Genomic DNA, 72,089 nt, shown 5'->3' on the forward strand with positions numbered 1-72,089 from the left:
ACATTCACTGTATTCATTAAACTCTGTAACTATTTTAAAGTCACTATTGGCTTCATGGTGAAATCCCTGAGCGTTAGGAAGTTAGGAAGGACGCCTGTATCTATGTAGTGACTGGGTGTTTTGATATACCACTCAAAGTGTAAGTAATAACTTCAACATGTTCAGTGTCTGCTTTTTAACTTTTGAATCTACCAATAAGTGCTCTTTTTTTGCAAGGGATTGGAAAAACTCCCTTGTCTTTGTGGTTGAATCTGTGTTTGATATTCACTGCTCGACTGAGGGACCTTACAGATAACTGTATGTGTGGGGTACAGAGATGTGGTAGTCATTATAAAATCATGTTAAACCATATTACTGCACACAGAGTGAGTCCATGCAACTTAGTGTGTGTTTTGTTAAACACATCTTTAATCCTGAACTTATTTAGGCTTGGCATTATAAACGGGTTGAATAGTTAATGAGTCAATACATTTCAGCTTTTCATTTTGTATTCATTTGTAAAAAATAAAATAATGTGTGGGCCAGAGGGAAAAAAACTAATGTGGAAAAAGTCAAGGGGTGTGAATACTTTCTGAAGGCACTGTAGTAATGGTACAGTGCCTTCATACTTTTTAACCAAATCACATTGTATTTGTCACATGCACTGAATACAACAGTATACCTTACTGTAAAACGCTTACTTTACAAGCCCTTAACCAACAATGCAGTTCAAGAAATAGAGTTAATAGTTTATTTACTAAATTATAAAATATATATACATTTTAAAGTACTTTTTTATATCAATCAAAAAGTAACCCAATCAATTTCCATAACAATGACGAGGGTATATACAGGGGGTACCAGGACCAAGTCAATGTGTGGGGGTACAGGTTAGTCGATGTCATTTGTAAAGTGACTATAAATAGATAATAAACAGCGAGTAGCAGCAGTGTAAAAACGGAATGTCGATGTAAATAGTCCGGGTGACTATTGGATTAGTTTAATTGTTCAAGCAGTCTTATGACTTTGGCGTAGAAGCTGTAAAGGAGCCTTTTGGTCCTAGATTTTGGTCGCTCCGGTACAGCTTGCCGTGCGGTAGCAGAGAGAACAGTCTATGACTTGGGTGACTGGAGTCTTTGACAACTCTTTGGGCCTTCCTCTGACACGCCTAGTATATAAGTCCTGGATGTCAGGAAGCATGGCCCCAGTGATGTACGAGGCCATACGCACTACCCTCTGTAGCACCTTACAGATGCCGAGCAGTTTCCATACCAGGCGATGATGCAACCGGTCAGGAGGCTGTCGATGGCGCAGCTCCACGCAGTTGTGGGTGAACAGGGAGCACAGGAGGGGATTAAGCATGCACCCCTGAGGGGCTCCGGTGTTGAGGATCAGCATGGCAGATGGGTTGTTGCCTACACTTACCACCTGGGGGGTGGACAGTCAGGAAGTCCAGGGTCCAGTTGCAGAGGGAGGTGTTTAGTCCCAGGGTCCTTTGGCTTAGTGATGAGTTTTGTGGGCACTATGGTGTTGAATGCTGAGTGTCCGGGATGATGAACAGCATTCTCACAGTGGTGTTCTTTTTGTCCAGTTGGGAAAGGGTAGCTTGTAATGCGATTGAGATTCTGTCATCTGTGGATCTGTTGGGGCAGAATACGAATTGTGAATGTTGACCTGTTTAAAGATCTTGCTCAAATCGGCTACGGAGAGCGTGATCACACAGTCATCCGGAACAGCTGGTGCTCTCATGCACGCTTCAGTGTTGCTTGCCTCAAAACGAGCATAAAAGGTATTTAGCTTGTCTGGTAGGCTCGCATCGCTGGGCAGCTCACGGCTGGGTTTCCCTTTGGAGTCCGTAATAGTTTTCAAGCCCTGCCACATCCGACGAGTGTCAGATTCGGTGTATTAAGGTTCAATCCTAGTCCCATCTTGACACTTTTCCTGTTTGATGATTCGTCTGAGGGCATAGCGCAATTTCTTATAAGCTTCCGGATTAGTTTCCCACTCCTTGAAAGCGGCAGCTCTTGCCTTTAGCTCGGTATGGATGTTGCCTGTAATCCATGGCTTCTGGTTGGGAAATGTGCGTACGGTCACTGTGGGGATGACGTCTTCGATGCACTTATTGATGAAGCCGGTGACCGAGGTGGTACAGGAATCAAGAGGATAGAATTATGGTCAGATTTGCCAGATGGAGGGTGAGGGAGAGCTTTGTATTCGTCTCTGTGTGTGGAGTAAAGGTGGTCCAGAGTTTTTTTCCTCCTCTAGTTGCACCTGTGACATGCTGGTAAAAATGAAGTAAAACTGATATAAGTTTGCCGGCATCAATGTCCCCGGCCACTAGGAGCACCGCTTCTGGATGATCCTAGATTATCATTCATAGTCTTGGGCCCAGAAGTAAGCAGCATGTTAAGAGGATGGTTGAAGTGATGGTGAATAACCCAGTTACCAGTATATCCCTGGGTTAGTTGTGTCTATAAAAGCTTGAATGGAAGCATGGAATAGCTGTTTGACCATACTGCCACAGCCATATACTGAAAAAAGAAAATGGTTGCGACAACCAATCATATCGCCATCTGCAACCAAGAAGTAACCAAGAATTGCACTCAGCCAAACAATCCGAGACGCCAGTGCAACCAAGAGGTAACCAAGAATTGACCAATGAGGATAGAGCTATGGCGGAACCTTTAAACACTAGAAAGAGGACCATGGAAAAATATATTTACCCAGGTAATTTTCGCAAGTTATCTTTCCACAATTTTATCTACAATTTTTTGTTGTTCCCTGTTTTCGCTGATCATCATCATCGATTGGAATATCTAGCAGGTAAGAACAGTGTATTAGGCTACAGTAATATGTTAGCATGGTTAACAAGATGTACAGTGTAGCTACAGTAATATGTTAGCATGGTTAACAAGATGTATAGTGTAGCTACAATAATATGTTAGCATGGTTAACAAGATGTACAGTGTAGCTACAGTAATATGTTAGCATGGTTAACAAGATGTACAGTGTAGCTACAATAATATGTTAGCATGGTTAACAAGATGTACAGTGTAGCTACAGTAACGCTACCTAACGTTAGTAAACTGTCACATCTACTCCCGCTCCTCCTCTCTGGCGCTCGTTGTCACCAGTTGTCTAATCATTACGCACACCCGCCACCATCGTTACGCGCACTTGCGCCTCATGACACTCACCTAGACTCCATAATTTTCTTGATTACCTCCACTACTGTATATCTGTCACTCCCCTTGGTTCTTTTCTCAGGTTATTGTTTCTGTTTCAGTGTTTCATGTTTTGTTCCATGTTTATTTATTAAGCTTCACCTGGAATGCTTTTCCTACAGTCTTGAATGAGTTCCCACATATGCTGAGCACTTGTTGGCTGCTTTTCCTTCACTCTGCGGTCCAACTCATCCCAAACTATCTAAATTGGGTTTAGGTCGGGTGATTGTCTGATGTGATGCAGCACTCCATCACTCTCCTTCTTGGTGAAATAGCCCTACCACAGCCTGAAGGTGTGTTGTGTCATTGTCCTGTTGAAAAACAAGTGATAGCCCCACTAAGCGCAAACAAGATGGAATGGCTTATCGCTGCAGAATACTGTGGTAGCCATGCTGGTTAAGTGTGCCTTGAATTATAAATAAATCACAGACAGTGTCCCCAGTAAAGCACCATCACACCACCTCTTCCATGCTTGACGGTGGGAACCACACATGCAGAGATCATCCGTTCACCTACTCTGCATCTCACAAAGGCAGGTCGGTTGGAACCAAAACTCTCATTTGGATTCATCAGACCAAAAGACAGATTTCCACTGGTCTAATGTCCATTGCTCGTGTTTCTTGGCCCAATCAAGTCTCTTCTTCTTATTGGTGTCCTTTAGTAGTGGTTTCTTTGCAGCAATTCGACCATGAAGGCCTGATACACGCAGTCTCCTCTGAACAGTTGATGTTGAGATGTGTCTGTTACTTGAACTCTGTGAAGCATTTATTTGGGCTGTAATATGAGGCTGTAACTCTAATGAACTACCTCTGCAGCAGAGGTAACTCTGGATCTTCCTTTCCTGTGGCGGTCGTCATGAGAGCCAGTTTCATCATAGAGCTGGATGGTTTTTGCAACTGCATTTGAGGAAACTTTTAAAGTTCTTGACATTTTCCTGATTAACTGACCTTCATGTCTTAATGTAATGTTTGTTTATTTGAGCTGTTCTTGACATAATATAGACTTTTACCAAATAGGGCTATCTTCTATATACCACCCCTATCTTGTCACAACACCACTGATTGGCTCAAACGCGTTAAGAAGGAAAGACCATTCACACATGAACTTTTAACAAGCCCCACCAGTTAATGCAAATGCTTTCCAGGTGACTATCTCATGAAGCTGGTTGAGAGAATGCCAAGAATTTGCAAAGCTGTCATCAAGGCAAAGGGTGGCTATTTTGAAGAATCTCAAATATAAAATATATTTAAATTTGTTAAACATATATTTTTTGGGTTACTACATGATTTGATATGTGTTATTTCATAGTTTTGATGTCTTCACTATTATACTAGAAAAGAAAAACTGGAATGAGTAGGTGTCCAAACTTTGACTGTACATTCAAACACCTTAACGTGTGTGTGTGTGTGTGTGTGTGTGTGTGTGTGTGTGTGTGTGTGTGTGTGTGTGTGTGTCTATCAGTTACACATGCTGTTCATGTCAGTACATACACACAACATGTAGGTCACATGGGGAATAGGCGTTGTGCCGTGAGGTGCTGCTTTATTTTTTGAAACCAGGTTTGCTGTTCACTTGTAAGATGAAAGTGAGTCCTATGCACTCATGGCTCTGTATAATACTGTACATTTCCGTGAATTTTTTCTCGACCTAGGGACTGTGAAAATTCCCCTGGTGGCATTTCTGGTGGGGTAAGAGTGTGTAGTGCTGTGTGTAAATTTCCATCACATTAATGTCTCTTATGAAACAAGAAGTGATGCAGTCAGTCTTTCCTCAACTCTCAGACAAGAGAGACTGGCATGCATAGTATTGATATTAGCTCTCTAATTACAATGACGAGCAAGACGTGCTGCTCGTTTCTGATCCAGGTGCAGATTAACTAGGTCCTTCCTTGCAGCACTTGACCATATGACTTGACCAGAGATTGTGAGTGGAATTGAGAGTTGGAAATCCCGCTCATCAACCTGCTCATCGCTCATGGAGCGCAGTGCTCCACATCCTTTCCAACCTCTCCGCTAAAAAACACTCCGCACTCACAGGGGGAACAAATGCAGTTCAAAATTCACTTTATTCATTAAAATCACCATTTAACCAAAACCCATCTATTGTTGTGACTACCTGGACCTACCATTTGGTTTTGAAGTATTGAAACCAAACCACATGATTTGAATGAACAGTATTCAAATTCATAATAATCAAATCAAATCAAATGTATTTATATAGCCCTTCGTACATCAGCTGATATCTCAAAGTGCTGTACGGAAACCCAGCCTAAAACCCCAGCAAGCAATGCAGGTGTAGAAGCACAGTGGCTAGGAAAAACTCCCTAGAAAGTCCAAAACCTAGGAAGAAACCTAGAGAGGAACCAGGCTGTGAGGGGTGGCTAGTCCTCTTCTGAATGTGCCGGGTGGAGATTATAACAGAACATGGCCAGGATGTTCAAAAGTTCATAAATGACCAGCATGGTCAAATAATAATCATCACAGTAGTTGCCGAGGGTGCAGCAAGTCAGCACCTCAGGAGTAAATGTCAGTTGGCTTTTCATAGCCGATCATCATTTCAAATAGGCTACATGTCATATTAAACAACATATAAACACTCTAAATAGGTCCGGAGCCAGACAGGGAGCCTAAGAAGGAACAAAATTATTAGGCTATATTATTATTATTATTTAGGCTATATTATTTCATTTATTTCAAAGAAATACATTGTGAAGCTTTTGCAAATGCGACAAAATAGGCTGGTAAGGACATAAAGCACTCAGCATTTAAATAGCATTTTATTGTAGTAAATTGCGCATAAAGGCTGTGACTTAAAACTAAATACAAATTAAATTAAAATGACTCATTGGTGCCTTTTGAATTCATTTTTAGCACAAGTGGCTTCAGGCTCATGCGATGGTGGCTGGAGAGCCGGTCGGCAGTAGAGAATATCCTCTCCACACTTGCAGAGCCACTTGGGATGCTAAACACCCCTTTTGGCTACTCTTGTCAGGCTTGGCAGAAATGCAGAGTTATTTTTTATTTTTCTATAGAAAAATACAGCTTTTTAACCTGTCTCTCCTCTCTGTGGAGGTTCCCATTGCTTGGAAGGCAGCCACAGTTAGTATTTTATTTAAAGGGGGAGATCAAGCTGATTCTACCTGTTATAGGCCTATTTCTATTTTACCCTGTTTTTCAAAAGTGTTGGAAAAACTTATCAATAATCAACTGACTGGCTTTCTTGATGTCTATAGTATTCTCTCTGGTATGCAATCTGGTTTCCGCTCAGGTTATGAATGTGTCACTGCAACCTTAAAGGTCCTCAATGATGCCACCATTGCCCTTGATTCTAAGCAATGTTGTGCTGCTATTTTTATTGACTTGGCCAAAGCTTTCGATACAGTAGACCATTCCATTCTTGTTGGCCCGGCTAAGGAGTATTGGTGTCTCTGAGGGGTCTTTGGCCTGGTTTGCTAACTGCCTCTCTCAAAGAGTGCAGTGTATAAAGTCAGAACATCTGCTGTTTCAACCACTGCCTGTCACCAAGGGGGTACCCTAAGAGTCGATCCCACGCTCTTCTCAATTTACATCAACAACATAGCTCAGGCAGTAGGAAGCTATCTCATCCATGTATATGCAGATGGTAGTCTTATACTCAGCTGGCCCCTCGCCTGATTTTGTGTTAAACACTCTACAACAAAGATTTCTTAGTGTCCAACAAACTTTCTCTACCCATAACCTTGTTCTGAACACCTCCAAAACAAAGGTCATGTGGTTTGGTAAGAAGAATGCCCCTCTCCCCACAGGTGTGATTACTACCTCTCTTAACACATATCAAAGCTGCAGGCTAAAGTTAAATATAGACTTGGTTTCCTCTATCATAATTTCTCCTCTTTCACCCCAGCTGCCAAACTAACACTGATTCAGATGACCATCCTACCCATGCTAGATTATGGAGACGTAATTTATAGATCGGCAGGTAGGGGTGCTCTCGAGCGCCTATATGTACTTTACCATTCGGCCATCAGATTTGCCACCAATGCTCCTTATAGAACACAGCTAGTGACTGGAACGAGCTGCCACAAACACTCAAACTGGACAGTTGTATATTAATCTCTTCATTCAAAGACTCATGGACACTCTTACTGACAGTTGCAGTTGCTTTGCGTGATATATTGCTGTCTCTACCTTCTTGCCCTTTGCGCTGTTGTCTGTGCCCAACAATGTTTGTACCCTGTTTTGTTTTGCTACCATATTGTGCTGCTGCCATGTTGTGTTGCTACCATGTTGTTGTCATGTTGTGTTGCTACCATGCTGTGTTGTCGTCTTAGGTCTCTCTTTATGTTGTGTTGTGTTGTCTCTCTTGTCGCTGTGAGAGTTTGATCCTATATTTTTATTACATTTATTTGTATTTGTAATCCCAGCCCCAATCCACGCAGGAGGCCTTTTGGTGGAGGGTCATTGTAAGTAAGAGTTTGTTCTTAACTGACTTGCCTAGTTAAATAAAGGTTCAATAAAAATAAAGCAAGGGGCTATAGCAGCACACAAGTAGCCTACAAATGCATGCTGGGCCGTGAAGTGAGCTCTACTGGAGTGCTACTGGAGCGTAATTGGAGCGGGTGAGAAGGCCAGCGCTCCAGCCTTTGGGAATCTTGCTTTGCACTCCAGTCAAATTGGGCGAGCTCCGCTCCAGCACCTCTCACATATAGTTGAAGTTGGAAGTTTACATACAGTTAGGTTGGAGTCATTAAAACTTGTTTTACAACCACTCCACAAATGTCTTGTTAACAAACTATAGTTTTGGCAAGTCGGTTAGGACATCTACTTTCTGCATAACACAAGTCATTTTTCCAACAATTTTTTACAGACAGATTATTTTACTTATAATTCACTGTATCACAATTCCAGTGGGTCAGAAGTTTACATACACTAAGTTGACTGTGCCTTTAAACAGCTTGGAAAATCCCAGACAATGATGTCATGGCTTTAGAAGCTTCTGATAGGCTAATTGACATCATTTGAGTGAATTGGAGGCCTACCTTCAAACTCAGTGCCTCTTTGCTTGACATCATGGGAAAATCAAAAGAAATCAGCCAAGACCCCAGAAAAACAATTGTAGACCTCCACAAGTCTGGTTCATCCTTGGGAGCAATTTCCAAATGCCTGAATGTACCACGTTCATCTGTACAAACAATAGTACGCAAGTATAAACACCATGGGACCACGCAGCCGTCATAACGCTCCTAGAAATTAACGTACTTTGGTGCGAAAAGTGCAAATCAATCCCAGAACAACAGCAAAGGACCTTGTAAAGATGCTGGAGGAAACAGGTACAAAAGTATCTACATCCACAGTAAAACAAGTCCTATATCGACATAAACTGAAAGGCCGCTTAGCAAGGAAGAAGCCACTGCTCCAAAACCACCATAAAAAATCCAGACTACAATTTGCAACTGCACATGGGGACAAAGATCGTACTTTTTGGAGAAATGTCCTCTGGTCTGATGAAACAAAAATAGAACTGTTTGGCACATATGACCATCTTTATGTTTGTAGGAAAAAGGGGGAGGCTTGCAAGCCGAAGAACACCATCCTAACCGTGAAGCACGAGGGTGGCAGCATCATGTTGTGGAGGTGCTTTGCTGCAGGAGGATCTGGAGCACTTCACAAAATAGATGACATCATGAGGTAGGAAAATGATGTACACTGCTCAAAAAAATAAAGGGAACACTTAAGCAACACAATGTAACTCCAAGTCAATCACACTTCTGTGAAATCAAACTGTCCACTTAAGAAGCAACACTGATTGACAATAAATTTCACATGCTGTTGTGCAAATGGAATAGACAACAGGTGGAAATTATAGGCAATTAGCAAGACACGCCCAATAAAAGTGTGGTTCTGCAGGTGGTGACCACAGACCACTTCTCAGTTCCTATGCTTCCTGGCTGATGTTTTGGTCACTTTTGAATGCTGGCGGTGCTTTCACTCTAGTGGTAGCATGAGACTGAGTCTACAACCCACACAAGTGGCTCAGGTAGTGCAGCTCATCCAGGATCGCACATCAATGCGAGCTGTGGCAAGAAGGTTTGCTGTGTCTGTCAGCGTAGTGTCCAGAGCATGGAGGCGCTACCAGGAGACAGGCCAGTACATCAGGAGACGTGGAGGAGGCCGTAGGAGGAAAACAACACAGCAGCAGGACCGCTACCTCCGCCTTTGTGCAAGGAGGAGCAGGAGGAGCACTGCCAAAGCCCTGCAAAATGACCTCCAGCAGGCCACAAATGTGCATGTGTCTGCTCAAATGGTCAGAAACAGACTCCATGAGGGCCCGACGTACACAGGTGGGGGGTTGTGCTTACAGCCCAACACCGTGCAGGATGTTTGGCATTTGCCAGAGAACACCAAGATTGGTAAATTCGCCACTGGTGCCATGTGCTCTTCACAGATGAAAGCAGGTTCACACTGAGCACATGTGACAGACGTGACAGAGTCTGGAGACGCCGTGGTGAACGTTCTGCTGCCTGCAACATCCTCCAGCATGACCGGTTTGGCGGTGGGTCAGTCATAGTGTGGGGTGGCATTTCTTTGGGGGGCCGCACAGCCATGTGCTCGCCAGAGGTAGCATGACTGCCATTAGGTACCGAGATGACCCCTTGTGAGACCATATGCTGGTGCGGTTGGCCCTGGTTTCCTCCTAATGCAAGACAATGCTAGACCTCATGTGGCTGGAGTGTGTCAGCAGTTCCTGCAAGAGGAAGGTATTGATGCTATGGACTGGCCTGCCCGTTCCCCAGACCTGAATCCAATTGAGCACATCTGGGACATCATGTCTCGCTCCATCCACCAATGCCACGTTGCACCACAGACTGTCCAGGAGTTGGCCTCATCAGGAGCATGCCCAGGCGTTGTAGGGAGGTCATACAGGCACGTGGAGGCCACACACACTACTGAGCCTCATTTTGACTTGTTTTAAGGACATTACATCAAAGTTGGATCAGCCTGTAGTGTGGTTTTCCACTTTAATTTTGAGTGTGACTCCAAATCCAGACCTCCATGGTTGATACATTTTATTTCCATTGATAATTTTTGTGTGATTTTGTTGTCAGCACATTCAACTATGTAAAGAAAAAAGTATTTAATAAAAATATTTCATTCATTCAGATCTAGGATGTGTTATTTTAGTGTTCCCTTTATTTTTTTGAGCAGTGTATATATATTGAAGCAACATCTCAAGACATCAGTCAGGAAGTTAAAACTTGGTCGCAAATGGATCTTCTAAATGGACAATGACACCAAGCATACCTCCAAAGTTGTGTCAAAATGGCTTAAGGACAACAAAGTCAAGGTATTGGAGTGGCCATCACAAAACCCTGACCTCAATCCTGTAGAAAATGTGTGTGCAGAACTGAAAAGGCGTGTGCGAGAAAGGAGGCCTACACACCGGGATCCGTTACACCAGCTCTGTCAGGAGGAATGGGCCAAAATTCACCCAACTTATTGTGGGAAGCTTGTGAAAGGCTACTCGAAACGTTTGACACAAGTTCAACAATTTAAATGCAATGCCTCTAAATACTATTTGGGTGTATGTAACCTTCTGACCCTCTGGGAATGTGATGAAATAAATAATTCTCTCCACTCTTATTCTGACATTTCAAATTCTTCAGTGGTGATCCTAACTGACCTAGGACAGGGAATTTTTACTCAGATTAAATGTCAGGAATTGTGAACAACTGAGTTGAAATGTATTTGGCTAAGGTGTATGTAAACTTCCGACTTCAACTGTACACTGGGCTGGTCAGTAAGCAACAGAAGATAAAACTAGAACCTGCAGGACTTGCTTTGTGGAGTGCGGTGTCAAAAAAGCAGAGCAGCTTTTTATTACAGACAGACCTCTTCCCATCTTTACATTGAATCTACACTTTATATGTTTTGACCAATGTTTGTATGATTAAATGCTGTCCAAATGTCCTATGAAATTAAAATGCCATTTGTCTCTATGTCACCTAAGTAGTGGACCTACAATACAGTCCCCCAATGCAATTTGCCATTAAATCTGGATAGAAATAATGGAGATGCATTCCAATCTGCTTTCTTACGCTTAAGGAGCTACAAATTTGCATGCTGGGAATATTAGGTCAAACATAAATATACAATTTTGTTAATGTTCTAGAAGTATTCTGAGAATCTCCAAGACAAGATACAATGTATGGGCATCAATAGAATAGTATGTTAAATCTAAAGCAAATATACTATAAACGTCATAAAAACTGACTTATTTGAACATTTTGAAACATTTCTTTGTGTTTTCGGAACATATATTTTGTGATATCCCCACAATGTTCCCACCAGACTGTTCCCACAACCTAATGAAACATTCTGGTAACCTTTAAAGAACAGACAAAATGTTTTCTGGTAACATTCTTGTAACATTAGGTGAATGTTTTTTGCACCCTAAAAGAAACCTTGTATAATCATGTGCACAACTGGACAGTGTTTTGGGAACATATCTTTTGTGAAGTCCCCACAATATTCCCACCAGACTGTTCCCACAATCTAAAGAAACAAGTTGGAAACTTTTAAAGAACAGACTAAATGGGAATTTTCTGGGAATGTTCTTGAAACATCAGGGGAATGTTTTATACAAACATTGTATAATCATCAGCATGACTGGACAGTTTTTGTGTTATGAGAACATTTTCCACAACCTAACAAATGTTCTGGGAACTATCACCTGTGGAAGGTGGGGTTTCCAGTGAAGCACGGTGTTCATCTAAAGCTCTTCAGTAGAGGGCAGTAGAGCACAAACTCCCCATAGCTGTGTTGTAGCTCATTTCCCTCCTTCAGGGAACAGTAATTATAGTAATAACGGTATGATTCACACCACTGAATAACCCATAAAATTGGTCAACTGTACAGAAGAGACCCAGTCAAAAACCCATTCTCTGGAAATGGTCTTCTATGGAAAATGTCATTGGGGTGACATAGCTTACATCAATGATTATGCCAAATCCCTATACGCCAGCACATTTTCAATATTCCCACTTGTTGGGCACTTGCAGCCTCCAAATCTAGGCAATTTTTCCTATGAATAGGCCTACCCCAGTTTTATTCTGATTGTGTAATAATGTGTTCTTTCTCCCTCTGATTTCCCCCATACCAGAGAAGCTGAGCTAGGTTCTCTCACGTTGGCCAGCCCCCTCCCCCCTCATTGTCAGTTGCCGTGCAACAGCAAGTGACAAAGAGTTTAGCTTGCTGTACTACAGTCTGGATGACAGACAACTATCCAGAATATGGTGATAAAGACAGAATGAAAATCCCCTGCCTCTGCCTTTTCACACTCTCCTCCTCCCTCGTCCTCTATTTTTGTTGAGGACCTGACTGCTGTGCTGTCTCAGCTTTGTTGTGTTGTAGAGTAGCTGTTGTAACATCACTGTGAGAATGTGCTTTTAGAGTACCCTCCTCTAATACAGTACTGAGCCATTGTGCAGTTTGGACTATTGCTAGCTCCATGTTCGCTCATCCAAGCACTCATGCCTGTAGGGTTTTCAATGCTCCCTGATGGGCTCACTTATCGTTTTAGTGATTGTTAGCAGGGTCATTTTGTTACTATTGTAATTTCTACACAGCTTATATCTGTTTTTACTTGTTAAAGTAGGTATTTTTCAAGAACAAAAAAAAAACACATTCAATTTAATCGCTGGTCATTGTTCTATCTACAGTCTTTGATGAGGGAAACAAAAAAGCCCGTATTAAACCTTGAATAATATGAAAATGACAAGCTTTTCTTCCAAATTCTGTTTTGAGTGTCAATACATGTAGAATTGAATCACAGATTGAGACAGGAGATTATGTGATCCACAACTAGCCACAGTCAAAGAAAGCAAAAACAGCTTCTCATGAAAACAATTGAGAGTAACATTTTGTGACGTGTTACTATACCCTTGTAAACCAATTAAATAGTGAAGAAAATGCTTGCACTGTGCAGTATTATTGTTTTGCCCACAGCTAGCTAGTATGATGATATTACTTTGAAAATGGAGCTGCAGCAAAAACCTTCCCCTGTGTTATCTTTTTCTCTTTTGAGAGAAATAACACTGATGCTCTCATACAGTAGCTATAGGATGAGAGAGCTGGGAAGTCAGGGGGCCCTATAATTGTGCACATAGAATCCCCTGTCTCACATATTGTATCTCTGTTTCACCCCCTTAACATCTACCCATATCTTCCCCTCCTCTCATTCTCTCACTTTGTATCTCTCTCTTCCAGTTTCTCTCTCCCCACCTCCTCTCCCTCTCTCCCACTCTCTTATTCTCTCTCTCTGTATCTTCCCCCTTTCTCTTCCCTCTCCCTCTACGTGCTTTGGCTTTGGGCAAAAGAGTGAGTGCTTGCGATTCCAATCATTACTATTGGTAGGTAAAGGGGGGGGGGGTTAAAAAAAGAGAAAGAGACAATTAAATAAAGAGAGAGACAGGTAAAGAAGGGCGTGTGGGGAAAGAGGAAAAGGGGGGTTGGAAAGGGAGAGGAAAAAGGAGAAAGACATACTGTTAATTAAAGAAAGAGAGAGACAGGTAAAGAAGGGCGTGTGGGGAAAGAGGAGAAGAGGGGGTGGAAAGGGAGAGGAAAAAGGAGAAAGAGATACTGTTAATTAAAGAAAGAGAGAGACAGGTAAAGAAGGGCGTGTGGGGAAAGAGGAAAAGAGGGGGTGGAAAGGGAGAGGAAAAAGTAGAAAGAGATACTGTTAATTAAAGAAAGAGAGAGACAGGTAAAGAAGGGCTTGTGGGGAAAGAGGAGAAGAGGGGGTGGAAAGGGAGAGGAAAAAGTAGAAAGAGATACTGTTAATTAAAGAAAGGGAGAGACAGGTAAAGAAGGGCATGTGGGGAAAGAGGAGAAGAGGGGGTGAAAAGGGAGAGGAAAAAGGAGAAAGAGATACTGTTAATTAAAGAAAGGGAGAGACAGGTAAAGAAGGGCGTGTGGGGAAAGAGGAGAAGAGGGGGTGGAAAGGGAGAGGAAAAAGGAGAAAGCGATACTGTTAATTAAAGAAAGGGAGAGACAGGTAAAGGAGGGCGTGTGGGGAAAGAGGAGAAGAGTGGGTGGAAAGGGAGAGGAAAAAGGAGAAAGCGATACTGTTAGTAAGTGTGCGGCAGGCAGTGCTGTAAAGTGGAAAGGGGAAGGCTGCAGAAAAGTGTGGGCTGGGTTAGACTGCTAGCTACTTAAAAGGAGCTGGCTGTGGCGGCTCAGCATTGGAGGAAAAGACAGTGGCAGTAGGAGAAGAGAAGCAGGAGGGAGACTGGGATGAGAGAAAACCAGTGAAGGTGTTCCTCTACTCTCCTCTCACTGCAACAAGTTCATTTTTAGGCAGCTTCTCCTCCCTCCTCCTCCACTTTATTTTCTTGACTTTACTATCCTCTGATTGGAGAGACTACTCTAGGGCCAGAATGGCCAGAATGCTTTGGGCAGCGGTGGTGCTGGTACTGCCACTCTTGGGACTCTGTCAATTTGTCCTGCCACCCGAGTGGGTGCCAGAGGACTACCCTGCCTCAGAGGTCGGGGCTGAAAGCTTTGTCACTGCCTACAATACCACCGCCGAGCTTGTCACCTACCAAAACCAAGAGGCCAGCTGGACATACCAGACCAACATTACGGCCCACAACTCCAACAAAAAGGTAGGACTCCTCCCCCCGGCCCCCCTTACCCACTCTGCACACAGCACACAGAGGTGTTTCAATGAAAGGTTGACTGTTGTTGGATTAGTTAGTCGTTAGCCTCTTCAGTCCAGTGCGAACCATTATGTACCAGTTAGAGATGTGGGTAGCACTTTACTGTAGCCCTCTTATGCATACATTCATAAAGGCATTGTGAATGTTGCACAGCTGTTATAAAGGCTTTGTGAATGTTGCACAGCTGTTATAAAGGCTTTATGAATGTTGCACAGCTGTTATAAAGGCTTTGTGAATGTTGCACAGCTGTTATAAAGGCTTTGTGAATGTTGCACAGCTGTTATAAAGGCTTTATGAATGTTGAATGTTGCACAGCTGTTATAAAGGCTTTGTGAATGTTGCACAGCTGTTATAAAGGCTTTATGAATGTTGCACAGCTGTTATAAAGGCTTTATGAATGTTGCACAGCTGTTATAAAGGCTTTATGAATGTTGCACAGCTGTTATAAAGGCTTTGTGAATGTTGCATAAAGGCTTTGTGAATGTTGCACAGCTGTTATAAAGGCTTTATGAATGTTGCACAGCTGTTATAAAGGCTTTGAATGTTGCACAGCTGTTTTATGAATGTTATAAAGGCTTTGTGAATGTTGCAGCTGTTATAAAGGCTTTGTGAATGTTGCACAGCTGTTATAAAGGCTTTGTGAATGTTGCACAGCTGTTATAAAGGCTTTGTGTTGCAATGTTATAAAGGCTTTATGAATGTTGCACAGCTGTTATAAAGGCTTTATGAATGTTGCACAGCTGTTATAAAGGCTTTGTGATTGTTGCACATCTGTTTTAAAGGCTTTATGAATGTTGCACAGCTGTTATAAAGGCTTTGTGAATGTTGCACAGCTGTTATAAAGGCTTTGTGAATGTTGCACAGCTGTTATAAAGGCTTTATGAATGTTGCACAGCTGTTATAAAGGCTTTATGAATGTTGCACAGCTGTTATAAAGGCTTTGTGATAAAGGTTTTAAAGGCTTTGTGAATGTTGCACAGCTGTTTTAAAGGCTTTATGAATGTTGCACAGCTGTTATAAAGGCTTTGTGACAGCTGTTATAAAGGCTTTGCACAGCTGTTATAAAGGCTTTATGAATGTTGCACAGCTGTTATAAAGGCTTTGCTGTTATAAAGGGCTTTATGAATGTTGCACAGCTGTTATAAAGGCTTTATGAATGTTGCACAGCTGTTATAAAGGCTTTATGAATGTTGCACAGCTGTTATAAAGCTGTTTGCACAGCTGTTAAAGGCTTTATGAATTAAGGCTTTATGAATGTTGCACAGCTGTTATAAAGGCTTTGTGAATGTTGCACAGCTGTTATAAAGGCTTTGTGAATGTTGCATGTTATAAAGGCTTTGTGAATGTTGCACAGCTGTTATAAAGCCTTTGTAAATGTTGCTTTATAAAGAATGTTGCACAGCTGTTTTAAAGGCTTTGTGAATGTTGCACAGCTGTTATAAAGGCTTTGTGAATGTTGCACAGCTGTTATAAAGGCTTTGTTAATGTTGCACAGCTGTTATAAAGGCTTTATGAATGTTGTAAAGCTGTTATAAAGGCTTTGTGAATGTTGCACAGCTGTTATAAAGGCTTTGTGAATGTTGCACAGCTGTTATAAAGGCTTTATGAATGTTGCACAGCTGTTATAAAGGCTTTATGAATGTCACACAGCTGTTATAAAGGCTTTATGAATATCGCACAGCTGTTATAAAGGCTTTATGAATGTTGCACAGCTGTTATAAAGGCTTTATGAATGTTGCACAGCTGTTATAAAGGCTTTGTGAATGTTGCACAGCTGTTATAAAGGCTTTGTGAGTTGCTGTTATAAAGGCTTTATAAAGAATGTTGCACAGCTGTTTTAAAGGCTTTGTGAATGTTGCAATGTTATAAAGGCTTTGTGAATGTTGCACAGCTGTTATAAAGGCTTTGTTAATGTTGCACAGCTGTTATAAAGGCTTTATGAATGTTGTAATGTTATAAAGGCTTTGTGAATGTTGCACAGCTGTTATAAAGGCTTTGTGAATGTTGCACAGCTGTTATAAAGCTTTATGAATGTTTCAGCTGTTATAAAGGCTTTATGTGTTGCACAGCTGTTATAAAGGCTTTGTGATTGTTGCACAGCTGTTATAAAGGCTTTGTGAATGTTGCACAGCTGTTATAAAGGCTTTGTGAATGTTGCACAGCTGTTATAAAGGCTTTGTGAATGTTGCACAGCTGTTATAAAGGCTTTGTTAATGTTGCACAGCTGTTATAAAGGCTTTGTGAATGTTGCACAGCTGTTATAAAGGCTTTGTGAATGTTGCACAGCTGTTATAAAGGCTTTATGAATGTTGCAGCTGTTATAAAGGCTTTGTGTCACACAGCTGTTATAAAGGCTTTATGAATATCGCACAGCTGTTATAAAGGCTTTAATGTTATAAAGGCTTTGTGAATGTTGCACAGCTGTTATAAAGGCTTTGTGAATGTTGCACAGCTGTTATAAAGGCTTTGTGCACAGCTGTTTTAAAGGCTTTGTGAATGTTGCACTGTTATAAAGGCTTTGTGAATGTTTCACAGCTGTTATAAAGGCTTTATGAATGTTGCACAGCTGTTATAAAGGCTTTAGCTGTTATAAAGGCTTTGTGAATGTTGCACAGCTGTTATAAAGGCTTTGTGAATGTTGCACAGCTGTTATAAAGGCTTTGTTAATGTTGCACAGCTGTTATAAAGGCTTTTGCACAGCTGTTATAAAAAGTGAATGTTGCACAGCTGTTATAAAGGCTTTATGAATGTTGCACAGCTGTTATAAAGGCTTTGTGATTGTTGCACATCTGTTTTAAAGGCTTTATGAATGTTGCACAGCTGTTATAAAGGCTTTGTGATTGTTGCACATCTGTTTTAAAGGCTTTATGAATGTTGCACAGCTGTTTTAAAGGCTTTGTGAATGTTGCACAGCTGTTATAAAGGCTTTGTGATTGTTGCACATCTGTTTTAAAGGCTTTATGAATGTTGCACAGCTGTTATAAAAAGGCTTTGTGAATGTTGCAATAAAGGCTTTGTTAATGTTGCACAGCTGTTATAAAGGCTTTATAAAGGCTTTATGAATGTTGCACAGCTGTTATAAAGGCTTTATGAATGTTGAATGTTATAAAGGCTTTGTGATTGTTGCACAGCTGTTATAAAGGCTTTAAATGGCTGTTATAAAGGCTTTGTGAATGTTGCACATCTGTTATAAAGGCTTTATGAATGTTGTTTTAAAAGGCTTTATGAATGTTGCAGCTGTTATAAAGGCTTTGTGAATGTTGCACAGCTGTTATAAAGGCTTTGTGAATGTTGCACAGCTGTTATAAAGGCTTTATGAATGTTGCTTTTATAAAGGCTTTATGAATGTTGCACAGCTGTTATAAAGGCTTTATGAATGTTGCACAGCTGTTATAAAGGCTTTGTGATTGTTGCACATCTGTTTTAAAGGCTTTATGAATGTTGCACAGCTGTTTTAAAGGCTTTATGAATGTTGCACAGCTGTTATAAAGGCTTTGTGAATGTTGCACAGCTGTTATAAAGGCTTTGTGAATGTTGCACAGCTGTTATAAAGGCTTTGTGAATGTGTTGCACAATAAAGGCTTTGTTAATGTTGCACAGCTGTTATAAAGGCTTTGTGAATGTTGCACAGCTGTTATAAAGCTTTGTGAATACAGCTGTTATAAAGGCTTTGTGAATGTTGCACAGCTGTTATAAAGGCTTTATGAATGTTGCACAGCTGTTATAAAGGCTTTATGAATGTTGCACAGCTGTTATAAAGGCTTTGTGAATGTTGCACAGCTGTTATAAAGGCTTTGTGAATGTTGCACAGCTGTTATAAAGGCTTTGTGAATGTTGCACAGCTGTTATAAAGGCTTTGTGAATGTTGCACATAAAGGCTGTTTGCAAAGGTTTTAAAGGCTTTATGAATGTTGCACAGCTGTTATAAAGGCTTTATGAATGTTGCACAGCTGTTATAAAGGCTTTATGAATGTCACACAGCTGTTATAAAGGCTTTATGAATGTTGCACAGCTTTTGAATGTTCCACAGCTGTTATAAAGGCTTTGTGAATGTTGCACAGCTGTTATAAAGGCTTTATGAATGTCACACAGCTGTTATAAAGGCTTTGTGAATGTTGCACAGCTGTTATAAAGGCTTTGTGAATGTTGCACAGCTGTTATAAAGGCTTTGTGAATGTTGCACAGCTGTTATAAAGGCTTTATGAATGTTGCACAGCTGTTATAAAGGCTTTATGAATGTTGCACAGCTGTTATAAAGGCTTTATGAATGTTGCACAGCTGTTATAAAGGCTTTGTTATAAAAGGCTTTGTGAATGTTGCACAGCTGTTATAAAGGCTTTGTGAATGTTGCACAGCTGTTATAAAGGCTTTATGAGTGTTGCACAGCTGTTATAAAGGCTTTGTGAATGTTGCACAGCTGTTATAAAGGCTTTATGAGTGTTGCACAGCTGTTATAAAGGCTTTGTGAATGTTGCACAGCTGTTATAAAGGCTTTGTGAATGTTGCACAGCTGTTATAAAGGCTTTATGAATGTTGCACTGCTTTTATAAAGGCTTTATAAATGTCGCACAGCTGTTATAAAGGCTGTATGAATGCATAAACAAGGAGGTGGGTACTGTAAAGTCTTACTCAGTTGTGTTTGTCAGGGCTAGACTGGTTCCTTGTATGACAACAGCACCCATAGAGGGATGTTTGTTGGGTTGAGCCCCGCATGGCTTTACAACCAACCCTATTCATCCTCATCCAAAATGATATGCTCAGTTCCTCCCATTTCTGCCAACTCAGCTTGTATGTTTTCGGAAATCATCAAAAGAACCCACACACATGTGGTTTGAGCGTCTCCGAGTCTTGAATGAAGCCCGAGGGGTGTGGGGTGTGTGTGGAGAGGGTAGAATGAGGGTTGTTGTTTTGTTAGATGCCTATAAGTTAAAATGCCTGATTATTTTCCAAGCATTGTACTGGTATTTGAGGAAAATGCAATTTCACAGGTTGATGCATAACATGGACTTCCTAGTACAAACAATTAAAGACTCTGTAGTGCGGTTTAAATGGGACTTTTCAGAGTGGAGTAATGAGACATTTGCATGCTAGTGCCGCCTGCTTCTCTTTTACTGCTCCTCCCGTCTCACCATATGCTATCAGGAGACATTTGCATAACCGAATGGGCTGGGGAACAGTGTTAGCTAGAGACTGTGAAAAATTAGAAAAAGTAAAGCCATCCAGGCAGTTGGGAAGGATCAATGAAACTGCGGAGGTGTGAGGCAGTAATCTGTCGCTCTGAGAGAGAAACAAACACACACACATAGACACACACATGCACAAACACGCATGCATGCAAGTGCACACACACACATGTGCGCACATACACACACACGCGCACCAGGCATCGAGCGTCTCTGCCAGTTATGAACGCTATTATTCCCCACACATCAAATATTGGATCAAAGGGAATCAGGGGTTTTGGTGTTCTATAAGATCTGGCAGGGTAGCCTTCCTGGTCTCTCTCCGAGTCTCCTCCCCGCAGGCTGTGACAATGGATTAGCATGACCCACCATCACGCGAGAGAAAGGCCTATTGACTGGTGGGGATGTACTGTAAAGTTAACACCAACATTCTATTCAACTTGGGCTGGGCCTGAGTTAATCTTTGTCTCAGTCCTGTCGTAGTGGATTAGGCAAAAATAGCAGAAACGTGCTGTTAAACTGTACCATGGTAAAGCATGGTAAGCAATTGAATTAGACTAGATGTATTCCCCTTGCAACTCTATGTACACACACACACACACACACACACACACACACACACACACACACACACACACACACACACACACACACACACACACACACACACACACACACACACACCTATGATAACCTTGCAGTCAAGTTATTTAATCTCAGTTCAAATGAGCTCGGGCCGAGGAGAGCAAAGGATCAAACAGCAGTCAGGTCAGTAATATCAAGTAAGCTCTAAAAAAAAATGCAATGCTCAACGAGCACCACTGGTTGTGGGCCTCAGTTACTTTGAAATGCGGATGGAATATCAACTATCCAAAAAGTACATGATGCGTGTGCACCCAGGGCTGTCGAAGCAGGTCCAAATCCATGGAGTTGTGTTTTCAAAGCGTCTTCTTTCACTTAACTTCACAGAGCACAACTGAATGAAACATTCGTTCTCCTCAGAAAATCTGAAATAATATGAAGCGAAGAAGCACAGTACTTTATTTAGCCAAACACTGAGAGTACCATTTTGAATTTGACTGAGATTCCTAGTTTTTCAGAATTCCAACGTTCTAATTGGAACATTTGACTAACTCGTTGTAGGATATCTTTCCCTCCCCATTCCCCTTTTTACAAATGAACTTTATCTTGGTGAGCTTTACAAGAGTGAACCTTGGGCCCTTTGGTTAATGACACTATACCTTACTGAATTACAGTCAATCTTTCATAAGTGAGTGAACACATTCAACAGCCTTGAGAGAGAGAGAAAGGGGGAGAGGGAGAAATATACAGAGAAAGAGCAAGAGAGAGGGGGGGGTAAGTCAATAACTTTTCACCTTATCTTTATTATCCTATTGAAAAAGAGAGGAGAGCTCAATCTGATGATATAATTGAATGTTTGTGGCAGCAAAACCAAGTTTAAGAGAGGGAGAGAGTGAGAGAGAGGTCAGAGTTAATGCCTCAACTCTGGTACCAGTTTTCCGTCCAGCCCAGCTGTTAATCAGTGGCGGTAGAGACACAGTGGATAAGCTGGACCTCAATGAAAACATCACGTAACAGAAGCTACTGTCTTGTCAGCCCTGACAGGATGTCTATGTCCTGGGCTGTGACAGACAGCCCCCAGTGTCCTCCTGACAGTGACTCTATGCTTCTGTGGTTAAGATACAAATAACACAACTAATGGACTGGAGGTCCTGTTGGAGAATCTTCAACCCCTAATGCAGTGGACGTAGACAGAGTGCGCCGAACATTCCCTGTAGGAAATCACAAACAAGAAAGGCGGCTGGGGAACTAGTAGGTTTTCAATTCGAGTTTCTAACAGCGCGGCAAAAACAACAGTACCCAAATGGGTTAAATGAACATTTATGGAGAGTGCACAAGAGTACACAAAGGGACAGTTTACAATGGACCAGTCTACCCAGTCTAGGATCAAACACCCAGGAGGAAAAGGAGTTGCTTTGTGTGTTCCCCAAACATGATACTACAGTATAGGGAAACCCAAAACGACTGTAGCTTGTGGCATATTCACACTGAGTCCACATTGTATCACACATGGGTGTGTGACTGTGTGTCATCTTGAGGTTATCATTCTCCCTGTTGGCCGTGTGTCATCTGTCTTTTGTTATCACACAGTACACCTTGTGTCGCCGGTGAGGCGTTCAACTCTACTGTGAAAACACTCTTAACCCGATAACAAAGCAACACCATCTAATCTGTTTGTAATAGTCTAGTTCTTGGCAGGTAAAACACGTCAACTGTCAGAAGCAGTCACTAAGGTGAACTGAGGCGGTTTGGGCTGAAGCCTCTCAACCCCTTCGACGCAATTGTATTCAATTGCTTCCGTCAGTGTCATAATGGACAGGATAACATGGTATGTGTGTGATGCGTTGAGTGGCCCTGTCTTCCAGCATCCCTCGTGTATCAGCATTATCATACAGCACAGCACAATGTTGAATTGACCGTATTCTACTCTAAAGTGACCTTCCAGGACGATGTCAAGGACAGGTCTCACGTCTCATATTATGAGTTTATGTACTGCCTACGTAGTAAGAGCAAGAGAGCAGTATAATGTCTGTGTGTTGTCCTTGAACTGAGTGATTCTGCCGCTTTCCTAGTTAAGTAGTCGTCTCCACTCCTTAATAAGATGCATAAGGAACTTTTTGATCCGGCCGGCCAGGGTTCTCTAGTCTTTGTACTCCCACTCAACCCCTGAGCTCTGACTGTTGTCACAAAGAGGGCCTTCTGGCCCACAGCTAACTGTCATGATCCCCATGAATATTCAATATGCTGTGGGCCTTTGCTTGGGATTTAGTGCAATGCAATCAGTCTTACGACACTAGACCAGAAGTAGGGAATAAGACAAATATAGTAGGAAAATGATTGTGTGAGTGGCCATGATATAGAAAGGGAGACTGTACAGTTAGTGGATTCCTTGATTCTGGGAAGTAGTTTTGTAATGGCTATTCATAGTTTTCTGAACAGAATATACAGCATCATCAATTTCCCAAATGATTGGATGTCAATGGTACCTGTGCGTTCTACTTCTGACTTGGACCGTGACTACTCAAGATACAGGATGCTGTGACGTGAGGGCCGTTGGGCTGCTACACTATAGTAACCCCAAAACCTGTCTGTGGTTACAGGTGGAATCTGATGGGTTAAAGCAGGCCTTCACAGAAGCCTGGGGGAAGAAGGCCAAAGAAACCTTCTCTGATGTGCTAGTCGCCACCTTTAATGATACTCTGCAGAGGCGTATCAAGAAGATCAACGTTCTGGGAGCGGCTAACTTACCTGCAGGAGAAAGACATGAGGTCAGTCTCATATTGTTGACATCTTTTTAGAGGAGCGCTATTACAAGCTTTGAGTCAGACTCAGAATTAGATGTTGTGTATCCATGTGATAGTGAAATGTCAACATGTCTGTAGCAGATGTTATAAAACATAATATGTTTAGTTCAGCTGTTGTAGGAGAGCATCAGCAAGGTCTGAATGGATTCAGAGAGCCATTTTGTCTTTTCACAATCTCCTTATTATTTACCCAGTACAACGTCATACTAAGCAAGATGTCTGAAATATACTCTACTGCCAAAGTGTGTCCAAAGCCAGATGAATGCTGGTCTCTTGAGCCAGGTGAGTGGGTGTCTTCGTGTAATTACAGTTATAATTGCAATATTATGCTTATTGTAAAAATAAATGAGGGAACGTTAAGGGAGGACGGAATAACAAGTTAGGAAAAGGATGAGGGCAATTACTTTGAAGAGGTCTCTGGAGGATGTGGTTTAAGCTCTTTAGGAACATTGAAATGGCCAAGTACTGGTCATTACTACGGTGCAGAGCACGCTGACTTCATCAGTCATTCCCAATTACCTAGATGTTGGTTTAAACCCTGGCCTGTGGTTTGTGAGCTGTGCCCCCCCAAAAAACTAATGTGAACTATCGTGTTGGGCAAAAAAACATTAGTGATTCAGTAATACGCCCACACAATCATTTTTGAACTTACTGTCAGTCATTTCCTAATGTCATGCAGTGTAATGGATGGAAATCAAACATCAACAAAATACAAAATGTTCTGACAGGCCTACTACACGGTGTACATTTTGACACCTTAGTTCAGGGTTTCCTAAACTCGGTACCCTAGGTCATGGAAATGGTTTCGGTTCATGTGTTTACACTCTAAAATTAGAGTCCACTTCCCCCAGATGATTCCTCATTGTACAATCTACTAAAGTTAACATTGGGTGGTCCAGGGTCCCTCATCCCAAAACAACGCCAGCCGTTGGATTACCAAACTCACCTTCACTTCCTGTACCCAACCTGTAAAATATATACGTTTTTTTTAGGCCACTATCTGCCTCCGTCGCATCATCATAACTTAAGGCTAATCTCGCAAATGTGTATTTTAGGCACCTCTCCCACTGAGAGGAGAGCATGAAGTCATCTAAACACTTCTACACCTCATTGTTTAAGAAAAGTTAAAACTACCATTGTTCTCTTTCCGTTGGCGCCGTTTGGAAATCCAGAAGTCCCCTGTGTAGGGAGTTTCTGTGTTCTGTAACTGAGGGTCTCTTTGACTTTGCCTCCACAGAGCTGACAGAGATCATGGCCAACTCACGGAGCTACAAGACACTGCTGTACGCTTGGGAGGGTTGGCACAATGCATCGGGTGTGCCACTCAAGGCAGAGTATCCAAAGTTTGTGGAGCTTAGCAACAAGGCCTATAAAGCTGATGGTACAAAATATCACGTTGACCTTACATATGGTTAAACCCCACAACGGTGTCATTGTGAATGTCACTATTTCTAGCATATTTCATAGGCATTGTAAGTTTGGTCCATGGTTGTAGTGAGGGAGACAGAGGAGAGATGGACAAGGAGTGAAAGGTCATTGTTCATAAACATGTGGTTGTGCTGTCTCTCTAGGTTTTGATGACACAGGAGAATACTGGCGCTCGTGGTACGAGTCACCGACTTTCGAGAGTGACCTGGAGGCTATTTACAAACAGATACAGCCGCTTTACCAGAATCTTCACGCCTTTGTGCGCCGCAAGCTCTACAACCACTACGGCCCGAAATACATCAATCTTAAAGGACCTATCCCTGCTCATCTGCTAGGTGAGTTTACCTTTGCATTTCTTTTTGAACTTATAGCCCATGCAAAATGTTCAATCACTCATTTATCAGCTGTTTTGTCAACTTAATCTCACTCCATCAAAGTTTAGCATTAACTTAAGGTGGTGCCCTGAGTTTTTCCTGACCACTTAGCCCTGACCTGGGCCGTGCTTATAGACGTTACTATCAGACACATAATGTAGGTTAGAACAGGCCCTGCGGTTTCCTGTTCAAGTCACGTAGTCAGGAAACATCAGATGCTACCTATAGCCCATTGCTCACAGTGTTTGTGAATAGTGAGGCTCTGCCAGTAGATGTATTAAGCCTCTGTGCTTCATTTCTTCAGGAAACATGTGGGCACAAACCTGGAACAACATCTATGGCATGATGATCCCCTTCCCCGGCAAACCCAATGTGGACGTGACAGATGAAATGATGGCCCAAGTAAGCTGGTGAAATTGGAAAAATGGTTATCAGCTCAGTTTACATGTAGATCACTGGTTGGGAAATAGTTTAAAGTTAAGAAATGGCAATATATCCAAAAACAATAACGAAAACTCACTGTGTTTGTTAAAAATAAAATCCCAAACTCTTGTCTAGCCTAGTTGAAATCATTTGTACCAACTCAAAATTCATCCACTGAAAGTCTGTTAAGCTTGGCTGTATATACCTGAAATACAATGATTTCCTCCTCCTAGAACTGGAATGCTACTCATATGTTCCGGGTGGCTGAGGAGTTCTTCACCTCCCTGGGCCTCATCAAAATGCCCCAAGAGTTCTGGGACAAGTCTATGTTGGAGAAGCCAGAGAATCGGGAGGTGGTGTGCCACGCATCTGCCTGGGACTTCTACAATAGAAAGGACTTCAGGTGAGCAAGTGGAAATGGGGTTATGGAAATGAACTCCGGAGTCGAGGAAAGAGAGGCTTCAGTTACCCGATGCTATGAAAATGAAATGTCTTCATATGTGATGTTTCCTCACATTCAGGATCAAACAGTGCACCACAGTCAACATGCAGCAGCTTTTCACAGTGCACCACGAGATGGGCCATGTTGAATACTACTTGCAGTACAAGGAACTGCCTTATAGCTTCCGCCGCGGGGCTAACCCAGGTTTCCATGAGGCAATTGGTGATGTCATGTCCCTCTCTGTGTCCACGCCTAAGCATCTGGCCAGCATCGGCCTATTGCCCAATGTGACCAATGACAACGGTACGCAAAAATACATCTATGGCACACTGTTATAAAACAATTCGATTTTTGGTGGTTAGTAAGTTAGTAGGTACAGTGTTGCCAAGTAAGTAACTAACTAAGTAGCTAAGTAAAGTAAGTAAGAAATTAAGAGAGTAAGTAGTATGAAAGTAGCAGCTTAAGTAAGAAAGTAAGTTAGTACGTGAGTTAGTAAGTAGTTATTTAGTTAGTTACCGACTTGCTTGCTTAATTACTTAGTGAGTAAGTTACTTACTTACTTAGTTATTGTGGTGGTTATTATTTTTGTGTGTGATTTAATTGGCTTGTTCATTGTAGAGAGCGACATCAACTACCTGCTGAAGATGGCTCTGGAGAAGATAGCCTTTCTCCCCTTCGGCTATCTCATTGACCAGTGGAGGTGGAGTGTGTTTAGTGGGCGCACCCCCCCAGAGCGCTACAACGCAGACTGGTGGCACCTCAGGTAAGTGCCAAGAAATGACTTAACATTACCAAAGTTTGTGGAGGGAAATTGTTTATATCCAAGATAATAGTACATTTTATACAATGGGAATATGTTTAATTTTAAAAAACATTGTTGTTTTGTCTTCGCTTGTTCACTTTTCAAGGACAAAATACCAGGGTATCTGTCCTCCCACCAAACGCACAGAGGAGCACATGGATGCTGGAGCCAAATACCACATTCCAGGAAACACCCCATACATCAGGTAGGATTCTCTTTCAAACCATCTCACTTCTTTCCTCATATCCACATACAGGTACTTTTATTGGTGATTATTATGCACATACACTTCAGGAATAAAGACCACTGAGGGAATATACATATTACGAATACGCATTCATTAATAAAAAATCGATCCTCAAATGTCATCAATCCTCAAACATTCCCAGAACATTAGATAAGATTCACATGAAGTTATAGTTTGGGTTTTATCTAACACTAGGGTGATAGCCTCCCAAAAACATTGAAATAATGTTTTTGATAACAACATATTTTTTGAACAAAACAAATATAATGTTTTAAATGAAATATCCTTGGAATGTTCTCCTAACATTCACTAAAATGTTAACTTTTAAAGAAAAGGTGACTGTTTTTTTGCACCCCAAAATAAATATTGTATAATCATCTGGACAGTTCATATTTTGTGATATCCCTACAATGATTCCATAAGACTATTCCCACAACCTAATTCAACATTTTGGGAACCTTTAAAAAAACAGTCAAAATGTGTTCTGGGAGCGTTCTTACAATATCAGGCGAATGTTTTACGCGAACAAACCAATTTTGGTTGATTGATTCAAGATGTTGTTTGGTCTCCTGCAGATACTTTGTGAGCTTCATTCTGCAGTTCCAGTTCCACAAGAAGCTTTGTCAGGCAGCCAATCAGAGTGGACCCCTGCACACATGTGACATCTACCAGTCCAAGGAGGCGGGAAAGATTTTAGAGTATGTGTTCTGTTATTGCCTCTCTTAGAACATTCATTACAGCCATATAAACAATGGTGATACCTGATCAAGTTAAGAGATGAGACACAAAATATATTTAATCTCAAATGACCCTAAGATGTAGTCCCCCCTAACTGAATCAGTCATAAAACATTGTCCCTAGACTTGCTAAAGCTAAACCATACAAAGCTACATTAGTAAATGAGGCTTAACACGTTGCCCCATGTGGCCTCTGTTGAATTTGATAGGACGGTCCTTAAATCCGGAGAATCAAAGCCCTGGACACAGGTGCTCCAGGAAGCCGTGGGAACAAACAAGATGGACGCCAGTGCCCTGATGGAATACTTTGGTCCCATCATCACATGGCTGGAGGAACAGAATGCAGCGACGAATGAGACCCTGGGCTGGCCAGACTTTAACTGGGTTCCACCCGTACCAGAGGGCTACCCCGAGGATATTGGTAAGCCAGTAAACAGGTTTAACCGAAGGAGGAGGAGGATTTTTCCATCAAATAAAACATGGAGAATTCCAAAAGTCAACCTTTAAATTTGGTGGAGGAAAATTATCATCTTTCAAATGTGATTGATATGGTTATTGATGATATAGCTGATGACAAGTGCACTATAATGAGCTTTTCAACATGGTTACTTTGCATTGGAAGAAGTCTGCCCCTCCTACTTTTGGCAGATGCATCAACGTTTTTTCCCCACTTGATTGATTCATTCATTTTATTTGTCAGATAAAAAACATATATACACACAGTACAAAGATTCAAACAGGAAAATATCAAATTCAGTTTATACGATTGTAGGACAAATGAAGGAAAATCTTAATCTATAACCTTTTGTTTTGTTAGATTTTTTATTTATTTAACTATTTATTCTAATTCATTTATTTGTGTATTCATTTTGTTTCTTCTTTTTTTAAATTCCATTTTCATTTTCTGACTAAGAACGGTGTTACAAACTCTCTATACCATCTGTCTATAATTCTAATATGAACCCTTCATTGTTGGTGATTCATCTATTTTTGTTGTTGATTGATTCCACTTACATGTTGATGAAATTGTAGGCAGTGCAATTATTATTGTGATTGTTGTAATAGTTATTATCAATGAACATAATGATAATAATTGTGTTACTGGTGGTGGGTAATTGTTTCCATTGTTTGGACATTACATTTAGAACTCTCATTGTTGCAAACTAAATTGAAACCTCGTGCTGAAAACCAATAAAATGATTCTTCAAACAAATTCACTTCTCTCTTTAAATCATGCATGGATGTCACTGGAAGATGAACCTTTATACAAATTCAAGCTATACCCTCAGATCTTAAGTTAGAAACAGGCCACAGTCACATAGCCATGTAGTTTAAATGTACCTGTAACTTTCTCTTAACCTAGACAAGATTGCAGATGAGGTGCAGGCTAAGAAGTTCCTGGAAGAGTACAACAGCACTTCTGAGGGGGTCTGGAATGCCTACACTGAAGCATCGTGGGCCTACAACACTGACATCAATGAGGAGAACAAGCAAAACATGGTAAGAGTTGGGCCTGGTGTCTTAATGGAGCATCACACTCGCTCATACTGTACACATTGGCAATTGGCTTTCACACAACTAACCCACAGCTCAAAAACTGCTCTTAGTATTGATGAACCAGGGTTTGGAGGAGCTACAGGATGAGCAGGCTTTTGTTCCAGCCCAGCATTAACACACTAGATTCTACTGCACATCCTGCAGCTTTTCTGGCCCATTTCTTGCACTTGGACAAATCAATGGACCGTTGTGACGAGTGAGTGTATTCTGTCTCCAGCTGCAAAAGAACTTGGACATGTCTATCCACACACTGACCTACGGAAAAGAGGCCCGCAAGTATGACACCACAGACTTCCAGGATGGTTCTGTGAAGCGTATCCTGAAGAAACTCAGTGACATCGAAAGAGCAGGACTTCCCGACGAGGAACTGAAAGAGGTAAGAATGGGTTGTGTGCTTTTATTGACCCAATACCTTCGAAATGATCCCCTGTTCATTGACAAAAATCAAGGGCAAAATCACACAGTACATTAACCTCAATCGTTAATGAAATTATGCCTCAGCTATTTAACAGGTACGTAGGACTATAAAATGTTTTTAGGGCAGTCGCAAGTTCTTATGCCGTTGATTTGCTTTTTTATTAGTACAACATTCTGCTGGCGAACATGGAGACCAAGTACAGTGTGGCTCAGGTGTGCAGAGCTAATGGGACTTGCCATCCACTGGACCCAGGTAAGATCCCACAATACACCTGCTGAAACCCATGCCTGGTTCAGGACACTAAAACAGGTCCATCTATTGTCCATTTTTATAACTGGTTTGTATTATTAGTCCATGTGATATTTGTTTTACATCCAAGATATATATATATAGTATATATAGTATATATATATATATATATAGATATATATATATATATAGTATATATAGTAATACATATAACAACTTATCTAGATAACATTTGGCAAAAGAGGTGGCAACTAACTCTGCAAAACCAGACAAATATGAAACTTCAAAGAGGTTTGTCTCAGTTTTTTAACTGTGGTCATGTGGTCAAGATACACAAACTCTTTTAATTGGTTGGTCTGGGTCTTGTTTTTTTCTCTCTCACATTTTTGGGTCTTGATCTCATCATGGCCTTTATACACTTGTTCTGGGTCTCAAATGGTTGGGTCTGGTCTTGGTTTGAGTCCCGAGAGTTCTGGTCTTGACTCTTTCTCTGGTTTGTGTCTTGTTTCAGACCTCCAGCAGATTATGGCTGAGTCCAGAGACTATAATGAGCTGTTATTTGCCTGGCAGGGCTGGAGAAACGCCTCTGGCAGAGAACTGCGACAGGACTACAAGAGATATGTTCAACTGGCCAACAAAGCTGCCACTCTTAATGGTAAGGTCTTCAAAATAAAAGACCCAAAGACATTTCTACAGAGGCTGGCAGTTGGTAGGTTTTCTAATTGGTTCAGGAAGGGTTTAATGTACTAATATGAAAAGAATATGCAATAGGGAGCAGCCCTGTCGGCCTCCGCAATCTACTTATGTTCTATTCTGGCACTGTATGCTCCTTCCCTCTAATGCTTCTGTTCATAGGACACTCTGATAACGGGGCATTCTGGCGCTCCCTGTACGAGACCCCCACCTTCGAAGAGGACCTGGAGCATCTGTGGAAGGAGCTGGAGCCCCTCTATCTCAACGTGCATGCCTACGTGCGCAGGTCTCTCTACAAAAAGTATGGGGGCAAACACATCAACGTGAGAGGGCCCATCCCTGCCCATCTTCTAGGTGAGACCAAGAGTCAGAATCCCGCATGGATTCCAGCACTAAGGCCAAAACTCTTGTTATGTATGACCATTGCACATTGATATTCTGCTGTTTATTTTGTGGATGTTCCTTGAGCATGACATTGATTGTGACAGGTCCACCAGGCTAGGGATTGCGCTGGCTCTGAATCTAAATCCCACTGTTTTTAGCTCTGTCAGGGGTGCAAGGTTGAAAGATAGCTAATACCTTTTAACATTTGTTTAGTTATGGATAAAACAGCACAGCCATGTTTCTCTTGCCCTATCAGGTAACATGTGGGCGCAGACCTGGTCTGGCATCATGGACTTGGCCATTCCCTACCCCGATGCCACACAAGTAGACGCCACACCAGCCATGATAGCCAAGGTAACACATTTGACCACTACCAGTTTTTCTGTTTAACGGTGGGATATTATTGTGTTTCCATGTGACCTGACCAGGTAAACCTTATTGGCTTTCCTCAACTTTCCCCACAGGGCTGGAATGCCACCAGGATGTTCCAAGAGTCAGACAACTTCTTCACTTCTCTGGGGCTGCTGCCCATGCCTCCAGAGTTCTGGGCCAAGTCCATGCTGGAGAAACCCAAGGACGGACGCAATGTGGTGTGTCATGCCTCCGCCTGGGACTTCTACAACCGCAAAGACTTCCGGTAATTTGGAGGGATGTAGAGTCTGTAGCTTTCTTAGTGCAGTAAAACATCAGAAACTTTGCAAAGAGCTTTGGAACTCTTGGTGATTGCGTTCGGGACTCACATGTACAGGATTGCAGGTGTGAGTTTCACTTGAGGTACCCCCACCCGTCGTCGTTGTATTCTAACCCGTTCAACTTTCAAGATGTGTTTGCGTTCCCCATGGCAAACAAAGATGACTGCCCTTTTTTGGCCATTCAAATGATGAGTTCATATGCTTCATTTCCAGGATCAAACAGTGCACCGTGATAACCATGGATGACCTCATCACCGTTCACCATGAGATGGGTCATGTGCAGTACTTCCTGCAGTACAAGGACCAGCCCATCTCCTTCCGCGAAGGCGCCAATCCAGGTTTCCACGAGGCCATCGGTGATGTGCTGGCCCTGTCTGTCGCGACTCCCAAGCATCTAAAGGAGATTGGTTTACTGGATGTGGTGGAGGACAACGCCGGTGAGCTCTTACTTATGAATCGTTTGGACTCTGCCCTGCTTTTTTCCCTGTCATAAATATGAGGAAAATAAAGAAGCATTTTTTTGCAAAGTACATTTTCAATTCACTACCAAGACCTTCTTCCAACCGGAAAAAAATAGTTATGTGACGACAGCATAGCTGCAGACAGAGCATCAACAAAATATCATATTTTAAAGCAGTCTGTGTGGCGAACATAAATGAACTAGCTATACGCTGTGATTGCACTGTGAATGTGCTATGCCACTCTAAACGTGAATGTGTCTGTTCATTTCCATAGAGAGTACGATCAATTACCTCATGAGCATCGCCCTGGACAAAATAGCCTTCCTGCCCTTCGGCTACCTGATGGACCAGTGGAGGTGGAAAGTGTTTGACGGACGCATCTCTGAGGAGGAGTACAACAAGGAATGGTGGAATATGAGGTAAAGACCAGTACTTTTAGTGAATAACCTCCATCCTCCATATCTCATCTATCTAAAAGAAAGACTGAATTGTTTCTTTGTACTGTGTCTGTCCCTTCCAGAATGAAGTACCAGGGCTTGTGTCCACCTGTGGCCCGCACTGAGCAGGACTTTGACCCAGGTGCAAAGTTCCACATCCCTGCTAATGTGCCCTATGTCAGGTACGGTGTCTGCCAATGGTGTCTGCCACATTTATTACTGGAGATGAAAGGAGATGAAATCAGTGGTGCAATGTACATGCTGAAAACAATAGTGAGCCAAATGTTCAACGTTAAGTTACCTAACTTCAATTTGATCACTTCTCTTTCTTGCCCATAAAACACAAGTAGGCCTACATTGCATGAAGTGACATTCGTTCATAAAACAGATTGGTTTTGTCTGTGAGATGCAGTGGGAACGTCATGTGACTGTGTGTCTTCCTATCAGGTACTTTGTGAGCTTCATCATCCAGTTCCAGTTTCACCAGGCTCTGTGTAACGCCGCCGGGCATGTCGGCCCTCTCCACGATTGTGATATCTACCGCTCCAAAGAGGCAGGGAAACTTCTAGGGTCAGTACTGTGCACCCGCAAAACAAGTAGCATTCTATCACCGTGAGGACAGCACTGTCAATATTTGAATGTGATAAATGACGTTGTTTTGAAGTTACCGTATTTGTGAGACTATAGTGAAACTATATAGTGAAACAGACAGCCATTCTGATAGACTCTTGGACTTGTTTTATCTGTTGTATCCTTTCCGTGTGTTTTGCAGTGACGTGATGAAAGTGGGTTTCAGTAAGCCCTGGCCTGAAACGATGGCCATGATCACTGGAAAGTCCATCATGTCTGCCAAGCCACTGGTAGAGTACTTCAAACCTCTCACTGACTGGCTGGAAGCAGAGAACAACAAGAACGATGAGGTCAGAGGCTGGCCTGAATACGACTGGAAACCACCAAGTGAGTATGATAGCTGGCTTTAAACGCTATCTTCAACTACAATTCAACTTCCTTCATTGAGGGAAATTGCACTTAATTACAACATTATGTGTCAGGATTCAGACACCCACGCATAACTGATGTTTTATCATGTCTGAGGTGTAACTGCGTTGGAGCTGTCAAAATCGGTCAGCCGGTGTTCTTGTGATCATTTGCACAAAGCCACACCCGTCCCACTTGCATTAGAAGTTCAGAACGAGAAAGTGTAGTCTACATAAAAATAATGACGCTCAAATTGAAACTAATTTAAGCAAAATAATTAGGAATTCTATCAGCCTAATCGAGGTGTAGATTGTGCTTGTGGATTTGACAGCTCTAATGTAGTTTCACCTTGGACACAGACAAAACAACTGCTATCAATCAATCAAATGCATTTACATGAGCAGATGTCACAAAGTGCTTATACAGAAACCCGGCCTAAAACCCCAAAGACCAAGCAATGCAGATGTGGAAAAAGGGTGGCTCGGAAAAACTCCCTAATAAGGCAGGAACCCAGGAAGAAACCTAGAGAGGAACCAGGCTCTGAGGGGTGGCCAGTCCTCTTCTGGCTGTGCCGTTGGCGATTAGAAGAGAACATGGCCATTAAGGCTACATCGTTCTTCAAGATGTTCAAACGTTCATAGATGACTAACCGGGTTAAACAATAATTACAGTGGTTATAGAGGATTCAACAGGTCAGCACCTCAGGAGTAAATGTCAGTTGGCTTTTCATAACTGAGCATTCAAAGGTTGAGACAACATGTGAGGTAGAGAGAGAGAGAGGGTCTGGGATAAGGTAGGAGCTCCGGTGAACAGGTAAGGATTCCATAGTCGCAGGCAGAACAGCAGAAACTGAATCAGCAGCACGACCAGGTGGACCAGGTGGACAGCACGACAGGAACAGCCAGGAGTCGTCAGGCCAGGTAGTCTTGAGGCATGTTCCTAGGGCTCAGCTCCTCCGGGAGGGGAGAGAGAGAGATGAGAGAATTAGAGGGAGCATACTATCACACAGGACATCAGATAAGACAGGAGAAATACACCAGATAGGAGAGCATGACCCTAACCCCTCGGCACACAGACTATTACAGCATAGATACAGGGGAGGGGTCGAGGGACATCATGGTCCCATCCGACGACACCCCCAGACATGGCCAATCAGGCAGGATATAACCCCACCCACAACTGGCCAAAACACAGCCCCCATACCACCAGTGCCAGACTATACTCAATCATAGGACCTACTAAAGAGATAAGACTTAAAGGTTGAGACTGAGTGTGCATCGGCAGACAATTTCATAAAATGTGAGCGCTATAGGAGATAGCCCTGCCTCCAGCTTAGAAATTCTAGGAACAATAAGGAGACCTGCGTGGTATGTACGGCAGGACCAAATCGGACAGATAAGTAGAAGCAAGTTCATGTAATGTTTTGTAGGTTAGCAGTAAAACCTTGAAATCAGCCCTTGCCTTAACAGGAAGCCAGTGTAGAGAGGTGAGCACTGGAGTAATATGATTGAATTTGGGGGTTCTAGTCAACATTCTAACAGATGTACTTAGCATTAGCATTATCCCGGTAGCCGGAGAATAGAGCATTGCAGTAGGCTTATCTTGAAGTGACAAAAGCATGGATTAGCTTTTCTGCATATTTTTTTTACAAAAAGTTAGAGTTTCGCAATGTTACAAAGATGGAAAAAAGCTGCTCTTGAAATATTTTTGATATTTTCGTCTCTTTGTTTTTTGGACATAGAAATAGGTCTGTCTCTGTTTTGTCCGAGTTTAAACGTTTAAAACAATTGCTGCCATACACTTATGTCTGAAACACAGGCTTCCAGGGTAGGTTATTTTTGGGCTTCATCATGTTTCATCGAAATGTATGGCTGTATGTCGTCTGTATAGCAGTGAAAGTTGACAATGTGTTTCCGAATGATATCACCAAGAGGTAGCATATATAGCATATATAGTGAAAACAATTAGTGGTCCTAAAACGGTCCTAAAACGGAGCCTTGAGGAACATCAAAACTTACCATTGATTACGCTAACAGCCTTATTCTAAAATGGATTAAATAACAAAAAATCCTGAGCAATCTACACAAAATACCTCATAATGAAGAAGCGAAAAACAGATATCTTATTTATATACGTTTTCAGACCCTTTGCTATGAGACTCAAAATTGAGCTCAGGTGCATCCTGTTTCCATAGATCATCCTTGAGATGTTTCTACAACTTGATTGGAGTTCACCTATCGTAAATTCAATTGATTGGACATGATTTGGAAAGGCACACACCTGTCCGTATAAGGTCTCACAGTTGACAGTGCATGTCAGAGCAAAAACTAAGTCATGAGGTTGAATGAATTGTCCGTAGAGCTCCGAGACAGGATTGTGTCGAGGCACAGATCTGGGGAAGGGTACCAAAAAATGTCTGCAGCATTGAAGATCCCAAGAGCACAGTGGCCTCCATCATTCTGAAATGGAAGAAGTTTGGAACTACCAAGACTCTTCCTAGAGCTGGCCGCCCAGCCAAACTGAGCAATCGGGGGAGAAGGGCCTTGGTCAGGGTGGTGACCAAGAACCCGATGGCCACTCTGACAGGGCTCCAGAGTTCCTCTGTGGAGATGGGAGAACCTTCCAGAAGCACAACCACCTCTGCAGCACTCCACCAATCAGGCCTTTATGGTAGAGTGGTCAGACGGAAGCCACTCCTCATTAAAAGGCACATGACAGCCCACTTGGAGGTTTCCAAAAGGCATCAACAGTAAAAACTTTCAGATCATGAGAGACAATATTCTCTATGAAACCATGATTGAACCATTTGGCCTGAATGCCAAGCGTCACGTCTGGAGGAAACCATCCCTATGGTATGGTGGTAGCAGCATCATGCTGTTGTGATGGTTTTCGGTGGCAGGGACTGGGAGGCTAGTCAGGATTGAGGCAAAGATGAACGGGGCAAAGTAAAGAGAGATCCTTGATGAAAACCTGCTCCAGAGTACTCAAGATCTTAGACTGGGGCAAAGGTTCACTTTCTAACAGGACAATGACCCTACGCACACAGCCAAGACAACGCAGGAGTGGCTTCGGGACAAGTCTCAATGTCCTTGAGTGGCCCAGCCAAAGCCCGGACCTGAACCCGATCTAACATTTCTGGAGAGACCTGAAAATAGCTGTGCAGCGACGCTCCCCATCCAACCTGACAGAGCTTGAGAGGATCTGCAGAGAATAATGGGAGAAACTACCCAAATACAGGTGTGCCAAAGAAGTCTCGATGCTGTAAATCTGCTTCAACAAAGTACTGAGTAAAGGGTCAGCAAAAATAGGTTTATAGAAATGTTTAAAAACTGAAATACTATTCAATGTCATTATGGTGTGTTGGGTGTACATTGATGAGGAAAAAAACAATTTAATTAATTTTAGAATAAGGCTGTAAGGTAACAAAATGTGGAAAAGGTGAAGGGGTCTGAATTCTTTCCGAATTAACTGTATCTACAAAAGTATGTGGACACCCCTTACAATTAGTGGATTTGGCTATTTCAGCCACACCCCTGAGCCATGCAATCTTCATAGACAAACATTGGCAGTAGAATAGCCTTACTGAAGAGCTCAGTGACCATCATATGATGCCACCTTTCCAACAAGTCAGCTCACCTGTCCTCGGGTTGTAACACTCAATACCGAGTTCCAAACTGCCTCTGGAAGCAACGTCATCACAATAACTGTTTGTCAGGAGCTTCGTGAAATATGTTTCCATGGCCGAGCAGCCGCACACAAACCTAAGATCACCGCAGTGCCAGAGTGGTGTAAAGCTTGATGCATTGGACTCTGGAGCAGTGAAAATGCGTTCTCTGGAGTGATGAATCACGCTTCACCATCCGACAGTCCGATGGGCGAATCTGGGTTTGGCGGATGCCAGGAGAACGAAATAATGTTCCAACGTCTAGTGGAAAGCCTTCCCAGAAGAGTGGAGGCTATTATAGCAGCAAAGAGGGGACCATCTCCATATTAATGCCCATGATTTTGGAATGAGATGTTTGATTAGTAGGTGTCCACATACTTTTGGTCATGTAGTGTATCTTTCCGACAGATAAGATCTAAACCAGGTTTCCAATCAAAAAGATTGTGGTGATCGATGGTGTTAAAAACGGCACCAACGCCTAGGAGCACAAGAACAGACTCAGAGTCTTGGTCTGACACCATTAAGAGGTCCTTTTCCACCTTCATGAGTGCAGTCTGAAATCATATACATTATTTGTCTTGATGAAGGCAGTGAGTTGCTGAGCAACAGCTTTGTCAAAACTGTTTAGAGGAATGGGAAATTCGATACAGGCTGATAGATTTTAACATTACCCGGGTCAAGGTTTCACTTTTTCAGGTGAGGCTTTATTACTACCACTTTTAGCGAGTTTGGTACACATCCGGAGGATAGGGAGCCATTTATTATTTTCAACATAGGAGGGCCAAGCACAGGAAGTAGCTCTTTCTGTAGTTGAGTTCAAATAGGGTCCAGTAGGACAACTGAGGATTGGAGAAAAATGCATATTGAAAGAGGAGACTGTAATTTGTTTTCTAATGATCATGATCTTTGCATCAAAGAAATGTGTGAATTCATCACTGCTGAAGTGAAGGCCATCCTCACTTGTTGAATGCGGCTTTTTTAGTTAGCTTTGCGACAGTATCAAAAATAAATGTTGATTGTTTTCATTTTCCTTAATCGGGTTGGAAGAGTAGGCTGATCGAGAAGCAGTGATGGCTTTATGATATTGCACGTTACTGTCTTTCCAAGCTATTCGTAAGACTTCCAATTTGGTGGAGTGCTATTTCCGTTCCAATTTTCTGGAAGCTTGTTTCAGGGCTCTGGAATTTTCTGTAAACCTGGGAGCTAGTTTCAGGGCTCGGGAATTTTCTGTAAACCTGGGAGCTAGTTTCAGGGCTCGGGAATTTTCTGTAAACCTGGGAGCTAGTTTCTTATGACAACTGCTTTTGTTTTTAGACTGCATCTAGGGTTTTACACAAAGTTCAGTTTAGATCATCAGTTAGGTAGTTAACTGAATTTTTTACTCCTAAATCCTTGGGTAGGTGGAGGGAGTTTGGAATAGCATCTAGGAATGCTATGCGGGTGTCAAGTAGTGCAGATCTGATAGAATCTACCCCTAAAGCTCAATATTGACATTACAGATGTAAGATCTTCATTTGAGCCTTTTTGCTACAGAAGGAAAATTATCCTGCAGCAACAGGAAATGTGAATTATTATGTGAATTATAATGAATAGATATATATACATACCGCACCAGTCAACAGTTTGGACACACCTACTCCTTCAGGGGTCATTCTTTATTTTTATGATTTTCTACATTGTAGAATGATATTGAAGACATCAAAACTATGAAATAACACATCCTGTATGGAATCATGTAGTAACCAAAAAAGTGTTAAACAAATCAAAATATATTTTAGATCCTTCAAAGTTGCCACCCTTTGTCTTGATGACAGCTTTGCACACTCTTGGCATTTTCTCTACCAGCTTCACCTGTAATGCTATTCCAACAGTCTTGAAGGAGTTCCCACATATGCTGAACACTTGTTGGCTGCTTTTCCTTCACTCTGCGGTCCAACTCATCCCAAACCATCTCAATTAGGTTGACATCGGGTGATTGTTGAGGCCAGGTCATCTGATGCAGCACCATCACTGTCCTTCTTGGTCAAATAGCCCTTACACAGCCTGGAGGTGTGTTAGGTCATTGTCCTGTTGAAAAACAAATGGTAGTCCCACTAAGCACAAACCAGATGGGATGGCGTATCGCTGCAGAATGCTGTGGTAGCCATGCTTGTTAAGTGTAAATAAATCACAGACAGTGTCACCAGCAAAGCACTCCCACACCATCACACCACCTCCTCCATGCTTCACAGTGGGAACCACACCTGCGGAGATCATCCATTCCCCTTCTACACATCTCACAAAGACAGATTTTCACCGGTCTAATGTCCATTGCTTGTGTTTCTTGGCCCAAGAAATTCTCTTCCTCTTATTGGTGTCCTTTAGTAGTGGTTTCCTTCAAGCAATTCGACCATAAATGCCTGATTCACGTAGTCTCCTCTAACAGTTGATGTTGAGATGTGTCTCCTACTTGAACTCTGTAAAGCATTTATTTGGTCTGCAATCTAAGGTGCAGTTAACTCGAATGAACTTATCCTCTGCAGCAGAGATACCTCCGGGTCTTCCTTTCCTGTGGCGGTCCTCATGAGAGCCAGTTTCATCATAGCACTTGATGGTTTTTGTGACTGCACTTGAAGAAACATTCAAAGTTATTGACATTTTCCTGATTTACTGACCTTCATGTCTTAAAGTAATGATGGTCTGTCATTTCTCTTTGTTTATTTGAGCTGTTCTTGCCATATTATGGACTTGGTATTTTACCTAATAGGGCTATCTTCTGTATGCCACTTTACCTTGTCACAACACAGCTGATTGGCTCAAACACATTAAGAAGGAAAGAAATTCCTCAAATGTACTTTTGAGAAGGCACACCTGTTACTTGAAATGCATTCCAGGTGACTACCTCATGAAGCTGGTTGAGAGAATGCCAAGAGTATGCAAAGCTGTCAAGGCAAAGGGTGGCTACTTTGAAGAATCTCAAAAATCAAATATATTTGGATTTGTTTAACACTTTTTTTGTTACTGCATGATTCCATATGTTTTATATCGTAGCTTTGATGTCTTCACTATTTTCTACATCTGAAAATAAAGAAAAACCCTTGAATGCGTAGGTGTCCAAACTTTTGACTGGCACAGTATGTTTTTTTCCCAATGCATCAGAGCTACCAAAATTCCAACGTCAACTTGAAACCAATGCCTTTGCAGAGAAACAACTGTTGTCAGACCTTAAGCATTGATTTTTAGGGGTTTGAGGCGCCTAGCAATGAAATCAATCCCTCCAATCCATCATGTACTGATGAGTTCCTGCTGAAAGGAGGAGTTCGAGATTAGATAGAGGGGAGACAGGACTCAAATGAGAGAAATCCAATAGGTGGAGAGAACATTGGAGAGCAATACACTGGGATGTGGAAAAAGCTGAGGAAGAGAACACGATAGAGGAGAAAATAGAATGGGGTTAGAAAAGAGGGGGAGCACAAAATTGAGAGACCTATGTTCTCAGACCCACTGACTGTACAACATTTAAATGGAGGAAAGGATACGAAAAATATACTCTTTCCTTTCTAAATATGCATCAGATAAGCTGTTCTGAGTTTCGGCACTAGCAATCTTGAAAAGTAATGTAGGATAAGAGTGAGTCTTTTCTAGCTATAAGGCTATTGATGGGGGTATGATGCCACAACCTGATTTGCATCACTCACCTCTGTGTGTGTTCCCAGGTGACAGCTCAGAAACGTCCCCCCCAGCCCCAGAAGAGGTTAAAGTTGACTTCCTTGGGATGAGTCTGGACGGTGCAGGAGCTGCAGCAGGCCAGTGGGTCCTACTGGTCCTGGGTCTGGTGCTTCTAGTGGCCACCATCCTCCTGGGCTACATGTACAAGAAATCAAAACGGAGAAATCTGTCCTCATCTGAGCTGGAGCTGAAGTGAGTCCACACTTACTAACCTTATTGGAAGATCCCCCTTCACCTGGCATCAGCAATGTCATCATCAGTGTTTGTTTGTACCGTGCATCCTGATTGGTTCATTTATTATTTTGTTCTGCTTCTCGCCTAAATTTGATGTCTGTATATTTATTGTATACATTTGGAGTCAAAATGATTTTGACTATGCAAAGAACAAAGAAGCTAACAGTTTTGTAATTTATTTGTAATATTTTAAATGCTGAGCCTGGGGAACAAATGTTTCAAGTAATTGTTTGTAAAGTCTTTAATTGTGTATACATTGTTTTTGTAATATTTGATTTGATCAGTGAATACTTTGCCTTTCTAGAATAAAGAGAGAGAAATGTCCATTTGCTCTGTATTCATTGGCCAATTATGTTCTGTGTGGCAAGAATAGATGGACAAAACAATCAATAACATATTAATGAATTCAATATTGCAGGTAATAATGAGTAATATATTCAAATCAAATAAGGGGTAGTAATAAGGGGTAATTAAAAAAAATATTTCATTATAGTACATCGAAAAAGCACAATATAAAATAACCACCATACACTATACATCCCCCTTCCTCCCCAGCCACTGTGTGAGTCAATTGAACCTCTGTAGCAACCACAGATGACTGGATAAAGAATCTCTTAGCAGAATATCTCTGGTGTCTCAGGTGACAGCTACTGGAGTGGTCACCCAACTGTCTGGATGCATACCAAATGGCACCCTATCCCCTATTTATTGCATTACTTTTGACCAGGGCTCATAGGGTTCTAGGCCCGTTTTCCCAAAAACATTTTAAGGCCAAGTTCGTCGTTAGAACCTTCGTAGGTGCATCGATACATCTCCAAGCTGTTTCCATCTTTAGTAAAGTTGCACTTGAAAAGGATCGTTATCAATCAGATCAAGCGTTAACCGGCGATAGCCTATACGCGCATAGCTGATGTTTTGGAGGTGTAACTGCTTTGGAACCTTCCAATCAGTGAGCAGCTGCTCTTGATCATTGTCACGGAACAACATCTCACATTCCAAGTGTTCGGAGTTGTAAACAAGGCTGCATGGGATTTCTCTTAATTTGACAACGGCAATGTCCACTTTAGGTAAAATGCCAGGAGCAGCTTGTGGATTTGACAGCTCTAACACAGTTCTACCTCGACATCACAAAAACAACCGCCATGCAGATGTTGGCTTAGGCGGATCTGATTGTATAGATCTGAACAAACAGATATGCTTCCGAAGTGAGTCGTTAGATTTTTAGATTATTTTTGCCTTTCCGCATCACTTTATACACAGAAGATATCCGCTAAACAGAATCAAGCTGACAGACAATAACTTCGGAACGAAGCTGACTACAATTATAAAATTGTCAATGTCTTTGCAAATGTTACAAACAAGCAAAGCATAAAAACATGTTTCAAATGACCCGAGATGACTGCATTAAAAGATACATTCAGTAGGCCTATAGGCTAAACAGGGTTTATACATTTAAATAAATGTCATGTTCAGTCTATTGAGTTATATTTTGCTAATTGTAGGCTACACTGTCAAATTTTTTGCCTCAATATACAGTACATGACCAAAATTATGTGGACACCTGCTCGTCAAACATTTCATTCCAAAATCATGGGCATTAATATGGAGTTGATCCCTCCTTTGCTGCTATAACAGCCTCCACTCTTCTGGGAAGGTTTTCCACCAGATGTTGAAACACTGATGCTGGGACTTTCAGCCACAAGAGCATTATTGATTAGGGCGATTAGGCCTGGCTCGCAGTCGACGTTCCAATGAATCCCAAAGGTGTTTGTTGGGATTGAGGTCAGGGCTCAACTGCAGGACAGTTAAGTTCTTCCACAACGATCTCGACAAACCACTTCTGTGTGGACCTCGCTTTGTGCATTGTCATGCTGAAACAGGAAAGGGCCTTCCCCAAACTGTTGCAACAAAGTTGGAAGCACAGAATCATCTAGCATGTAATTGTATGCTGTAGTATTAAGATTTCCCTACAATGGAACTAAAGGGCCTAGCCCGAACCATGAAAAACAGCACTAGACCGTTATTCCTCCTCCACCAAACTTCACAGTTGGCACTGTGCATTGGGCCAGGTCTCCTGGCATCCACCAAACCCAGATTCGTCCATCGGACTGCCAGATGGTGTGGCTTGATTTCCACTGCTCCAGAGTCCAATGGTGGCAAGCTTTACAAGCCAGGCTTGTGTGCAACATCTCGGCCATTGAAGCCCATTTCGTGAAGCTCCCAACGTACAGTTCTTGTGTTGATGTTGCTTTCAGAGGTAGTTTGGAACTCTTTAGTGCTTAAGCACTCCCGTTCTGTGAGCTTGTGTAGCCTACCACTTCACGGCTGAAGTGGATTTAACTTCTTAGGGCTGCAATCCCGTTAACGGGATCGATATGACAACAGCCAGTGAAAGTGCAGGGCGCCAAATTCAAAACAACAGAAATCTCATAATTAAAATTCCTCAAACATGTATCTTATACCATTTTAAAGGTAATCTTGTTAATCCCACCACAGTGTCCGATTTCAAATTGGTTTTACAGTGAAGTACCACAAACGATTATGTTAGGTCACCACCAACTCACAGAAAAACACAGCCATTTTTCCAGCCAAAGAGAGGAGTCACAAAAAGCACAAATAGATATAAAATTAATCACTAACCTTTGATGATCTTCATCAGATGACACTCATGGGACTTCATGTTACACAATACATGTATGCTTTGTTTGATAAAGTTCATATTTAAAACATCTCAGTATACATTGGCGCGTTACGTTCACTAGTTCCAAAAACATCCGGTGATCTGGCAGAGAGCCACATCATTTTACAGAAGTACTCATTATAAATGGCGATGAAAATACAATTGTTAGACATAGATATACCTCTCCTTAATGCAACCGCTGTGTCAGATTTTAAAAAAAACTTTTCGGAAAAAGCAAACCATGCAATAATCTGAGAACGACGCTAGGGAGAAAAAAAAATGTATCCGCCATGTTGGAGTCAACAGAAATCAGAAATATAATTATTAATATTCCCTTACCTTTGATAATCTTCATCAGAATGCACTCCCAGGAATCCCAGTTCTACATTAAATGTTTGATTTAGTTCGATAATGTCCATTATTTATGTCCAAGTAGCTAAATTTGTTAGGGCGTTTAGTACACAAATCCAAAAACTCGTGCAGGTCCAGCCAACGTCAGACGAAAACTTCAAAAATATTTATATTACAGGTCGTAGAAACATTTCAAACTAAGTATAGAATCAATCTTTAGGATGTTTTTATCTTCAATAACGTTCCAACCGGAGAATTCCATTGTCTGTAGAAAAGCACTGGAACGCAGGTCGCTATCATATGAAATGCGCATGACCAAGACCTGGCTCTCTGCCAGACCACTGACTCAAAGAGCTCTCATCCGGTCCCACTTCACAGTAGAAGCCTCATTCAAGTTTTCTAAAGACGGTTGACATCTAGTGGAACCCTTAGGAAGTGCAACATAACCAATATCCCACTGTGTATTCAATAGGGGCTGGGTTGTAAATCGACCAACCTCAGATTTCCCACTTCCTTTTTGGATTTCAATATCTACTCTCTGTTGACTGAGAACTGCTCTGTGGGCATTAGTTCTGCAGGTTGACCACAATGAGATCTGCTCTGCTGCCCATCAAACACGAAGCGCAGTAAAGAACGGTGAAAGAAAACACACAAGTAAAATGTGACAACGTCAATGACTCAGGAGAAATGCAGTCATTCAGTCAGTCAGTCATTTGCACACTGGGGCTCTATTCAATCCGTATGGCGGAGGTTCAGCGCTCCAGCGTGATGGAAATGTCAAGGCAATGTTCCCACGTTAGCCAAGACTGCATTCACGGTAAACGCTGCATATGTTCAATCGAACATTACCATCTCGCAATGTAACGCTTCAGCGGTAAAGATTGGAGAGAGCCGTAGGGTTTATTAATTACTCAGAGAAAATGAAAACCTAAAACCCCTTCAATCACGCTCTGTAGGTTGTCTCTAGCCTGCCGATAGTGCTGTCACCTACAGTAATCTCATGCAGGTTACAGGCCTGCAGTATACACTTGTGTCATGACTCCCTCTATACGATTACAACTAGACCAACAGCAACGGAGCTCTACTGTCATAACCACACAGTCCAGTGAAATAAAGGATCATTTAGTGACGCGTTCATCTTCTGTCAACTATTCAGAATTCAAGTGCTCTCCAACCATCCCATCACCAAATATGGTCTAGTTCAAAAGATGGAGCATAAAAAGAAACAACTACTAGGCTATTCTATGTCTTCCTTCTGGAGTGCTTAGCGGTCATAGTGAGAAGTAGATATACGGAGGATAGATAGGGCAAGCAGGGCCACCTAAACAATGCCATTTCTTTCTCTACTCCTGCAATGTGCTTTCTGTCCAACCTAGATCAACTGCAAATAACAGGGTCTTTAAACTTCAAATGTCAACTTTTAACCCTGCAAATATACAGTAGATCAAATTAGCCTGTGTTTACAACCAAACTGGGATTTTTGAACACACCCTACCCACAATGTACAACACTCCTTTCATCAAAAACAATTTAAACATTGTGATTTCTGACTCATATTTGGCACATTGCACAAAAAATAACCAACATATTTTGATGAAATCTATGGAGACTTGCACACAATGGAGAAAAGTTCCAGAATCAGTCAGTCCAAGTGCTGTGACCTCCAAGTTGTGTGACATCACAAAAACCCTTTTGTTCTTCCATCACCTCACTCCTGAGACTAGTCGAGAGTTCAGGGTCAAAGGTCAGGGTTTCAGTAGTAGTAACGTTGCATCTCTGTCCAGTTGGTGATCCAGGGCTTTTTGCCTGCATCCTCCGTCTGGAAGCCAATGTTGAACTTGTAGCGCTCTGCGTTACGGTTTTTCACTCCATAGTACTTTGGCATAATCTGGTAGTAGATGGCCCACTTGAAGAAGCCAAGCTGTTGGGAAGACAGACAACACATTAGGGAAAGCCATATTCAAATATGGTTGATTTTGGAATTGTTGATTTTTTTTTCATGTAACAATTACAAAATCTGGAGGCTAAACTAAGGAATTAGACCAAATTAGACCATGTAGGTCAGTAAAAGAAATACATTTTCCCATAGAGTAAAAAACAGATTGAAGAGGAGAGAGAGTAAAGACATTCATCCAGAGAGTGAGAGATGCAGTAGAATAGATACTTAGTAAATGAGGTTGAAAAGACAAGGAGAAATTTAGGCAAAGTACAATCTATCAGACTAAAAAATAAGGGTGAAATAAAAGCTCATTAGAATTGACAGTGAAGAAAAAAATAGTATAGGAGAAGTCCAAATTCCCCTTCAACACATGAATTGCCTATAACCAACTACATCCCACAATCTACACGCCATTACGTCTAGTGTGCCCGAAGCTGCCAGTGGCAGAGGCCAAAGGACTGCATTACCCAGGAGCCCTAGAGAAGTATTGCATGGTCCCTCAGTGGGGGCCTCTCCTGTCTCAGTAGTCCTCAGTCAGCCTCTGAGGGCAGGATCTTATTCTCAGCCTTCTGGGCCTTGGCCTGCTGGCCCTCCTGAAGAAACCACACTGGGGGACCATGCGATACAGTTTACTGGAGCTAAATGGAGAAGCTAATGGCTAGCTAGCGGTAGCGAGCTAGTGCCACTGTCTTTAAAGGGGCAGCACTTATACATACTGTAGGTTATTTGATAGTGGTATCATGCTAAAACTAGCCTGCTAGCGCAATTGAGTGTAATGGAGTATCACTGTACAGTGCAAAAACATATTTGATTAAAAAAACAGTCAATATGAAAAGGCACTCACACATGTACAGTAGGCTACATAGAAATGTTTTTCCCTTGGTACATTGGGGGAGACAGGATACTGTTGCATCGCAAGCAATATGCAAGATACAATATCATAACAGTTATACATTCAAACATGATATAGAATAAGAATACAAATACAGGATGAGATGGGTTAGCTGACAACATCACCAAAACAATGTGCACACCTTTATGGGGCAGAAGTCCACGAGTTGTTGTGATTCTGGATGGCCAGATGGCTAGCAACAGTGACAAGAAACTGCCATGTTGGGAATCGTAAATGGCTAGTTTCGGCTAGTTTCATCTTGTCTTTTTCATGTCAATGCTAATATGGAAAAAATGTGCTAGCTGTGTAACTATCAACTGTAACGATATATTTGAGAGGCAACAAGTGCTCATTATGCAAATGTGTTCATGTTTTCAAAAAACATTGGAGACAAAATATAATTTCCATGTTGTCAACATTCTAAGCCAACCCTGTCTGTTTTGCCCCACAGTTGCCACCCGTCGGTTTTGTTGCTAAACAACCAACCAGTCTATACAGTAGGTATTGATCAAAAAGTAGTCCTTAGGGTTCTCACTTTCCATAGTATGATACTGATGACTCCTAACAGTAGGATCCCTGCTACCGCGGCAATAATGATGATCCACAAGGGAACCTCGTAAGGTGTCTCCTCTTCAAGGACTGGGTCAATGTCCACTATGAACTGAAGGATGGAAATGAAAGGGAAGAGGATGGAGAGAGTGAAAGAGAGAGAGAGGCGAGGAGAAGAATAGCATGATCAATATCCATATAATCCATACCATTTGTCTACATATCATCATCATCATCATCAGCTACCATTATCATCAAGGCACTAACCTCTCTGGTCTCACTTTCCATCTTGATGTCTGTCACCAGTTTCAGTGTGACCTGACCTCTAACCTTGATCCTCAAAGCATTGTTGTAGTCCTGCCAAACACACACAACAAGTTATGTTCATGACACTACTGGATGCAATACAACTTAGCAATTTGACTCTTTTGGTCCAAGAGTATTGCTTTAACCTCTGACCTCTCACCTCTAGCATAGTGCTGTTCCACACCCTTGACCCCACAATGATATTGGCAGAGGTAGACATGTTGATCAAGGGACAGGTGAACGTCACACAGTGGGCCGTCCACTTTGAACATTCCTTCACAACACAGACAAGCTAAGAATGAAGTGAAAGCTCACCAACGTTGTGTCTATAGCCTCTAATTGACCATACATCTGTCTAGATATTATGTTATATTCAGTATCAGAATTAATAGATCATGGACTAATGGTTAATTATTCTAATCTCCTGTCCTCACCAGTAGATAGGTTTCTTTGCGACGTGTCAGCACAGTAATGGCTGCCTGCGGCTCGATGATATGAGGTTGATCATCCTCCACCCCTCGTTTGGGACGCTTGCTCCTGTTCTCGGACAACTGGGGAGAGAGAGAGAGAGACAGACAGGAGAGGAAGAGAGGGGGAATAAGAGAGAAAAAGTGATGAGAGGAAGAGACAAAAAGGAGAGGAGGTGGGAGGGGAGAACAACATTGCATCACATAATTACTGGTATGGAAATAAAGACAACCCCTGCATAACTTCCCAAAATATCATTGACCTTTTCAGTCTATCTTTGTGCAGACATAATTCATATTTAGCCTATTTTAGACTTGTGAGTCAGGTCCAAGTCTGGTTTCATTGGGTGTTTTGTTCCAAATAGTATTCCTTATTCCAAATATTGGTGATTAACTGTGGGTGTAAACATAGATTATGTTAGATAAATCAAATAAAACCATTGCAAGAGAAGTCACCAGATTAGTTGAGGGACCTTTATTTTGAAGAGGCCTCCGCTGCTGGAACATGTGTCCCTTCCCCCGCCCCCACTGACTGCTTTGTTCTCACTCTTGGTTGTTACAAGCAGTGTGGCAGTGTGTGAGTCAGGGGAAAAAGCACTGTGTAGCACCACCATCATTACTCACTGCACTGGGGGAAGTAATTGTTGTTGGCAACAACAAAGTATGTTTAAGTAAAAGGTTTGTGAATGTGAATTAACTTTGATATGTGAATGAACGTGAGCAACTATAAGATTTCTCCTGGCTAATAGCTAGTTAGCTTTACATGTAGATTTGTTAGTTTAGTCATTTTTTGCTGTGTCAGACAGGCAGAGAAGGAGAGAGGACACAAATCAACAGGTAAGAGATTGAGAAGTGCCTCTCCAAGCCCATAGAGTTCATAGGCTGATGATCTGTCATAGTGTGAATCTGAATTATCATATATGATCTCTGATGAACTGATAGCACCTTAAGTCTAGAGGGTTTATTACATGTGTTAACTTCATGAAGCGGAAAGTACCCCTTTCCGTGGCGCACAGAATGGGGCGGGGGCGGCTGTTTTCATTCCACCATGCTTGACACAACGTAGCATGCATGGTGATACATGAGCAGCCAGCACGCCTTTTCCACAACATGTACAGTCATTGCACTCTACGGTGCATTCGGAAAGTATTCAGACGCCTTCCCTGTTTCAACATTTTGTTACATTACGGCCTTATTCTAAAATGGATTAAATAAATAAAAATATCCTCCGCAATCTACACACGATACCTCATAATGACAAAGCCAAAACAGGTTTTCAGAATTTTTGCAAATATATAAAAAATTAAATACCTTATTTACATAAGTATTCAGACCCTTTGCGATGAGACTTGAAATTGAGTTCAGGTGCATCCTGTTTCCATTGATCATCAACTTGATTGGAGTCCACCTGTGGTAAATTCAATTGATTGGACATGATTTGGAAAGGCACATAACTGTCTACACAAGGTCCCACAGTTGACAGTCCATGTCAACGCAAAAACCAAGCCATAAGGTTGAAGGAATTGTCCGTAGAGCTCTGAGACAGGATTATGTCGAGGCACAGATCTGGGGAAGGGTATCAAAAAATATCTGCAGGATTGAAGGTCTCCAAGAGTACAGTGGCCTCCATCATTCTTAAATGGAAGAAGTTCATAACCACCAATACTCTTCCTAGAGCTGGCCGCCCGGCCAAACTGAGCAATCGGGGGAGAAGGGCCTTGGTCAGGGAGGTGACCAAGAATCCGATGGTCACTCTGATAGAGCACCAAAGTTCCTCTGTGGAGATGGAATAACCTTCCAGAAGGACAACCATCTCTGCAGTACCACCAATCAGGCCTTTATGGTAGACTGGGAGACGGGACTGGGAGACTAGTCAGGATCGAGGGAAAGATGTATGGAGAAAAGTACAGAGAGATCCTTGCTGAAAACCTGCTCCAGAGTGCTCAGGACCTCAGACTGAGGTGAAGGTTCACCTTCCAACAGGACAGCAACCCTAAGCACACAAAAATGTCTTAAAAACCTGTTTTCGCTTTGTCGTTATGGGGTATTGTGTGCAGATTGATGAAATATTTTGATAACCTTTTAGAGTAAGGCTGCGACGTAGCAAAATGTGGAAAAAGTCAAGGGGTCTGAATACTTCCCGAATGCCCTGTATGTTTGTACAATTTGGAAAGTGTCATCAAAAAGTCAGCCCGCTGTTCTATAACAATGATGTGTAGAAACCCTGGATTGCTGATGCTATGTATTGGCCATTGAGAGGCTTTGAAGCCTTTTTATTGTTATGTTTAGCTCACATAAAGTAATGTAAAAGTGTGCATTAAGGGGTCTGTTATAAAATAAATGTGGCAGAAAATGACTGTAGTCAATAAATGCATTTCTATATGTGGGTTAGCTGGCATCTCATGAAACCGGCGTGTGCGTTTCCTTGGGGCAAAAGTCAGCATGTTGTTGTGATTCTAGATGGCCAAATTGCTTGCAAAAATGACAAGAAATTGCCATTCGGGGAATTGTGTCTCGTTTCAGCTCATTTCATCTTGTTATTGATACCATGTCTTGTTTTGAGGTGTTTTGACTGATTTCATGTCAATGGCAAAAATAAATGCTAGCTATCTTGTCAGTTTATCCATAATTGTTGGTTCTAGTTCCCTGTTCAGCTGGAGGATGTAATATTTGTGTTGTGGAGAAATGACCAGGCAGGAGACGGGCGTACAGTTAGTTGTCGTTTAGTCAAAAAAAAACTTGTGCTCTACAGTTCCCGGCATTCCAGTGCGCATGTGCATTTCCTATTAGGTGTAGTAACGTAACACTGCCGTAATGCATTACTGCTTAGTAACAGCACAGTAACTAATATAAACAGATGTAGATCCCAGATACTACACTCCTCCCCCATAGTGTTTAACTCCCAGAGAACAAGGTAAATATGTTAGGTAACTACTAATGCAATATCTGAACAATGCATTCTTAAACATTTTTCAACTACTGGGTTGAAGCAGACTTTTCAGAGCCCAGCACAAATCCAGGGGATTATTCTGCCCCGAAGATGGAGTTTGTGTCCTAATAACTAACCCAGGTAATGTCCTTTTTCTTTCCTTTTATCTAGGACATATTAAAGTGTTTGTTTTACTGTCCGTTACCTCCTTAACCAGCTCAACTCACAGGTCAAGCTTTTGAGGTGCCCTTCGCTCTCGAATAGGATATCTCCGCTCCTCCTGGGCTTCCTGTGGTGGGCTAGGTTCGGGTGGAAGGTCAGGCTCTGTCTCTTCCGTATGTCCACAGTCAGGAGAATAGTCCTGGGGGTCGTTATTGTTCTTGTTCTCTCGGTATGTCTCTGCTGGGGCGTTGGACCGTAGTAGATGATCCACATGAACGTTGACCTGGCGATGACCAATTTGGACTTGGTAAGTCAAAGGTCCTCTGCGTTGCAAGATCACACCTGAGTTCCACAGGTGCTTGGGGTGTCTGAAATCACGTACCATCACCCTCTCTTCCTCTTTGAATTCTCTGACAGTCTTTGAGTGTCTGTCATGAGCTTTCTTCTCAATTTGAGCATCATTTTTCTCACTTGGTGACAGAGTCCGTGAATGCAATAGGGTGTTCTTCACCTGATGGTAGAACATGTGAGATGACGGCTCCTACTCCGTATGGAGATGCATCACACGCGAGTCTCAGCTTCATCTATAGTGGGCAAGCCACTTGCTCTTTAGCAGACGCTGTTTGCAAGTCTTGAATGCTTCTTCGCATTGTGGGGACCAATTCCACTTTGTATCGGCCTGCAGCAGTTGGTGAAGCGGATGCAACAATGTGGACAAGTTTGCCACAAACTTTCCGTAATAGTTCAGGAGCCCCAAAAATGACCTCAGCTCTGAGATATTTGTGGGTGCTGGAGCATTTACGATTGCTTCCACCTTGCTGTTGGTTGGGTGCAGGCCTTGTGCATCAATCTTGTATCCGAGATACTCCACTGAGTCCTGGAGGAACTCACACTTGCTGCGTTTCATTCTCACTCCGTATTTCTCCAGTCTTGACATCACTTTGTCCAGCACTACAAGGTGCTCTCCAATGGTTGGTGCTGACACGAGGATGTCGTCCATGAAGCACACAACATGGTCTATACCGTCCAAGATCTGATCCATTGTTTGTTGGAATATCGCTGGAGCTGTCGAGATTCCATAGGCCAAGCGATTGAATCTGAATAGCCCCTTGTGTGTATTGATGGTCAGATACTGTTCTGACTCCGGATCCAGCTTCAGTTGCTGATAAGCGAATGCCAGGTCCAGCTTACTGAAAACCTTCCCACCAGCTAGAGTGGCAAACAGATCTTCAGCGTTTGGTAGTGGATATTCCTCTGGTAGTATGCAGCGATTTACTGTGACCTTGTAGTCACCGCACATTCTGACGGTCTTGTCTTTCTTTGGGACTACAACAATCGGAGCGGCCCAGTCGCTCCTCGCTACTTTCGTTATTATGTTATTCTTCTGTAGGCGGTCCAGTTCCTTCTCTACTGCTTCCTTAAGAGCATAGGGAACTGGACGTGGTTTGTGAAAGATAGGCTTGGTTCCTTCTTGCACTCTGACTTTTGCTGTGAAGTCTTGTATTTCACCGTAGCCATCTTTGAAAAGTTCTTTGTGCTTCTCCAGCATGTTAGTGAGTGTAGCCTGACTCACTGGTTTGTCATTTCTCAGACTGAAGATTTCTCCCCAGTTCAACTTGATCTTTTGTAGCCAGTTTCTGCCTAGCAAGGCTGATTTTTCTCCTTTAACAATGACAAGCGGTAGCGTCCACTCCTTCCCCTCATACCGGACTGGTACCTGGATCTGCCCTAACACAGGAATAGTGTCACCAGTGTATGAAGAAAGGCGGATGGACGCGGGCTGAAGAGGGCACTCTTTCAGTTTTTCTTTGTAGAGTCTCTCTGGAACCAGGGATACAGACGCTCCGGTGTCCAGCTGCATTTTTACTGGTTTTCCCGCTAACTCCATGTTGAGATAGATTCCATCTTTTAGTTGTTGAGCTGTGTACACTGTGAACAGTTCCACTACTGTTTCAGTTGTACCTTCCTCTTCTTGTGCCTGACACTTTGTGCGCTCTTGCTGTGCGTTTCGAGGCTTTACACACTCTCTGTAAATGTCCAACCTTTCCACTATTGTGGCACTTTTCCTTTTGGAATCGACATTCACTGTGCTGATGATTATCTCCCCCACATCTGTAGCAACTTGGCTTAGACCTTTGAGATGTGGGCTGCTTTGTTCTTGTGTAACCTTGAGGACGGGACTGAAAAAAGTGTGACTTTTGTGAGCTTTTTTCACCACGTGCATCACTGACCTTGTGAACACCTTTCTGACGTTCTGCATGTCCCGATAGCTCAATAGTATCCCTGTGGGCAAGCTCGAGTCCAAGTGCTATATCACAGGCTTTCTTAAAGGTCAGGTCCTTCTCTGACAGGAGCCTTCTGTGATATGCTTCACCTGTGAGACCACATACAAACTTGTCTCGGAGAGCATCATCAAGAAATCGTGCAAACTCACATGTACTTGCCAGCCTTTTCAAAGCAAGGATGTAGTCAGCCACGGTTTCCCCTTGACTCTGGTGACGTTGGTAAAATCTGAAACGTTCTGCAATGAGAATTGGCTTAGGCTTGAAATACCTTGAAAGAGTTTCAGTCAGTTCTGCATAGTTCAACTCCACTGCTTTCATTGGTTCAATGAGACCTTTCAGCAATCCATACACAGTTGGACCCAAAACACTGAGAAATACGTCTGCTTTCTTTCCATCTTTGATTTCATTTGCAGCCAGCCAACGCTCAAAACGCTCCAAATAGGAATCAAAATCCTCTTTTATAGCCTCAAACTCTGGTACTCGACCAATGGTTGCCATTTTCACAGTTAATTGTTCAGTTTCCTTATATTCCTTAATTTTCTGAATATTCATCTACTTCTTCACTTCAGAAGTTTCTGCAATTACTTCATTCACTGCACTCATTTGTATTAATGTACACACCGTGTTACGTCCCTTCTTCCTTTTTTTTCTTCCCCTTGACAATATTTCTCCACTGAGATCGCCTAATTTCAATGGGTTCAATGACAGTTTATTTTATTTAACCACCAGAGGGCAGTGTCGCTATTCTGGACTCCAATAGTCTTGCTACTTGGCAGCTCCTGAATACTGTACTAGCAGTGCTAGCCTACTCTACTGGCGAAAGAAAATAAAAAATAACTGACGAATTACATACTTTTTTTGAGTTTCATTACTCACGCAACATTCTTCCCTTCAAGCAATGTCCGTTTATGTAGTTTAATCACCTCGTCGCCACTGTAATATTTGTGTTGTGGAGAAATGACCAGGCAGGAGACGGGCGTACAGTTAGTTGTCGTTTAGTCAAAAAAAAACTTGTGCTCTACAGTTCCCGGCATTCCAGTGCGCATGTGCATTTCCTATTAGGTGTAGTAACGTAACACTGCCGTAATGCATTACTGCTTAGTAACAGCACAGTAACTAATATAAACAGATGTAGATCCCAGATACTACAGAGGACGGACATAACATTGGGCAACATTCAGATGGAAATGTATTATCTATAACAAACATGCCTCTCTGATTCTAAATAATCATGTCAGTTCAATTCATGGCATTTCTATCAACAACAAGCCCAACACAAACCCACTGAGCTATATAATCCCCGCTCTGCCCATCGCTTGTCTGTTTCTCTGGAGGAGAGGCAGACTTGATGATACCCATGGACAGACAGTTTGAGAGAGAGAGGCTACAAACCAACAGGTTAGACAGTGAGAAGTGCCTCTCCAAGCTCATAGTTCATAGACTGAATGATCATGAATGGTCTCGAGGGTGTATTGCATGTGTGAACTTAATGCAGGAGAGAGTCGGCCACGATGATATTTTATTTTTGATAATTGTGGAGTGGAGATTGATTCATTTCAGTTTGACCTTTTTATAATTAAAACAGTTTTGAACTGTGCGTGTTGATGGTTATTATTACAGTATAATAACTATATTATAAGTTGAAAATATGACATTATGTTTAAAACCATATATTATGCAGAGCAGCATTAGTAACAACCTGGCAGGGGCAGAGAAAGAGTAGAAAATGGTTGTTTAATTGAATATATCCACATTAACAGTCAGACTGGTATTCAGTACAGTATGAATGGCCATGGCCCAAAGACTGATTAGACTGTACCAGAGTAAGTGCCCCTCTGCAAGGCCCCCTTAGCCTTGTAAATTTTCCCATTTGTATGTTAAGATTTGTCTGTGTCCTTTTCTCAAAAGTCACTAGAAATTAGCACCTGTTTCTGTGGCCTCTATAGACTCATAACTCACCGTGAGGTTGAGCAGATTGACAATGTCCCCTGGAGGGACACAGTGTGTCTCAGTTGTTCCTTTGGTGACGATCTCAGTCAGGTAGAGAAGCCACTTCCCATTGGTCACCTCGTGGGGCCACTCAAACTCCATGGCCAGGGTCCCCAGCGCACCCAGAGGCTGTCCCTCCACTGGCACCTGGTGGTAGAACGGTGGTATCACAGCCACCACAGGAAAAACACATGGCAACAGAACAGATATAGATATGACAATGTATACAGAGCTTACGGGATTCCTCATTCTGTGTGACTACAAAGCATGTCTATTCTACATAAATAATTTATATCTAAATGTTCTGTAATGTGATCCAGTTTATTTGGGTCTCTTCCCCCACAACATCACAAGAAAAAGCAGTGTAGCTAGGAAGAAACCTAGAGAGGAGCCAGGCTCCGAGGGGTGGCCAGTCCTCTCCTCTTCTGGAGATTAAAAGAGTACGTTCAAACTTTCTTAGATGACCAGCAGGGTCTAGTAATAACCACAGTGGTTATAGAGGGTGCAACAGTTCAACACCTCAGGAGTAAATATCAGTTGGCATTATGACACTATTACCTGTATGTACAGAACATAGTTGACAGAGCAATCAAAGTCAATGGACCTGTCAATTGTCAGACTTCACCCAACCCTTTGTCACTCTCTGGTGGATGTACCTGGGAGTGCACGCCGGAGTATCTGAGAGTGATGTTGAGCATGGCTTGGTGGTCAAACTGTAGAAGACATAGAGAAGAGATGCCAATGCTTCATTTTAAGGGGTCCATATTACAACGTAATTACATACAGTATGTAAGTACACTGTAATAAGTATCGTAATTCAATTGTAATAATTCATAGTTACACTGTACTAACAAAATGTAGCTGGTGGTAATTGCAGTCTGTAATTACAGAGGCAAATGCATGTTGCCATGCTTGTTACAAATGTTAAAGTGTCTGATAGCATCCGAAAGCACCATACTTCAGCCTGCACAAACCAATTGATAAGTGTTGAAAGCCAACCACCTCATTCGCACAACACAAATAAAGGGCTCTGGAGTCTGATCCCCAGGCTCATCAAGCTTTTGTTTCAAATTCATGGAAGTCATTACACAATTAAAGACAGACAACATGAAAAACTACAAGTAATCTAGTAAAAACCATAGAAATCACAGGAGTATAACGAAGTCATTAAACAGCTAATTAAAAACATTAACAGGTCAAGAAATCAGCCTCAAAATCATTCATCAATGATGAACTTCTTCGAGTTTAAAAGTATTTTGTAAGGCGTTCCAAGCCGATGGTGCAGAGTACATAAAAGCCCTTTTACCAAATTCAGTTCGGACATTTGGAACAGTTAGCAAGTTAGCAGGATAAAGTTCTGCAAACGAAGAGAGTACCCACCACATTTCTGAACAATAAAAATGCACAAATAAAAAGGTAGTAAACCCAAAATGGCTTTGTAAATACAAGTATACCAGTGACTGAGCCTACGAGTGACTAAAGAAGGCCAGCCAACCCTGGTATATAAAGTGCAGTGGTGCGTAAGGGTTTTGCAGTTTAAAGTACATCTCAATACTCCATGGTAAAGGGGTTAAATTGATCTCAAACACTTAGTGGAAGCATTCAAATATAAAATATCTCCATAGTCTAGTAAAGGCATAAATGTAGCTGATATTACAAGCCTCCATCTGGCTTCAAAAGAAAAACAGGCCTTATTCATAAAATAAAATCCCAACTTCAGCTTAAACTTTTTTGTAAGTTGTTGAATATGAAATTGAAAAGAGAGGCCGTCATCATTTAAAATTCCAAGATATTTATATGAGGTTACAGCCTCAATCTCCTTGCCCTGACAGGTAGTAATGGGTGAAAGGTTAAGAGGTCTATTTCTTGCTTTAGAAAACACCATTAGTTTTGTCAGCATTGAGGACAAGCTTTAATTGACACAAGGTATGTTGAACAGTATAAAAAGCCGTTTGCAAATCTGGAAAGCTTTTGTGAGAGATGAGGCACAACAATAAATAACAATATTATCAGCATGAAAGTGAAGTTGCGCATTTTGCATATTTTTGTCTAAATGATTCATATAAATACTGAATGAGACGAGACCAAGTACAGAGCCCTGGGGCACACCATTACAGACAGACAATTTAACAGACATAAGCCCATCAAATTAAGTGCACTGAGTTCTATCAGACAGATAATTAGCAAACCATGCAACTGCATGAGCCGAAATACCTACACTCGACAATCTTTACCTCAGTATAGCATGATCAACTGTATCAAAAACAATAGAGAGGTCAATAAAAAGTGAGACACAGTGCTGTTTTTTTATCAAGGACTTCAGTGATATCCTTTAAAACCTCCATGGCTGCTGTAATTGTGCTATGCTTCTTCCTGAAACCCGATTGGTACATTGATAAAATAGAGTTAGTATATAACAAATGATTTTAGCTGTTCTCTAACAAGGGTTTCAAGTATTTTCCGCCAGGGGTGACAGCTTTGAGGCCTATAATTGTTTAAAAGAGTTGGATCTCCCCCTTTTAAAAGTGGTAGGACAAATGCTGATTTCCAGGTCCTTGGGATTTCATTACATTCCAGGGTTCGATTGAACAGATATGTACGTAGTTCAGCTATGAAATCAGCTCCCAGTTTTAAAATGTAGGGATCAAGATGATCAGGACCTGCAGGCTTTCTCTGATATAAGCATTTCAGGGCTTTATTTGTAAGGGTTTTCCTCCTCCTCTTCGTCTGAGGAGGAGAAGCGAGAAGGATCGGAGGACCAATGCGCAGCGTGGTAAGTGTCCATGGTTGTTTATTTAAAAACATAAACTGAACACTATGAATACAACTAACGACACCTGCCTCTGATTGAGAACCATACTAGGCCGAAACATAGAAATCCCAAAATCATAGAAATAAACAAACATAGACTGCCCACCCCAACTCACGCCCTGACCATACTAAATAACGACAAAACAAAGGAAATAAAGGTCAGAACGTGACATTATTATGTATCTCCTGCACTGAGAATGGAAAAAAGCTAAATGTTTGACCAGCTCTCACTGGTTCATCCACACAGGATTTTACAGAGACAAAGGACACTGGATCAAACAGAATCAAACAGCCTACAAAGTGCTCATTGAAACAATTCAGTTTTGTCATATGCAGCAACAGAGTCCTTCAATTCATTAACATGACTGTTACCTGACATACACTACAGTTCAAAAGTTTGGGGTCACTTAGAAATATTTTTGAAAGAAAAGCACATTTTTTGTCCATTAAAATAACATAAAATTGAGAAATACGGTGTATTAATGTTGTAAATGACTATTGTCTGTGGAAACAGCTGATTTTTTATGGAATATCTACATAGGCGAGAAACGGGCACCTCACAAGTCCTCCACTGGCAGCTTCATTAAATAGTCCCCGCAAAACACCAGTCTCAACGTCAACAGTGAAGAGGTGACTCCGGGATGCTGGCCTTTTAGGCAGAGTTGCAAAGAAAAAGCCATATCTCAGACTGTAAAATAAAATAAAATATTAAGATGGGCAAAAGAACACAGACACTGGACAGACAGACGAAGACTGGAAAAAAGTGTTATGGACAGACAAATCTAAGTTTGAGGTGTTCGGATCACAAAGAAGAACATTCGCGAGACGCAGAAAAAATGAAAAGATGCTGGAGGAGTGCTTGATGCCATCTGTCAAGCATGATGGAGGCAATGTGAGGGTCTGGTGGTGCTTTGGTGGTAGTAAAGTGGGAGATTTGTACAGGGTAAAGTGGGATCTTGAAAAAGGAAGGCTTTCACTCCATTTTGCAATGCCATGTCATATCCTGTGGACAGCGCTTAAATTGAGCGAAAATGGGTGGGCTATTTACCAATAGACTATGTACAGCTGCAGCGATCGGTTAGCTGCTCGGATAGCTGATGTTTGAAGTTGGTGAGGGAGATAAAAGTCTCCAACTTTTTTGCCCATCAAGCCAATCCAACTTGTGGGAGGTGCTTCAGGAAGCATGGGGTGAAATCTCTTCAGATTACCTCAACAAATTGACAACTAGAATGCCAAAGGTCTGCAAGGCTGAAATTGCTGCAAATGAAGGATTCTTTGACGAAAGCAACGACACAATTATTATTTCAATTAAAAATCATTATTTATAACCTTGTCTTTACTATATTTCCTATTCATTTTGCAACTAATTTCATTTATGTTTTAAAGGAAAACAAGGACATTTCTAAGTGACTCCAAACCTTTGAACGGTATTGTATACTTAATAGCCTTTCAAAACATTCTAGAGTCATTCAGGTTATCAATGGTAACAGACATGAAATATTCAGACTTGGTCTTCCTGAGAAGAAAATAACACTTGTTTCGTAACTGCCTAAAAATAAGACAATCAGCATCAGAACATGATTTCTTTGCTTTAGCCCAGACTAGATTACGGTTGTGAATAATACAAGACAGCTCAGATGAAAATCATGGATTAACCCGCCCTTTAACCCTGAACCTGCGGAATGGGGCACGTTTGTTTACTATTTGGAAAAAAACATAATGAAAGAATTTCCAGGCAGTTTCCACATCAAGAATAAGCTCAATTCTTGCTCCAGTCAAAATAAAACAAATCATGAAAGAAAGCCTGCTCATTAAAACTCTTAAAAGTTCTCTTATGAATAAAGTGTGGGTTTGTTTTGGTAACCTTAGAATTTCTAACAGCAACAACAGCACAATGGTCACTTAAATCGTTACAAAAAACACCAACTGCAGAATATTTATGTGGAACATTTGTCAAAATCAAATCAATCAAGGTAGATTTATCTGGGCATTTAAGATTTGGGCGAGTGGGTGAGTTAATCAACTGGGTAAGATTCATAGAATTACAAAACATTTAAAAACCATCAGACGCTGGTTTAACCAACACCAATCAAGATCATTTCACTGTAAAGAAGTTTAGACATAAGGTGCGTCAAAGAAGAAAATGCATCATAGAGAGCAGAGGGGGGGGGGGGTCTATAACAGCCAATCACAGTTATAGAGAGACCCTTTTAAACCTCAAGATTCAAAGCAAGAAATTCCAACTGTTTATAGTTTCAGAATTTGCCACACTTAGTCATTACATATATAGCCACACCCCCACCTTTCTTAACTCGATCAGTGTGATATACATTGTAACTAACCATTTTGTTTTACAAATATCCTTATCAAATATCCAAGAACAGACTTGCTGAGCCAGGTTTCAGAAAACACAATTGCATCAGTTGATTTAGCCCAAATCCTAACCCCATCCATTTTTGACAACAGGCTGCGTACATTTAAATGAAAAATACCAAAACCAGAACTAGATTTAAAATCAGAGGGGTTTGGAGACAATGCGTATCAGGGCCAGGGTTAGGTTGCACGTTGCCTGATATCAACAAAAGAAGAATAACTAGGCACCTCTGTTTTAATAACCTTGTACGGCTTCTCTTTTTTAAGAGACCTACTGCAAGCGAATTCTACAAGTGAGTTTCCAGACACTAGAAAACAGAAATTTAAAACCATTAGACTTTGGTAGTGACACAAGTTCGTACTGTTCACATCATGCCACAAATGCATCGGCACTTGGACGAGGGGACCGAGGGAAAAATTAGCGAGTTCCCGCAGACAAAATGTCTAGTGGACGGGAGAGCACATTGTCACCCAGATACCCCAACCCTGGCCAACAGCTTAGACACCCCCCGCAGCTACTTGCCCAAGCCTCCCTAGCTTCTCCTTCACCCAAATCCAGATAGCAGATGTTCTGAAAGAGCTGCAAAACCTGGACCCGTACTAATCAGCTGGGCTAGACAAGCTCGACCCTCTCATTCTAAAATTATCCGCCGCCATTGTTGCAACCCCTATTACCAGTCTGTTCAACTCTCTTTCGTATTGTCCGAGATCCCTAATGATTGTAAAGCTGCCGCGGTCATCCCCCTCTTCAAAGGGGGTGACACTGTAGACCCAAACTGTTATAGACCTATATCCATCCTGCCCTGCCTTTCAAAAGTCTTCGAAAGCCATGTTAATAAACAGATCACTGACCATTTTGAATACCGCCGTACCTTCTCCACTGTGCAATCCGGTTTCCGAGCTGGCCACGGGTGCACCTCAGCCACGCTCAAGGTACTAAACGATATCATAACCGCCATCGATAAAAGACAGTACTGTGCAGCCATCTTCATCGACCTGGCCAAGGTTTTTGACTCTGTCAATCACCGTATTCTTATCGGCAGACTCAACAGCCTCGGTTTCTCAAATGACTGCCTCGCCTGGTTCACCAACTACTTCTCAGACAGAGTTCAGTGTGTCAAATCGGAGGGCCTGTTGTCCGGACCTCTGGCAATCTCTATGGGGGGTACCACAGGGTTCAATTCTCGGATCGACTCTTTTTTCTGTATATATCAACGATGTTGCTCTTGCTGCGGGTGATTCCCTGATCCACCTCTAAGCAGATGACACCATGCTGTATACATCTGGCCCTTCTTTGGACACTGTGTTAACTAACCTCCAAACTAACTTCAATACCATACCACACTCCTTCCGTGGCCTCCAACTGCTCTTAAATGCTAGTAAAACCAAATGCATGCACTTCAACCGTTCACTGCCCGCATCCGCCCGCCCGACTAGCATCACTACTCTGGACAGTTCTGACTTAGAATATGTGGACAACTACAATTACCTAGGTGTCTGGCTAGACAGTAAACTCTCCTTCCAGACACATATAAATCATCTCCAATCCTAAATTAAATCTAGATTTGGCTTCCTATTTTGCAAAACAAAGCCTCCTTCACTCACGCCGCCAAACATACCCTCGTAAAACTGATTATCCTACCGATCCTCGACTTCGGCAATGTTGGACTGGCCACCCCACATAGCCTGGTTCCTCTCTAGGTTTCTTCCTAGGTTTTGCCCTTGCTAGGGAGTCTTTCCTAGCCACCATGCTTCTACACCTGCATTGCTGGCTCCAGGTCACCTATAAATCTATGCTCGGTAAAGCTCTGCCTTATCTCAGCTCACTGGTCATTATAACAACACCCACCCGTAGCACTCACTCCAGCAGATATATCTCACTGGTCATCCCCAAAGCCAACACCTCCTTTGGCCGCCTTTCCTTCCAGTTCTCTGCTGCCACTGGCCGGAACGAATTGCAAAAATCGCTGAAGCTGGAGACTTATATTTCCCTCACTAACTTTAAACATCAGCTATCTGAGCAGCTAACCGATCGCTGCAGCTGTACATAGCCCATCTGTAAATAGCCCACCCAATCTACCTACCTCATCCCCATATTGATTTTATTTACTTTTCTGCTCTTTTGCACACTAGTATTTCTACTTGCACATCATCATCTGCTCATCTATCACTCCAGTGTTAATTTGCTAAATTGTAATTACTTCGCTACTATGGCATATAAATTGCCTTACCTCCTCACGCCATTTGCACACACTGTTTATAGACTTTCTTATTTTTTCCTATTGTGTTATTGACTGTACGCTTGTTTATTCCATGTGTAACTCTGTGTTGTTTTTTTGTGTCGCACTGCTTTACTTTATCTTGGACATGTCGCAGATGTAAATGAGAACTCAACTAGCTTACCTGGTTAAATAGAGGTGAAATTGAAAAAATAAAATAAAAATACATTTAATGTGCTTGAGCTCAGGGCGGTTCGCCTGTCACTCCAACAGTTCCTGCTCTATTCGGAGGGGAAGGCATGTCCTGGTCAGATCAAACAACACCACGGACGTGGCGTATATTAATCATCGGGGGGACTGCGATGAGTACCTGGTGGCAGCCGGTTAGTAACAGTCTATAAGGTGCAGGGTAGACTACCTGGTGGTAGCCGGTTAGTAACAGTCTCTAAGGTGCAGGTTAGAGTACCGGGTGGTAGCCGGTTAGTAACAGTCTCTAAGGTGCAGGGTAGAGTACCGGGTGGTAGCCGGTTAGTAACAGTCTCTAAGGTCCAGGGTAGAGTACCTGGTGGTAGAAGGTTAGTAACAGTCTCTAAGGTGCAGGGTGGAGTACCTGGTGGTAGCCGGTTAGTAACAGTCTATAAGGTGCAGGGTAGAGTACCTGGTGGTAACCGGTTAGTAACAGTCTCTAAGGTCCAGGGTAGAGTACCTGGTGGTAGCCGGTTAGTAACAGTCTCTACGGTGCAGGTTAGAGTACCTGGTGGTAGTCGGTTAGTAACAGTCTCTAAGGTGCAGAGTAGAGTACCTGGTGGTAGCCTGTTAGTACAAGTCTCTAAGGTCCAGCGTAGAGTACCTTGTGGTAGCCGGTTAGTAACCGTCTCTAAGGTGCAGGGTAGAGTACCTGGTGGTAGCCGGTTAGTAACAGTCTCTAAGGTGCAGGTTAGAGTACCGGGTGGTAGCCGGTTAGTAACAATCTCTAAGGTGCAGGGTAGTGTACCGGGTGGTAGCCGGTTAGTAACAGTCTCTAAGGTCCAGGGTAGAGTACCTGGTGGTAGAAGGTTAGTAACAGTCTCTAAGGTGCAGGGTGGAGTACCTGGTGGTAGCCGGTTAGTAACAGTCTATAAGGTGCAGGGTGGAGTACCTGGTGGTAGCCGGTTAGTAACAGTCTATAAGGTGCAGGGTAGAGTACCTGGTGGTAACCGGTTAGTAACAGTCTCTAAGGTCCAGGGTAGAGTACCTTGTGGTAGCCGGTTAGTAACAGTCTCTAAGGTGCAGGGTAGAGTACCTGGTGGTAGCCGGTTAGTAACAGTCTCTACGGTGCAGGGTAGAGTACCTGGTGGTAGCCGGTTAGTAACAGTTTCTAAGGTGCAGGTTAGAGTACCGGGTGGTAGCCGGTTAGTAACAGTCTCTAAGGTCCAGGGTAGAGTACCTGGTGGTAGAAGGTTAGTAACAGTCTCTAAGGTACCTGGTGGTAGCCTGTTAGTACAAGGTGGAGTACCTGGTGGTAGCCGGTTAGTAACAGTCTCTAAGGTGCAGGGTAGAGTACCTGGTGGTAGCCTGTTAGTAACAGTCTCTAAGGTGCAGGTTAGAGTACCAGGGTAGAGTACCTGGTGGGGTAGTGTACCGGGTTAGTAACAGTCTCTAAGGTGCAGGGTAGAGTACCTGGTGGTAGCCGGTTAGTAACAGTCTCTAAGGTGCAGGGTGGAGTACCTGGTGGTAGCCGGTTAGTAACAGTCTCTAAGGTGCAGGGTAGAGTACCTGGTGGTAGCCTGTTAGTAACAGTCTCTAAGGTGCAGGGTAGAGTACCTGGTGGTAACCGGTTAGTAACAGTCTCTAAGGTCCAGGGTAGAGTACCTTGTGGTAGCCGGTTAGTAACAGTCTCTAAGGTGCAGGGTAGAGTGCCTGGTGGTAGCCTCTAAGGTGCAGTCTCTAAGGTGCAGGGTAGAGTACCTGGTGGTAGCCGGTTAGTAACAGTCTCTAAGGTGCAGGGTAGAGTACCTGGTGGTAGCCGGTTAGTAACAGTCTCTAAGGTGCAGGTAGAGTACCGGGTGGTAGCCGGTTAGTACCTGGTGGTAGCCGGTTAGTAACAGTCTCTAAGGTGCAGGGTAGAGTACCTGGTGGTAGCCGGTTAGTAACAGTCTCTAAGGTGCAGGGTAGAGTACCTGGTGGTAGCCTGGTTAGTAACAGTCTCTAAGGTGCAGGGTAGAGGTACCTGGTGGTAGCCGGTTAGTAACAGTCTCTACGGTGCAGGTAGAGTACCTGGTGGTAGCCAGTCTCAAAGGTGCAGGGTAGGGTACCTGGTGGTAGCCTGTTAGTAACAGTCTCTAAGGTGCAGGGTAGAGTACCTGGTGGTAGCCGGTTCTCTAGAACAGTCTCTCTAAGGTGCAGGTAGAGTACCTGGTGGTAGCCGGTTAGTAACAGTCTCTAAGGTGCAGGGTAGAGTACCTGGTGGTAGCCGGTTAGTAACAGTCTCTAAGGTGCAGGGTAGAGTACCTGGTGGTAGCCTGTTAGTAACAGTCTCTAAGGTCCAGGGTAGAGTACCTGGTGGTAGCCGGTTAGTAACAGTCTCTAAGGTGCAGGGTAGAGTACCTGGTGGTAGCCGGTTAGTAACAGTCTCTAAGGTGCAGGGTAGAGTACCTGGTGGTAGCCTGGTTAGTAACAGTCTCTAAGGTGCAGGGTAGAGTACCTGGTGGTAGCCGGTTAGTAACAGTCTCAGGGTAGAGTACCTGGTGGTAGCCGGTTAGTAACAGTCTCTAAGGTGCAGGGTAGAGTACCTGGTGGTAGCCGGTTAGTAACAGTCTCTAAGGTCCAGGGTAGAGTACCTGGTGGTAGCCGGTTCTCTAGGTAGGGTAGAGTACCTGGTGTCTTAGTAACAGTCTCTAAGGTGCAGGGTAGAGTACCTGGTGGTAGCTGGTAAGTAACAGTCTCTAAGGTGCAGGGTGGAGTACCTGGTGGTAGCCGGTTAGTAACAGTCTCTAAGGTGCAGGGTAGAGTACCTGGTGGTAGCCAATTAGTAACAGTCTCGAAGGTGCAGGGTAGAGTACCTGGTGGTAGCCGGTTAGTAACAGTCTCTACGGTGCAGGGTAGAGTACCTGGTGGTAGCCGGTTAGTAACAGTTTCTAAGGTGCAGGTTAGAGTACCGGGTGGTAGCCGGTTAGTAACAGTCTCTAAGGTCCAGGGTAGAGTACCTGGTGGTAGAAGGTTAGTAACAGTCTCTAAGGTGCAGGGTGGAGTACCTGGTGGTAGCCGGTTAGTAACAGTCTATAAGGTGCAGGGTAGAGTACCTGGTGGTAGCCGGTTAGTAACAGTCTCTAAGGTGCAGATTAGAGTACCTGGTGGTAGCCGGTTAGTAACAGTCTCTAAGGTGCAGGGTAGAGTACCTGGTGGTAGCCGGTTAGAAACAGTCTCTAAGGTGCAGAGTAGAGTGCCTGGTGGTAGCCGGTTAGTAACAGTCTCTAAGGTGCAGGGTAGAGTACCTGGTGGTAGCCGGTTAGTAACAGTCTATAAGGTGCAGGGTAGAGTACCTGGTGGTAGAAGGTTAGTAACAGTCTCTAAGGTGCAGGGTGGAGTACCTGGTGGTAGCCGGTTAGTAACAGTCTCTACGGTGCAGGGTAGAGTACCTAGTGGTAGCCGGTTAGTAACAGTTTCTAAGGTGCAGGTTAGAGTACCGGGTGGTAGCCGGTTAGTAACAGTCTCTAAGGTCCATGGTAGAGTACCTGGTGGTAGAAAGTTAGTAACAATCTCTAAGGTGCAGGGTGGAGTACCTGGTGGTAGCCGGTTAGTAACAGTCTATAAGGTGCATGGTAGAGTACCTGGTGGTAGCCTGTTAGTAACAGTCTCTAAGGTCCAGGGTAGAGTACCTTGTGGTAGCCGGTTAGTAACAGTCTCTAAGGTGCAGGGTAGAGTACCTGGTGGTAGCCGGTTAGTAACAGTCTCTACGGTGCAGGGTAGAGTACCTGGTGGTAGCCGGTTAGTAACAGTCTCTAAGGTGCAGGGTAGAGTACCTGGTGGTAGCCGGTTAGTAACAGTCTCTAAGGTGCAGGGTGGAGTACCTGGTGGTAGCCGGTTAGTAACAGTCTATAAGGTGCATGGTAGAGTACCTGGTGGTAGCCTGTTAGTAACAGTCTCTAAGGTGCAGGGTAGAGTACCTGGTGGTAGCCGGTTAGTAACAGTCTCTAAGGTGCAGAGTAGAGTACCTGGTGGTAGCCGGTTAATAACAGTCTCTAAGGTGCAGGGTAGAGTACCTGGTGGTAGCCGGTTAGTAACAGTCTCTAAGGTGCAGAGTAGAGTGCCTGGTGGTAGCCGGTTAGTAACAGTCTCTAAGGTGCAGGGTAGAGTACCTGGTGGTAGCCGGTTAGTAACAGTCTCTAAGGTGCAGGGTAGAGTACCTGGTGGTAGAAGGTTAGTAACAGTCTCTAAGGTGCAGGGTGGAGTACCTGGTGGTAGCCGGTTAGTAACAGTCTATAAGGTGCATGGTAGAGTACCTGGTGGTAGCCTGTTAGTAACAGTCTCTAAGGTCCAGGGTAGAGTACCTTGTGGTAGCCGGTTAGTAACAGTCTCTAAGGTGCAGGGTAGAGTACCTGGTGGTAGCCGGTTAGTAACAGTCTCTACGGTGCAGGGTAGAGTACCTGGTGGTAGCCGGTTAGTAACAGTCTCTACGGTGCAGGGTAGAGTACCTGGTGGTAGCCGGTTAGTAACAGTCTCCAAGGTGCAGGGTAGGGTACCTGGTGGTAGCCTGTTAGTAACAGTCTCTAAGGTCCAGGGTAGAGTACCTGGTGGTAGCCTGTTAGTAACAGTCTCTAAGGTGCAGGGTAGAGTACCTGGTGGTAGCCTGTTAGTAACAGTCTCTAAGGTCCAGGGTAGAGTACCTGGTGGTAGCCGGTTAGTAACAGTCTCTAAGGTGCAGGGTAGAGTACCTGGTGGTAGCCGGTTAGTAACAGTCTCTAAGGTGTAGGGTAGAGTACCTGGTGGTAGCCGGTTAGTAACAGTCTCTAAGGTGCAGGGTGGAGTACCTGGTGGTAGCCGGTTAGTAACAGTCTCTAAGGTGCAGGGTAGAGTACCTGGTGGTAGCCGGTTAGTAACAGTCTCTAAGGTCCAGGGTAGAGTACCTTGTGGTAGCCGGTTAGTAACAGTCTCTAAGGTGCAGGGTAGAGTACCTGGTGGTAGCCGGTTAGTAACAGTCTCTAAGGTGCAGGGTAGAGTACCTGGTGGTAGCCGGTTAGTAACAGTCTCTAAGGTGTAGGGTAGAGTACCTGGTGGTAGCCGGTTAGTAACAGTCTCTAAGGTGCAGGGTGGAGTACCTGGTGGTAGCCGGTTAGTAACAGTCTCTAAGGTGCAGGGTAGAGTACCTGGTGGTAGCCGGTTAGTAACAGTCTCTAAGGTGCAGAGTAGAGTACCTGGTGGTAGCCGGTTAGTAACAGTCTCTAAGGTGCAGAGTAGAGTACCTGGTGGTAGCCGGTTAGTAACAGTCTCTAAGGTGTAGGGTAGAGTACTCGGCGAGGCCAGCTAGTGGTGACTATTTAACAGTCGGATGGCCTGGAAATAGAAGCTGTTTTTCAGTCTCTCTGTCCCATATTTTATGCACCTGTACACTCTCCGCCTTCAAGATGATAGCAGGTGAACAGGCCATGTCTCGGGTGGCTGAGGTCCTTGACGTCATTGTGTGTGTGTGTGCATGTGTGTGCGAGACAGGGGTATGTAAAGCAAAATAATGTGACGTCTATACCACCTGTTGGATGGTCGATATCACTACAGTGTTGTTCTGTAATCTCATTGCATGTGACTGGAAGTGTGCAGAGACTTTTTCCTGTTTCTCCAGTTTTGCATTTTGCCTCCAGTACCTTCACTTTATTGGGTGTGCTGTAGATTCTGACTAGGATTGGGTGTGCTGTAGATTCTGACTAGGATTGGGTGTGCTGTAGATTCTGACTAGGATTGGGTGTGCTGTAGATTCTGACTAGGATTGGGTGTGCTGTAGATTCTGACTAGGATTGGGTGTGCTGTAGATTCTGACTAGGATTGGGTGTGCTGTAGATTCTGACATAGGATTGGGTGTGCTGTAGATTCTGACTAGGATTGGGTGTGCTGTAGATTCTGACTAGGATTGGGTGTGCTGTAGATTCTGACTAGGATTGGGTGTGCTGTAGATTCTGACTAGGATTGGGTGTGCTGTAGATTCTGACTAGGATTGGGTGTGCTGTAGATTCTGATATTGGATTGGGTGTGCTGTAGATTCTGACTAGGATTGGGTGTGCTGTAGATTCTGACTAGGATTGGGTGTGCTGTAGATTCTCACTAGGATTGGGTGTGCGATAGATTCTGATTATTGTGAGAGAGGTTTTCAATAAAGGATCAGATATGATCATTCTGATCCAGATATTACAATATCAAGATCAGAGCTTTGAATAGGCCCACACCTTGCCATCTACTGGACAGGTTATGTTACTACTTCTACACTGTCAGGTAAACAAAGATGAGTAAACTACATGATTTAAAACTAAGATCAAAAATAATAGAGACGGAATATCACTTATAAGTTATTACATGCTTTTATTTGACACTTCTCAATATAATAACTGACCCCATACCTATACTGCAGTCAATATAACACAATGTTTTTAAAACATCCCCATCTTAGTTACATTGACATTTCTCGGGTTCGTGATACAGTATAACCCCCTGAATCCACCCTTCCAGTGGGATCAACATAATCCTGATTTGCGGCATCAAAACTATCGTAATCAGTTCCTTTAAGTTCTGAAATATTGAAAAACAACATTTAATCCTGATTGCAGTTTTTGTAATCACTTTGGTACATTTTCACAAGCATGTGGTACATTTTCACAAGCATGTGGTACATTTTCACAAGCACGTGGTACATTTTCACAACTCTAGCAGATGTTGCAGCAGGTGTAGTGAAATGTATTGTTCTACTTCTACTACAGTGCACAAATATAATATCAATACCAATATGCAAATAATCCAGAAAGTCCATTAAGAAAGAAATGCATCCCCTATACAGTAATAAACATGTATACAAAATGAAGTTTCTGGGGTCTTTTTGCTTATACTAAAATTGCATAAGCCAATACAGTACTACAATACTGTAATATATGCCATTTATGTAGCAGATACTTTTATCCAAAGTGACACAACAGTCCACACATTTTAGTGTGTGACCCCAGTGGGAATTGAACCCAGATCTCTGGTGTTGCTAGTGCTCTTATTAACTGAGCCAGGTAGATTAACTCTACAATACATAAGTACAATGCAATACTGTAAAATACAATACACGATTACAATACAGATGAAATATGTATCATTGCCATCCCCATGAGCGTACCACCTTCCTTCAGGCCAAGGACGAGGCATTGCAATGATTTCAATTCAGAACTATGTCAGGTTGAATTTGCCATGCCAAAAGGTTTTTCCCCAGGTGTATGAACAATGAGGATGTTTGCTGCGATTTTGATGAGAACCTATGGCCAAATGCTCAAGACAGGCTTGATGCAAACTAGTTTCTGCTAAACATGTTTCTTTAATTTCTTTCATTTGATTACATTGTGAACTATGTCTTAACTCTAAGCACATTTTGTGTGTAGGCCGTCATTGTAAATAAGAACTTGTTCTTAACTGACTTGCCTAGTTAAATATAGATTAAATAAATGTTGTTTTTTAAATTCAATGATCTCACATTTGATCACACATGGGATGGAAATTTGTTCAGTCAATTTTAATGGGTAGTGCAAGTGTACTGCCTAATGTGAAAACAGTGTGGTCGTGTGGTGAATGATGTCTAACAAAATGAATGCACAAAAAGGCAGCATTCCCCAAGTGAGGATGGAATTCACTTCAGCAGTGATGAATTCATGAACTTCTTCGACAAAAAGATCATGATCATTAGAAAGCAAATTATGGACTCCTCTTTTGAATATGCGTATTTCTCCAAAACTCAGTTGTCCTGAGTCTGCACAGAACAGCCAGGACCTCGGATCAATGGAGACATTCTAGTTATTTAATCCTGTATTGCTCGACACATTCACTAAAAAAAGAATGGCATCTAAACCTTCCAGCTGCCTACTGGACCCTGGATGGTTTGTCCTCTGAAAAATAAATGGTACATTTTGGTGTTCCTCAAGGTTCCGATTTAGAACCACTATTGTTTTCACTATATATTATTCCTCTTGGGGATGTCATTTGGAAACACATTGTCAAATTTTCACAGCTGTGCATTTAAAAAAAATGTTTTATCTTTATCTAACTAAGCAAGTCAGTTAAGAACAAATTCTTATTTTCAATAACGGCCTAGGAACAGTGGGTTAACTGCCTTGTTCAGGGGCAGAACGACAGATTTTTACCTTTTCAGCTCGGGGATTCGATCTTGCAACCTTTCGATCTTGCAACCGTTCGATCTTGCAACTTCAATGAAACATGATGAAGCCTCAAAATCACTTACACTGGAAGTCTGAGTTTTAGACATAAGGAGGTGGATGTCGGCAAATGGTTTACTTTTAAATTCGGACAAAACAGAGAGGCTAGTTCTAGGTCCCAAAAAACAAAGATATCTGCTATTTGAGCTGACAAATCATCTTGACGGTTGTACAGTCATCTCAATTAAAACTGAAGGATCTCTGCGTTCCTCTGGACCCTGATCTCTTTTTTGACTAACATATCAAAAATATTTCAAGAGCAGCTTCTTTCCGTCTTCGTAACATTGTAAAAATCTAACTTTTTGTCCAAAAATGA

The 72,089-nt window shown here is 42.5% G+C and overlaps 2 protein-coding genes across 2 annotated transcripts; one reads left to right on the forward strand and one right to left on the reverse strand.

The window, feature by feature from the left end:
- Window positions 1-14,395: 14,395 nt before the first annotated feature.
- Window positions 14,396-41,719, forward strand: LOC115143921 (angiotensin-converting enzyme-like). Its single transcript, XM_029684391.2, has 25 exons — window positions 14,396-14,844; window positions 23,264-23,431; window positions 23,662-23,749; window positions 24,705-24,848; window positions 25,039-25,230; window positions 25,574-25,671; window positions 25,926-26,095; window positions 26,214-26,437; window positions 26,753-26,897; window positions 27,043-27,141; window positions 27,759-27,881; window positions 28,130-28,341; window positions 29,284-29,420; window positions 29,695-29,853; window positions 30,060-30,147; window positions 30,656-30,799; window positions 31,000-31,191; window positions 31,478-31,575; window positions 31,686-31,858; window positions 32,127-32,350; window positions 32,649-32,793; window positions 32,895-32,993; window positions 33,259-33,381; window positions 33,584-33,768; window positions 41,149-41,719. Exons 1-25 carry the CDS (start codon window positions 14,617-14,619, stop codon window positions 41,355-41,357), a joined length of 3,867 nt encoding a protein of 1,288 aa, XP_029540251.2. The 5' UTR covers window positions 14,396-14,616; the 3' UTR covers window positions 41,358-41,719.
- A 4,737-nt stretch (window positions 41,720-46,456) lies between these two features.
- Window positions 46,457-57,268, reverse strand: LOC115144323 (integrin alpha-3-like). Its single transcript, XM_065002291.1, has 8 exons — window positions 57,251-57,268; window positions 56,601-56,657; window positions 55,915-56,091; window positions 48,547-48,663; window positions 48,273-48,386; window positions 48,074-48,163; window positions 47,793-47,918; window positions 46,457-46,972 (listed from the first exon to the last, which is right to left on the reverse strand). The coding sequence occupies exons 1-8, from the start codon at window positions 57,266-57,268 to the stop codon at window positions 46,886-46,888; spliced, it is 786 nt and encodes a 261-aa protein (XP_064858363.1). The 3' UTR covers window positions 46,457-46,885.
- Between the last annotated feature and the right edge of the window lie 14,821 nt (window positions 57,269-72,089).

Source organism: Oncorhynchus nerka, linkage group LG16 (assembly GCF_034236695.1).
Source record: "Oncorhynchus nerka isolate Pitt River linkage group LG16, Oner_Uvic_2.0, whole genome shotgun sequence".
Classification (NCBI taxonomy): Eukaryota; Metazoa; Chordata; class Actinopteri; order Salmoniformes; family Salmonidae; genus Oncorhynchus; species Oncorhynchus nerka.

What these genes read in the sequence shown, in the direction of transcription:
- LOC115143921 (XM_029684391.2), top strand. Translation starts at nt 14,617, where the DNA reads ATGGCCAGAATGCTTTGGGCAGCGGTGGTGCTGGTACTGCCACTCTTG. An exon ending in GAGGCGGGAAAGATTTTAGA is followed by an intron (nt 27,882 to 28,129) that starts GTATGTGTTCTG and finishes TGAATTTGATAG; the next exon opens with GACGGTCCTTAAATCCGGAG. An exon ending in CCGACGAGGAACTGAAAGAG is followed by an intron (nt 29,854 to 30,059) that starts GTAAGAATGGGT and finishes CTTTTTTATTAG; the next exon opens with TACAACATTCTGCTGGCGAA.
- LOC115144323 (XM_065002291.1), bottom strand. An exon ending in GCAAAGAAACCTATCTACTG is followed by an intron (nt 48,387 to 48,546) that starts GTGAGGACAGGA and finishes TGTGTTGTGAAG; the next exon opens with GAATGTTCAAAGTGGACGGC. An exon ending in GGAACAGCACTATGCTAGAG is followed by an intron (nt 48,164 to 48,272) that starts GTGAGAGGTCAG and finishes TGTGTTTGGCAG; the next exon opens with GACTACAACAATGCTTTGAG.